The sequence below is a fragment of the Phocoena phocoena genome, chromosome 15 (assembly GCF_963924675.1).
Source record: "Phocoena phocoena chromosome 15, mPhoPho1.1, whole genome shotgun sequence".
NCBI classification, from domain to species: domain Eukaryota; kingdom Metazoa; phylum Chordata; class Mammalia; order Artiodactyla; family Phocoenidae; genus Phocoena; species Phocoena phocoena.
The window spans coordinates 34,858,509-34,929,786 of record NC_089233.1 but is presented as its reverse complement, the minus strand read 5'-3'; the positions used below and the strand labels follow the sequence as shown (position 1 = coordinate 34,929,786).

The following is a 71,278-nucleotide window of genomic DNA, read 5'->3' as shown; positions in this document are numbered from 1 at the left end:
AAGACACTTTAATGGTGGGAGCCACAGAAAGCACAAGGGTGTTATCCTCCTCCCACAGAGACCATGAAGGGGGCTGGGGGTCCCTCGAAAGAGGACCTCTGGAAAGGACAGGTCTACTATGAGACCTTAAATGAGAAAAGGGAAAATGCCTACAGCACCGACAGCTTAAGCATGGGCAGGGCTGCTGGCTTAAATGAAGGATGCTCGAGCAGCTTTTCTAATTAATGATGGTTGAGTCATAAGAAGAAAAAGAAGTTGGTTCCAAGCTGATGCTAAAAGAAGGGTGCCCTCTGCAAAGTACCTGAGTAGATGTCTCCTGCAGCCGCGTCCCCCACTCACCCCTCCAGCCCTGATGCCACACCTTCTGGCACCTTCTCATAAACAGAGGCTGCAAAGAAGCAGGAGGCCTAGCCCAAAGGGGTTGGGAGAGCTCACCTTGGCCAAACAAACGATTGGCAAGGTTGCTGATGGGGAAGGCCCTTCCACGTGGCTGAATGGGCCACAGCTGGTCTTGTACATCAGCTACAGCATAATCTGAGGGGCAATGGCAAGTCCACCTCTCTACACTGATGTCACAGCTCCTGAGATCTCACCTTCAAAAATGACTTTCTTTGGGTTCCTTTCCCGAGGAGTTTTCTTGGGAGGAGAACATGCATCAACTCCCAGTGAAGTGTTAGGTACAGAATCAAATGGATCTTGAAGGTCACATGATCCTGCCCAGTGCAGGAATTTCTGACAGCATCTGCTTGTATATTCCAGGGATATGGAAACCACAATCATGGTTGTACAGCTCCCATAAAGTTCTTTACCTTGAGCCAAAATATTTTCCTATAGCTTCTTCTCCTGCTCATATGGCATTGGGAACAAATGTGCTTCTTCAAGGCAGTCTTGCAAGCCCCCAAGTACCTCTCCTGAGAACCCCAGTTCTCCCAGCTCTTCCTTGTGGTGTAACTTTCAGGGTACCCCCTTTCCAGGACGCCTCCAATGGGCCCACTCCAAATTAGCAATAAGACCCCCGCCTGTGTGTGTAGAACTGCAGAGACAAAGTGTAGAATCCCAGTTATTTGTATACACACACACATACACATACACACACTTACACAACCAAGGGAAAAGCAAAAGGCTCCAAATGGAGGTAACCCAATAGACCCCTGGGAAGCATCAGATGTGTTAGTCACTCCTGGATGCAAGAAGCAGCAACTGTCTCAAGTTAGTTCATGCAATACTGTTAGGACACTTGTAGAAATAAGGAATAGAGAAACCTTAGCAACAGACCCTTGGAGAAATCAAACACCTGAGCCTTGTGGGAAGAGCAGGATTCTCCAGGAGAGCAAGGCCGGCCAGGCACTGGAACTGGAAGGCCATTGGAAATCCAAGGCAGCTTGGGAAAGCAGGCCATCTCGTAGACCCGCAAGCAGTAGGCATTCTGAGGCTCATTCCAGTGCTCTGCCACGAGTCATTCAGCTCCCCTCTCACTCTGCTTCCTCTCATCCATCTCTTTTTTCTTCTCCTCTGCCAAGTGTGTGGTTGATCCTGCCCCATTTCCCAGTTCACTCAGGCACAGCTCTCCGGGCCCCCGCAGAGCTCACTGGCCACTGCTGCTCAGGAACGAGCAGAGGAGGCTCATCAAGAGCTGGAGGCATCCCAGTTTCTCTCAAGAGGAGGACGGTGAGCAGGACCAGCCTGTGACTGACCTTTGTAGTACATCCGGTGCCCAGAAGGGAAGACTAAGAAGGTGTTCATTTCAGGGCACACAGGAAATAAGCAAACACAGACTTCTTGGTTATCAGGTCCCCAGAGAGAGAATCGACTTGATTCTGATATACAGATGGAAGGAACTCATGAGAATCACCCCACGTGACCAGCTGCTTCTTGTTGATGATCATTTGGGGCTCTGAATAGTTCCCAAGCCCAAACATCAGGCCCATCATCTGTCCATGTACCACTTCACTTTCAACCCTCTGTGGCTTCCACGTTCCTCTATTAAAATAAAAATGCAGGACTTCCCTGGTGGCACAGTGGTTAAGAATCCACCTGCCAATGCAGGGGACACGGGTTCAAACCCTGGTCTGGGAAGATCCCACATGCCACGGAGCAACTAAGCCTGTACACCACAACTACTGAGCCTGTGCTCTAGAGCCCATAAGCCACAACTACTGAGGCCATGTGCCACAACTACTGAAGGCCGCACGCCTAGACCCCGTGCTCCACAACAAGAGAAGCCACCACAATGAGAAGCCCGCGCACCACAAGGAAGAGTAGCCCCCGCTCACTGCAACTAGAGAAAGCCCACGCGCAGCAATGAAGACCCAACGCAGCCAAAAATAAATAAATATAAATAAATAAATAAATTTACTTTTTTTAACTATTAAAAAATAAAATAAAAATGCTGCTTAGGAATAAATTTAATGAAAGATGTGCAAGGTTTTTATATTGAAGACTACCAAACACTGTTGAGAGAAATGAAAGACCTAAATGAATAAAGACATGTACCATGTTCATGGATTAGAACAATGGTCCCCAACCTTTTTGGCACCAGGGACTGGTTTCATGGAAGACAGTTTTTCCACAGACGGTGGGGGGTGGGGGTAGGGGGATCATTCAGGCGGTAATACGAACAATGGGGAGCAATGTGGACCAGCAGATGAAGCTTCACTCTCTTGCCTGCCACTCACCTCCTGCTGTGCGGCCCAGTTCCTTACAGTCCGTAGACTGGTACCGGTCCATGGCCTGGGTGTTGGGGACCCCTAGGTTAGAAAACTCAATATTGCTAAGATGTCAATTCTCCCCAGATTGATCTACAGATTCAATATAAACCCAATCAAAATTCCAGAAGGCTTTTTTTTTAGAAATTGACAAGCAGATTCTAAAATTTAAGTGGAAATGAGGACCTAGAATAGTCAAAATAATTTTAATAAAGAATGAAGTTGGTGGACTTACAGTAGCTGATTTTAAGACTTACTATAAACAACAGTAATTAAGACGCTTGGTATTAGAGGATACACAAATAGATCAATGGAACAGAAAACAGAGTCCAGAAATAGACCTACATATATATGGCCAATTGATTTTCAGCAAAAGTACCAAGATAATTCAATGGGGAAAGAAAAATATTTTCAACAAGTAGGCTAGAGGGCTTCCCTAGTGGCGCAGTAGTAAAGAATCCACATGCCAATGCAGGGGACACGGGTTCCAGCCCTGGTCTGGGAAGAGCTCACATGCCGTGGAGCAACTAAGCCCGTGAGCCACAACTACTGAGCCTACGCTCTAGAGCCCGCAAGCCACAACTACTGAAGCCCGTGTGCCACAACTACTGAAGCCTGCGTGCCTAGAGCCTGTGCTCCACAACAAGAGAAGCCACTGCAGTGAGAAGCCCTCGCACCGCAAGGAAGAGTAGCCCCTGCTCGCCACAACTAGAGAAAGCTCACACACAGCAACGGAAGACCCAACGCAGCCAATAAATAAATATAAATAAACAAATAAAATATATTTAAAGAAAAAAAAACAAGTAGGCTAGAATAACTGTTGGGAAAAAAGAAATGAATCACAACTTACTACATTACACCAAAAAATTACGTTGAAATAAATCCTAGACCTAAATGAAAAACTAAAACCATACAGCATCTAAGAGAAAACATAAGAATATCTTCATGACCTTGAAGTAGGCAAATATTTCTTGGGCAAAACACAAAGAGCACTAGCCACAAAAAAATGAGTAAACTGGAATTCATAAAAATGTTTAATTTCCAACACACCAACCCAAATTGCTACAATTAAACAGACTGACAGCACCAAATATTAGTGAGGATATGGAGCAACCAAAACTCTAAAATGTTGATAGGAGTGTAAAACGGTAAAACCACTTTGGAAAAAAGTCTTCCAGTTTCTTATAAAACGAAAAATAGGGCTTCCCTGGTGGCGCAGTGTTTGGGGGTCCGCCTGCCGATGCAGGGGATGTGGGTTCATGCCCCGGTCCGGGAGGATCCCGCATGCCACGGAGCGGCTGGGCCCGTGAGCCATGGCTGCTGGGCCTGCGCATCCGGAGCCTGTGCTCCGCAACGGGAGAGGCCACAACAGTGAGAGGCCCATGTACAACAAAAAAAAAAAAATGAAAAATAAAACCATAGACTCAGCAACTCCATTTCTAGGTATTTACCTAAGAAAGAGGTAAACACGTGTCCATGAGAAGACTTTTACAAGAATATCCATAGCAGTTTTATCCATAATGCCCAAACTTGGAAATGTCCCAGATGTCCATCTATAAGAAACTATGGGGACTTCCCTGGTGGTGCAGTGATTAAGAATCTGCCTGCCAATGCAGGGGACACGGGTTCAAGCCCTGGTCCAGGAAGATCCCACATGCCACGGAGCAACTAAGCCCATATGCCACAACTACTGAGCCTGTGCTCTAGAGCCCGTGTGCCACAACTACTGAGCCTGCGTGCCACAACTACTAAAGGCTGCGTGCCTAGAGCCCATGCTCCACAAGAGAAGCCACCGCAATGAGAAGCCTGCACACCACAATAAAGAGTAACCCCCGCTCGCCGCAACTAGAGAAAGCCCACACGCAGCAACGAAGACCCTACACAGCCAAAAATAAATAAATAAATATATTTTTAAAAAGAAAAGAAAAAAGAAACTATGGTAAAGTTGCACTACTCAGGGAAAAAAAAGGCATAATGCACAGTCACAACAATATGGGCAAATCTCAGAAACATTATGCTGAGTGAAAGAAATGGGTACCTAATATATGATTCCAATTATATGAAGTTCTAGAACAGACACAATTAATCTATGTTAGAGAAAAACACAACTGTGGTTGCTTCTCGGGGGCTAATGTAGGAATTGATCAGGAAGTGGCATGAAGGTACTTTCTGAGGTGATGGGAATGTTCCATATCTTTTTTTTAAATAACAGCTTTATTGAGATATATTTCATATGCTATATAGCTTACCTTTTTAAAGTGTACAATGCAGTAGTTTTCAGCTTATTCACAGTTATGCAACTGTCACTACTAACTCCAGAAGAAACCTGATATCCATTAGCACCCCTCCACCCCAGCCCACCCCTGAACAATGCATCTACTTTCTCTCTCCATGATTTGCCTATTCTAGACATTTCGTATAAATGGAATCTTACAATACGTGGCCTTTTGATCTTCCTTCCATCACTCAGCATCACATTTTTAAAGTTCATCTACGTTGCAGCATGAATCAGAACGTCCTTCCTTTTCATGGCTGAGTAATATTCTGTTGTGTGGATGGGCAACATTGTGCTTATCCACTCCTTTATCATTTCAGGTGATGGACATTTGGGGAAGAGCTTGACTGGAAAAGGCACAAGGGAACTCTCCAGGGTGACATAGTACTTACCTGAGTATATATATTTGTCAAAACTTACTGAACTGTGCACTTAAAATATGTGCATTTTATTGTAAATAAACTATAATTCAAAGAAGAAGGCCCCAGAGAGAAAAGAATAAAGAAAGACAGAAAGAAAGAAAACTGGGAAGGAAGGAGGCAGGAAGAGAGGGAGGAAGAAAGGAAAAAGAAAATACATTCTGGGAGGTAATTCCTCCTTGTTTTAGCCACGACCCTCATGGGTTATTTGAAGGGTGGGAAATCACTGATGTCAACCCCCACCCCCTGCCAGCTTCCCCAGTGGGCTGTAGCAAACTGTGTTCAGTGGGGATCAAGCTGTGCTTGGGATCCCCCCAACGACCCTGTGATTATCTGAGCGTACTCACCAATCAACTCTTGTTGCCTTCACGGGGCACATTCTACTGCAGAGAAAACCCGCCTTTACTGCACCCAATTTGCAGAGTCTGCTTTGGGCTGGCCCACCCCCGTACAGGCCCCGGCACCCCCTCAATCCCTATTGAGATCATCTGAGTTCTCTGCTCACCGGGCAACTTTGTGAAGCCAAGTCGTCCTCCCAGGGAGATTTTCCTGCTGCAACAGGGAGATGTAACTGGTTAGCCCGGCAGTTCTAGCTCTAATTTAAGTCAATAAATTGACATGAATTTGACATTTTTTAAATATTTTTTTTACACCTGAAAGAAGGCCTGGCAGGCAGGGAAGGTGCCAAGGACTTAGTCACAAATTGCATCAGGACACCGGGGCAATGAATATTTTGTCTCCTCGTCAAAGGACACTTAGGATTCCGCACGTTAAAAAAACGGTCAAGCAGTGGGATTTTCTTTAGCTCAAACTGTAGAGCATCTAGTGGTTGCAATGAGACAGGCTGGGACCTGGGACCCTTTGCTGCAGTGCTTGCACCTGGACAAACGTCTCCTGGAGCAACAAAATACAAAGAAACCATAAGACTAAAAATAACAGCGTGCTTGGCAGTTAGGGCAAATTATGGACAAAAGATACACAGAGAAAAAGCCCAACTGCCACTTCTGAAGAGCCAGGAGCAAAAGCAGGGCGTTGGGAGAGAAAGCAGGGTCCTGCGCACGCCCCCTGCACACATCACCAAAGGGGTGGGCAAATCACCTAAGCCTCCCCTCCAGCGGGACCCCTGGACACACCCCACCTTCACTCCATATAAGGAACAAGCTCACGCCACCTCAGGGAGGGAGGGAGCAAGGAAACTTGTTGTTTGTTCTTGCTCCCCCGCACGCGCCACCCCCCGCACAGCCCCCTGCAGCAGGGGCCCCAATAAAGCCTTGCCTGAATTTCTTGTCTGGCCTCTGATCAACTTCTGTTGATTAAGGAGCCAAGAACCCTGGTCAGTAATAGCAAGACTCTGCCTGCAGGGCTGGACACCTCTGTCCTAATTGTGTTTGGGGGTGCAGGGGTGGGCAGCAGTGTATATGCAGGAAAAAACAACTAGTAAGATGATGCCAAGTGCTGTACCAGTGCAGCGCCGTGAAGTTCAAGGAGCGGAGAGGCCACTTCACACTGTTCTGTCCACACGTGCCATGCACCCAGGCTTGGGATGCGATGGCTAATCAGTGTAGCCCCACCTCCAAGATACTCCCTCCCGTGTTGTCTAGGGGCATAGACTGCCTGGCAAACAAAGAGTTGGGATGCTCTGTGGGAGTCATTACAACAGAGTTATACAATGGAGTTCATCTAGGGCTTCTGCCTGAGAGTGGGGGGGCCATTAATGGAAGACAGGCTGGGTCCACGGAGGACGTTCCAGAGAAGCAAGGCTCTTGGAGTAAAGGCGCAGAGGTGGAAACACACACAGAATGCAGGATGCATTGCTTTCCGGTTACACCCGGCATCAAGAGGCCACAAAATCTCCCCAGGGCTTACCTCCAGGAGTGAAGCAGAAAGGAAGAGATTCCCGCCCTGAAAACAGCCTGGCTTCTCAAACTGGTTTCTGGCCTGAGCCATTCCCCGATGGTTGATATCACAAATGACAATGAATGAGCCAACCACACTATCATATCCATATGCAAAAACAGCCACATCACTGAGACAGCACTACACACCAGTAGTAACTGGATGACGTTTGGTCCCAAGGGTGAGAAAGTCTGGAGATGAAAAGAAGACGAAGAAGAGAGAAAGGGAAGGAGAGAGGGATGAAGGAGGAAAGAGAGGGGAAAAGGAGACAGAGCTGGAGCAGAGGAGGAATGGGCATCCCCGCTTTGCCCAAGGAAGGCAGGCCAGACTTTCCAAGACACGGAGAGCTTCCTAGGACTCCTGACCCCAGAGAACATGATCTGGGCCATGGCAGTGGAACAGGCTGTGAGGCCTAGGGGATGGAATAGCCCTTCCTGGCCTGGGTATCTAACCCCTCTAAGCCACAGACCTTATCCTGGATACATATCAGAGCAGGAGAGCATGAGGAACTATAATAAATGCCAAGGGGAAGATTTTGCAAATAAATGTTTTCAATTGTCACTACTTAAGGCCTAAGACTCTGAAGTCTGAGAAGCAACATTTTATTCTCCCTAAGCAATCAGAAACAAATAAGAGGAGAACTCTCTGTACTTGGTAAATCCGCGTGGGTGTGGGCCCACAGGCAGCAGAACATGGCAGAGGGGGTGGGCAAAGGTGCGGGGATCCTCAGCAGAGCTGCAATTCCAGATGGTCCAGGTGTGGGGACTGAGGGGGGCTGCAGCAGAGAAGGCAGAAGGCAAACCAGGAGAGGATCCCGCTCCAAAGAAAGCCACCGGGGCCACACATGGGAAGGGGCGCACATATGCAGCCCAGGTGGACAGAGGCCCTTGGGAGAGGCTCCTCCTTAGCAATGAACACCCCGCTGTTTGCTAGGCTAGATCAGCCATGTGGCGTGTGAGTGGACTGCACAGGCTGGGGAGCTGGGGGCTCTGGCTCTGCTATGAACTGGCCAGGCAACCCTAGGCCAGGCATTTCCTCTCTCAGGACCCGTTTCCTCATGCTGAACAGAACGGCAGGTGGAGGGGTAACAAGCTTTTCTGCTGATGTCTAAGACCTACAGAAGCATCACTGTAGGAAGAGAGAGGCTCGACAGCCCTCTACCCCAAACTCTACCAAAATATGTCTCTAGCACTTTCCTCCTTCAACTATTTGCCATTCTCCTCCAGCTTTCTTAGTCCCTTCTCTTTCTTCCTGGGCAAGAAAGTAAGCTTGCAAGGGGGCACCCTCCACATTTACCAGGGAGTTGGATACATGCAGAGCCATGCCTGGAAAGCTCCTCGTACACATGCAGGTCTGTGACTCATGCCCAAAGGCACTCAGCCTGAGAAAGCCAGGGTCTTGGTGGGCTTTGCTGGCTGCCTGGGGGCTGGCCTCATGCCACGGTGACATGCCCAGGGCTGCCCACCACTTCGGGTGTCTTCTCCTCCAAGGCACCTAAACCTTGACTCTTACCCTCAAAGCCTTGCTCCAGTTAGACTTGCAGGACAAATAGGACGAACCAATGGCATGACTTCAGGCCTCTGAAGACATGTGGGAATCAGGAGGGTACTTTTCCAGGCCCTGTGTAACACAGCTGAGGCCTCTGCCTACCCCATTCTTAAAGACACTCTCCCCCTCAAACCAGGACATTCTCCCGGGCTGGGGTGTGAGACCCAGAGATACCCCAGGCTGGCTGACTCTTCCCTAACTTTCTATTTCTGCCAAACGTGCAGGCCTGCTTGCCCCTGCAGATGAAATGAAGACGTTTCCCAGGTTGTTGGGTCTTCCTTGGCGGACCAGTCGTTAAGACTCTGTGCTTGTACTGCAGGGGGCACAAGTTCAATCCCTGGTTAGGGAACTAAGATCCTGCACCACGTGGTGCAGCCAAAAAAAAAAAAAAGGAAGTTTCCTGGGTTAGAAAAACCTAAGGAAGACTCATAAGACAAAATCAGAAGGAAAGAAGAGGAACTGATTTCGGAAAGTGGAGGGAGGGAGAGGGTGACTGAAATTCCGGGTAGGAATGTAAATTCACCCAAAATTTGTGACATTCACTCTCACTCAGTAGAGTGATGAAGTAGTGACATCTGTTATTATCACTATTACTGTTTTTTTTCCTTTTTTTAATTGAAGTACAGTTGATTTACAACATTGTGTTAATTTCTGCTGTACAGCAAAGTGATTCAGTTATATATCCATTCCTTTTTATAATTTTTTCTATTATGGTTTATCACAGGATATTGAATATAGTTCCCTGCACTATAGAGTAGGAGCTTGTTGTTTACCCAACCTATATATAATAGTTTGCATCTGCTAACCCCAAACTCCCACTCCATCCCTCCCCCACACACTCCCCTCACTGTTAGTGCTTTAGTTCTACTTTCAAAAGGCAACTTTTTAAAAACAGCTTTATTGGGATATACTAGTATGCACAAGATTCACCCATTTAAATTGCACAATTCCATGGTTTTTAGTAGGGTCACAGAGTTGTGAAACCACTACCACTATCTAATTTTAGAATATTTCATCACCCCAAAAAAGAAACCCCATACCCATCACCAGTCACTCCCCATTCTGCCCCTCCCCACTTGCTAGGCTCAGGCAACCACTAATCTACTTTCTGTCTCTGTAGATTTAAAAGCTTGCATTTTGCCCCCTTAGGTACTTTTCCTACAGTCAGGATATGGCATACAACAGATGGCAGTGATGTCTTTTTTTTTTTTGAAGACGTTTGGGGTAGGAATTTATTTATTTTTGCTGTATTGGGTCTTCGTTTCTGTGCGAGGGCTTTCTCTAGTTGCGGCAAGCCAGCGCCACTCTTCATCGCGGTGCGCAGGCCTCTCACTATCAGGGCCTCTCGTTGCGGAGCACAGACTCCAGACGCGCAGGCTCAGTAGTTGTGGTTCACGGGCCTAGTTGCTCCGCGGCATGTGGGATCCTCCCAGACCAGGGCTCGAACCCGTGTCCCCTGCATTAGCAGGCAGATTCTCAACCACTGCACCCCCAGGGAAGCCCGGCAGTGATGTCTTAATCAAGATCTCATGACATAAAAATGGCCAACAAAGAAAAGATGCTTAAAATCACTGATCATTAGGGAAATGCAAATCAAAACCACGATGAGATATTACCTCATGCCCATTAGGATGGCTACTACCAAAAAAACAGAAAATAACAAATGTTGATGAGAATGTGGAAAAATTGGAACTCTTGTGCATTGCTGGTGGGAATGTAAAATGGGGCAGCCACTATGAAAAACAGTATGGCAGTTCCTCAAAAACTTAAAAATAGAATTACCATACTATCCAGAAATTTCACTTCTGGATATATACTCAAAAAACTAGAAGTAGGGCTTCCCTCGTGGCGCAGTGGTTGGGAGTCCGCCTGCCGACGCAGGGGACGCAGGTTCGTGCCCCGGTCCGGGAAGATCCCACATGCCGCGGAGCGGCTGGGCCCGTGGGCCATGGCCGCTGAGCCTGCGCGTCCGGACGGAGCCTGTGCTCCGCAGCGGGAGAGGCCACAACGGTGAGAGGCCCGCGTGCCGCAAAAAAAAAAAAAAAAAAAAACTAGAAGTAGTGTCTTGGAGAGATAATTGCACACCCATGTTCCTAGCAGCATTATTCACAACAGCCAAGAGGCGGAGGCCAACCAAGCGTCCATTGACAGATGAAAGGATAAGTAAGTGTGGTATATACATACAATGGAATACTAGTCAGCCTTAAAAAGGAAGGAAATTTTGACATACACTACAAGATGGATAAACCTTGAGGACATAATGCTCAGTGAAATAAGCCACTCACAAAAAGACAAATATATTGTATGATTCCACTTATATGACGTACCTAAAGGAGTCAAATTCATAGAGACAGAAAGAAGAAGGGTGGTTGCTAGGGGCTGGGAGAGGGGGAATGGGAGTTAGTATTTAATGGGGACAGAGTTTCAGTTCAGGAGGATGAAATCGTTCTGGGGATGGACAGTGGTAGTAGTTGCACAACAGTATGAATGTACTTGTTAACACTGAACTATACACTTAAAAATGGTTACGATGGTAAATTTTATGTCATATATATTTTACAATTAAAAACAAAAAGATCTTATGACTATATTACTCAGCCATAAAAAAGAATGAAATAATGCCATTTGCAGCAACATGGCTGCACCTAGAGATGAACATACTAAGTAAGTCAGACAGAAAAAGACAAATACCATATATCACTTATATGTGGAATCTAAAATATGATACAAATGAACTTATTTACAAAACAGAAGCAGACTCACAGGGCTTCCCTGGTGGCACAGTGGTTAAGAATCTGCCTGCCAATGCAGGGGACATGGGTTCTAGCCCTGGTCTGGGAAGATCCCACATGCCACGGAGCAATTAAGCCCATGTGCCCCAACTACTGAGCCTGTGCTCTAGAGCCTGTGAGGCACAACTACTGAGCCCACAGGCCACAACTACGGAAGCCCGTGCGCCTAGAGCCCGTGCTCCGCAACAAGAGAGGCCACTACAATGAGAAGCCCACCCACTGCAACTAAAGAGAGCCCACATGCAGCAAGAAGACCCAAAATGCAGCCAAAAATAAATAAAACAACAAAAAAAACCAATACAAAAAAAAAATAGACTCACAGACATAGAAAACAAACTTATGGTTACCAAAGGGGAAAGGTTGGTGGAGGGATAAATTGGGAATTTGGCATTAACAGACACACTACTATATATGAAATAGATAAACAACAAGGACCTACTGTATAGCATAGGGAACTATATTCAATATGCTGTAATAACCTATAATGGAAAAGAATCTGAAAAAATATATATATGGGGCTTGCCTGGTGGCACAGTGGTTGAGAGTCCGCCTGCCGATGCAGGGGACACAGGTTCGTGCCCCGGTCCGGGAAGATCCCACATGCCGTGGAGCGGCTGGGCCCGTGAGCCATGGCCGCTGAGCCTGCGCGTCCGGAGCCTGGTGCTCCGCATCAGGAGAGGCCACAACAGTGAGAGGCCCGCATACCGCAATAAATAAATAAATAAATAAAAACTCTCATGACTGATACCAAAAGGCTTAGGCCAGGGATGTCTTTCTTGTGACACACAAAAGCCTACTTTTCTTCCTTTTAAAAATAAAATATAACGTTTTATTACACAGCTAAACATAGGCAACGTTAGCAAACATTTTTAAAATGTTATTCACAGTGTGCTTTTTAAAAAACAAACACTCAAGCACAATTTGTTCCTTTCTCATTAATCCTAAACTATTAGCACAGGCTTAATCAATAATTTTGTAAGATTGCATTGACTGAATCCTTAAATACAAAGAAGGATGACAAGCACACACCACGCGTTAATTCATGTACGCTTCTGATACTAAGAAGCAGATCCGACTACTGATCCCATTTCACAGTAGCAAAACTGAGGCTCAGAGATACTAAAGAACTTGCCCAGAGACCAAACTGAGTCTTCTGTATCCAAGACGAGTACTAAGTGTTATTTCTATTAAAGGACAATCGTTCTCAAGAAGCATGAAAACATCTACTCTCTCATCAGTTAGGAGCCTGTTTAAACAAATCCACCCCAAAAACCTTTTTGTTAGCAATTGTCTACCAATAGCTTACCAATTACCTTCCAAGACTATTTTTTTTAAAAGCCTGCCTCCCTTACAACAAAAACCTTCAAAACATTCAGTCAAGCATTCTTTTTTTTTTTTTTTAAATGGAACGAGGTTTGGGAGCAAATGCGTATGATGATGTCTTTGCTAAGTCCCACATCTTTCAAGTCCTCTACTGGGAAGTTGGCAGCCCATGAAGAGCTGAGGACCGAAAACAAGCCAGATTCAGGTCTTTTATGCAGTTCCTTCCGTCACTCAATCTCCATCACCTCCACCATCTCTACACAATGTCTCTAGTTCATTGTGAAACATGAAAAGCATTCCGGTAAAAACGAGATGTTGACCATCTGTCTGGTTTGGCAGAAGAGACATTCGGAGGAAGCCCCTTTTGATGCAGCTGGCCCCTTCCATAGGCCAGGCTTCCAACATCCAGGGTTTGTGTACTGTGAACCCAACTGGTCTCTGTTGTTTGGACTAAGGGCGGTTCTCCAGAACGTATTTGGAATCAGGAGTAACAGATCCTCATTGAGTCTTGGCTGGCCTCTTGAGTGGAGGGAACTATATTTGAACAGACCAGGATGGCCCTTTTCTGCCTCACGCATGGGTTGGAGGCAGGGACAGCCAACCTGCCACCTTGCACACTGAGATGCTGCCTCGCTTCTTGATGGCCAGCCAGCCCCTGGGTCAAGTCCCTTCCTGAGACCCAGTCTGCTCCTGTCCTTCAATCTCATGTGATATCTCTGAATCTTTCAAAGAAATTCTACTCTTTGCTGTAAACTAACTCCAGCTGATTTCCGTGCATGTGATAACAGAAACCTAATACGATAGTAGACTCATTTCCTCACAATTTGTATCATCACTGGGCTTATTTTTTCCTACATTGTCAGATTCAAAGAAGAGAAAGGCATCTCCAGCCCAGAGTTACTTACCTGCCTGAAGAGGAAAGCTCTGCACACCATGAGGACCAAAAACAGGCCCCCATCTTCCTAGGCGCCGCTAGAAAACATGCAATAACTGAACATGAAACAGAGTCGTGGTTGCCAGAAAGAGGTAAAATAATGTTTAACTACACAATGACATTTAAATGCATTCAACTTTAATACTGCGGTTATCTGCAAAAACGAAAACAAAGCAAGTCAAGTTCCTTGGTAAAAAAACAAAAACAGGACTTTTTTAAAGAAAACAGTTAGGGTGGGGCCAAGGAAAGGACACCAACTGGGAGGCAGAAGAAACCTAAGGGGAAAACTATCCTGCACACATGCCCCTGAGACTGGGCAGGAAGGACGGCCCCTATCCATCCATCCATATGCCTAGGGCAGGGAAGGAAAGCTAAAAAATCCTTAGTCTTGGGACTTCCCTGGTGGCGCAGTGGTTAAGAATCCGCCTGCCAGGGCTTCCCTGGTGGCGCAGTGGTTGAGAGTCCACCTGCCGATGCAGGGGACACGGGTTCGTGCCCCGGTCCGGGAAGATCCCACATGCCGCGGAGCAGCTGGGCCCGTGAGCCATGGCTGCTGAGCCTGCGCATCTGGAGCCTGTGCTCCACAACGGGAGAGGCCACAACAGTGAGAGGCCCGCGTACCACAAAAAAAAAAAAAAAAAAAAATCCGCCTGCCAATGCAAGGGACACGGGTTTGATCCCTGGTCTGGAAAGATCCCACATGCCATGGAGCAATGAAGCTGGTGCGCCACAACTACTGAGCCCGCGTGCCTAGAGCCTGTGCTCCACAACAAAGAGAAGCCACCGCAATGAGAAGCCTGCACATCACAATGAAGAGCAGCCCCCACTCACTATCAAATAGAGAAAGCCCGTACACAGCAATGAAGACTATCAACTAGAGAAAGCTTGTGCGCAGCAATGAAGACCCAACGCAGCCAAAAATAAATTATTTTTTTTTAAATCGTTAGTCTTTTTTTTTAATTGAAGTATAGTTGATTTACAATGTTGCGTTAGTTTCAGGTGTACAGCAAAGTGACTCAGTTATACTATGTAACTTTTTTCAGATTCTTTTCCATTATTGGTTATTACAAGATATTGAATATAGTTCCCTGTGCTATACAGTAGGTCCTTGTTGTTTATCTATTTTATATATAGTAGTACCTGTTAATCCCAAAGTCCTAATTTATTCCTCCCCCACCCCCTTTACACTTTGGTAACTGTAAATTCGTTTTCTCTGTCTGTGAGTCTGTTTCTATTTTGTAAATAAGTTCATTTGTATCATTTTTTTAGGTTCCACATATAAGTGATAACCTGTGATATCTGTCTTTCTCTGTCTGACTTACTTCACTTAGGATGATCACCTCATAGTCTTAATTAGAGAGAGAGGGAAGAGGACAGAGAGTCATGCTCTCAGATGAAGGTAGCACTCCCTCCCTCGATTCAGACCAGAGGGCTCACGTCCATGAACAAACCAGGCTCGTTCAGACCTCCACATCTGTGCTTAGCTCTCTCCCTGCCCAGGAGGGCTTCCCTTCTCCTGTCTACTTAACCCAACCCTGGTCATCCTCGAATGCCCTGCAGTAGAGGCCCCTCCTCCCCGTCACCTGCCGTGTCACCGCCAGCCCTTCCAGATGTCCCCCTTGACCAAACTCCCAGGGCACAGAACCATGGCTGGCACAGCCCTCAGAGAAAACATCCGACTTAGTCACACCTTCCATTAAAGTTCTTAATTACAAGCATTGTTTTGAGTGTGTTAGTACTGTTGAGATTGTAAGTCTCCCAAAACAGGGCAAGGACAAAACCACAGAGAAGTCTCATCCTGCTGTGAGTGGTAGAGTCCCAGCAGTGTGGAGAAAGCCGGGTGAAGAGGCAACTCAGCAGCACTGGCATATGCACGACCTAATACTCCAGGCCACGTTCACAGAGAGGGGTCTTACACAGATCCCGTATTTTCCATCAAAGCGCCTTTGTAATCATCATCCATTAGAAACAGAATGGGGAAAGAAAGACAGGGAAGCAAAAATATGAGTTACCATGATCTAATTTATCAGAAATGGTCCAGAGGAGTACCAGGGGCAGGCACTGTGATTTCCCCCAGTCAGTGTACCAATTTCACAGCAGGACCCATCTGTGTGATCTCTGCGTCAGAGTCCAAAAGAGTCAGGCCAGCCTGAACACCAAGGCTGCCCAGACACTTGGCAAAGAAGGGTTCCTGTAATCAGCACTGATGTTACCATTGGCTGGTGGTGATTCCTACCCCCTCTCCCTCCCCTGCTTGAACCTCACACCTGCAGGGTTCTCAGCTATTTATAGGCCTTAAAACAGTTACCAGGTATCAAGACCGGTGGCCCTGCACCCTCCTTATTGAAAGAACCAGCTTCTCTGAAGGCAAGTGGTATGGATTCACAGAGCCTGGGGATCCTGAATATTTGAAATCCACACAGAAATCAGTGTCGCTCCTCCACACCACTGAATTAGCCCTTAGGTATACTTCTATTAATGATGCCACCATCCTCCCCACTCCCCTAAACTCAGATTCTTCTCTTTCTTTTGCCCCACAGCAAATCAGATGCCAAGAGCTTTGTACTTTATCTCCCCAAAATCTGTTGCATTACCCTCCTCCTCTTTCCCAAGATGGTAGAGTGGGAAGAGGAGGCTTTGGAATTAGACGGAGCTGCCATTGAGTAGCTGTGCCTTTTTTTTTTTTTTAAGCTTCAGTGTTCCCACTAATAAAATGAGGATAATGGTAACAATGCCTACTATAGAGGTGTGATATGAGGAGGGGGATGACACTTGTGACAATGCCTGGTACACCATTTGCCATAGAACAAGTTCTTCCCACACCTTAGCTTCCTTCATCTCTTCCATCACTACCACCAAGGCCTGAGGTCAGCCCCTCAGTACTTCCTTTCTACTAACATATCTGTGGTTGGCAGAATCTTAAAATCCCCTGCTCCCACATTAATCCTCAGGATGGTGATTATGTTAGCACATGACAAGGGGCATTCTGCAGATGTAATTACGGTTACTAATCAGTTGACTTTGAACTAATCCAAAGGAAACTATCCAAGTGGGCCTGACCCAATCACATGAGTCCTTTAAAAGCACAGGGTTTTCTCCAGTTGGTAGCAGAAGAGGAAGTCACAGATTCCTAACACCAGGGGGATTTGAGGCACTGCTGCTAGACTGAAGATGGGAGGGAGAGGGTCACATGGAAAAGGTAAGAGGGTGGCCTCTAGGAGCTGAAAGTGACCCCCAGCTGACAGCCAGCAAGTCCTGCCTGGACTTGTAGGCACTGTTTTAAGTTGCGACGTTTGTGGGTTTTTTGTTAGGCAGAGACAGAAAACTTATACAATCTCCTAATTGGAGCCAGAAAAGGAGAGAAGACATTTTGAGGGGAGAAATGAATCTCAGTGATCGACTGTCGTCTTTGAGGACCTCCCACTCTGCCCTCCCATGTCAGAGACTGTCCACCACACCCTGGCCCTGGGCACACACTGCCTGCCAGTGGGGAGCCTCTGCTCCTCTCAGGCTATCTCATCTTCTCAACTGTAGGCTGAGTGCTTCCAACACAGAAGCCACAACCAGACCTTTTTCATATTCCCCGAAGCACCCAGTACAGGGCCAAGCATACAATAAATACTCACAAATATTTTTGGATTAAGCCAATTTCTTTCAGCTCCAGTGACCAGCAGGGCCGACAAAGGGATCCAAAACCTAGCCAGCCACAGGTACCCAGAGAGCCCCTCCCAGGAGACTCTGGTCTCACAGCCTCCTGGGATTAACAAAGCGCCAAGATGGGGATACCCGTTTCTGCACCTTGACCTTTAAGTAACACTGGCCAGTCACATTTTCAGGCATGAGTCAGGCTACCATTTCTCTGAATCATAGTCTGGTGTGTGTGTGTGTGTGTGTGTGTGTGTGTGTGTGTGTGTGTGTGTGTGTGTGTGTGTTTTAATGTTTACCTACACCTGGAATTTGCAAACACAAAGGAAGTGAGAATAAAGAGGGTGAGAGATCTCACAAAATGCACTACCTGTTGTTCAACAACAGGTTTATTCTGGATGCCCACCATGTCTGAGCAAAACGGTGCACCTCAGATCGGGACTTGAACCCACGGTCTTTTAATCAGAATCACTCACCTGGTATCTGGATTTACTGAGGCTCAGGTTCTTTGTGTCTCAGCGCAGAGGGAATTCAGCAAGAGGCAAAGTGATAGGCAAGAAGTAGATCTATTAATATAGGATGCTTGTAAGAGATGCAAGTGGGGAGGTGAGGGAGCTCTGCCCTGAGGATTCAGTGGGCTACAATTTTATAGTCAAGGGAAAGAGGGTGGAGAAAAGACCACCTTCCTTTGGGTAGACATGAGGCTTACATCACTAGTTCCTCCTCTGTATCAGGCAGGAGGGTGTCTGACCCTATAAGGTCAAACTAGGATTATTATTATTAGCACTTATTCAAATCAGTAGAAGGGTGGTGACATTTTTCTTCCACTTAAGGGCCTAGGACAATCTCGTGCTTTTATTTATGGCTTTATAGTTAAGCAAGCCTGCCTGTTCCACGATGTTCCAATAGCTTTCTTGAGTGATCATTAACTTACAGTGGTCTTCCAAAGTTTCCTAGGTTCCCCTCTCTATCTATAGTCCCCTACTGGGACTTCTACAACTACCTGTAAACTCTCCTATTCTATCCTTATCACAGGTACCAAGCTAAGAAAGACCCTGGAGACAGAACCAAATCAGCGTGTCCCCAACCCTTGAACTTGAATCCAAGTCTCCCCTGAACACAGTGGTCACAGCAGAGTCTTTGACAGTTTGGAAACCAGGAGACTGAATTTCTTCACGTCATTAAAACGAGTGACAGCAGACTCGACTCAGGTCTTCTCCAGGCAGGCAGTGGGTGGGGTCCCTGCTGCATTCTACCCGCCCCTGTGACTCTGGGCCCGCCTTCTCTGCCCCACCCTGGACTCCAATCACAGGCCAGTATGATGTCACTGTCTAAACTTACAACCGTCTTGGCAAATTTTATCTAGGGCCCTCAAGCACAGATTAAAAAGTAAATCCATAGCATTTGAACAGACCTTTACAGTTTACAAGGCACTGTCATGTTCATTGTCTCATTTGACCCTCCCAGGAGCCCTAGAAAGTGGGTGGGGTAAAGATTATTATCTCCACTTTACAGATGAGGAAACTGAGGCTCAGAGAGTTGAAGTGATTTACCCAAGGTCACCTCGTTTAGAAGACAAAAAAACATGTTCTTCCCTCTCTACCACCTTGGATCTAGTCTTTGGGCCTAAATGGGAACTCAAAGGGAGACTGTCTAAGCTCTTCCCAGCTGGCCTTAGTGGCTGCTGATTTGAGAATTTTGTTACCAAAAGAATGAAAGAGAAGTAAGGGTCAGGAGTAAGAGGAGAATACAAGGATGCCTGATATTCCAGTAACACTTTATATTTTTCAAAGAACTCACATATTTCTTACCTCACTTGGATCAAAGAAAAATCCCATAAAGGTTAATAAAGCAAGTATATTGTCACCAGAGATTGGCTCAGAACTAATCCCTAACACTTCTGATTCCAAGACTCTTTCCATAACCTAAGGGAGGGCATTCTTGACACTCATACCCTGCTTTTGTCCCTTTGGTCCTGAGGGTCAAGACTGAGAGACAATTGGACACCCTTCTCTTGTATATCCACACAAGTCCAACCTATAATGACCTTTCTTTCTTTCTTTCTCTTTTTTTTTTTTTGGCCATGCCCGCGCATTTTGCGGGATCTTAGTTCCCTGACCAGGGATCAAACCCAGGCCCCCTGCAGTGGAAGCATGGAGTCCTAACCACTGGGAATTCCCTATAATGACCTTTCATCTCGCTGCTCCTCTGCCAGAAGTTGTCCTCGGAAAGCAGGCACCTCCCCATACTGGTTTTAGGATTACTTTTACACAACTGATTTTATATAACTGATACACCAGGGAGAACATTACCTGTCAAACTGCTATCCATTCATTGAACAGATGTTTTTGAGCAGGGCACCACTCTGGGCTAGTCTCTGGCAGTTAAGAGAAATGAACCAGACATGTTCCCTGCTAATGAGAAGCTCACAACCTAGTGGAAGTGAAGAAAACACAAATATGTGACCAGATACGTGACATTCACGAACATATAAAAAGACGGAGTAAACGTCACAAAAGAATTATCAGCAAAGAGCTGTGGAGGATCAGCAACAATTCCAACTGTTAAGAAGGAAAGTGTCTTGGGACTTCCCTGGTGGCACAGTGGATAAGACTCCATGCTCCCAACGCAGGGGGCCCGGGTTCAATCCCTGGGCAGAGAACTACATCCTACATGCATGCCACAACGAAGAGTTTGCATGCTGCCACTAAGGAGTCCAGATGCTGCAACTAAGGAGCCCGCCTGCCGCAACTAAGACCCGGTGCAACCAAATAAATAATTTTTTTTTTTAAAAAAAAGGAAAGTGTTTTCCTGAAAAAGAAAAAAAAAAACAGCATTTGGGCTGGGCCTTGAAGGGTCAATGGAGAATGTGGAGAAGCAGACAGGTGCAGACTACAGAAACATTGTAAACATTTGGGAAACAGGGACAAAGCCCGTGTAAGAGCACCTTGAAGTCTGCTCGGCCCCCAATCTTACCCTGAGGCTGGTTGTGATCCAGCTTAAGCCTTCAGCTAGATCTAGGCTGGATCTTGCCCCCAACTTGAGAGAACCCAAGAGACCCAGACCATCCGCTTCTTACTTTCTCAGGTTCTATGGTATCTATGGCACGTCCCACCCAATCTTAACCACCCTCTTAACCACTCACTTTTTCTGTCTGTTTTGTCTGTTTTGCTTTCCCAACTAGACTAAAACACCAGATTCCTTGGGAACACAGTCAGGGGGCGTCTGTATCCTACCCCAGCCAGCGTGAGGCTGGGCACACAGTAAGTACCAAAAACCTCTTTGTCGACTGGTTGCTGTAGGCCCAAGAATCATGAGATGACAGTTTCACAGATAAGGCGAACAAGAAAGGGTAGCAATGTGTAACCCTCACCTGGGATAACAGTGAAGCGATTAGAAGACATGTATCTCTGGTTTTAGGGTTACCTTTTATAGAACTGAGCTGAATTTAAATCAAGGGGTTCAGACTTGCTGGGTCATTCTGTGGGACCACCCTGCATTTCCTGTATTTCACTTCTGCTCTCTGACCAAGTCCCAAGGTTCCTTTAATCTGTTTTTCTAGTTCCTGCTTGTCAACATCTTCCAATGAGACATTGTGGCTCATCCTTCCTCTTGGAAAGAATAATGGGAAGGACAGCAGAGTTGTCACTGCCAGTCTGGAGACCCATGGTCCAAAGCCAGAGGAGAGAGCACAGTCAGGGCCGGATGGAGGTGGGAGTGGAAAGGACCCCAAGACAGAGTACAGCTTTCTACTGGGTGGACAAAACTGACAAACAGGCACACTGGATAGGGTCAAAATCCAAACAGGTCCCCATGGGGGAATGGGGCAGCTCGTGCTCCAACTCCCTAGGAGATGGTCAATAAAGGTAACCAAGTAGGAACAGGGTGGGAGGGGCAGATGCAAAAAGGACCAAAGGCCCAGGTGGTGAGTTTAGGGATTATCTAGTCCAACCCTCTTCTCTAATCCCACAGTTGAGGTCCTCAAACATTCCCTCCTGTGACGGTCTAACCCATTTCCACCCAGTGTCTCTCTTCATCTTTGATGCTTCCAATCCATCCTCCACGTTGCTGCCAGAGTGGTCTTTCTGCAACACAGTCGGTTCAAGTTGTCCCTCTACCTTCAGGATAAGGTCCAAAGTCCGTACGGCCTAAGAAGGCCCTTCTCTGCTAAACACAGATAGACCTTCACGTATAATCTCCTGTCTTTACCCTACTCCTCTCTACCTTCCACTGACCTCATTCCACAGACAAAATACTGCACGACATTCCCCAAAGATGCAGTAGACTTACTCCCATCTGCCAGGAGAATTCCAATTTCAAGGTCCAGCTCAAGTGTCACCTCTTCAGTTAAATCTCCCCTCACGTCCCCTAGGAAGGATGAGTGAGTTTCTCTTCTGTGCTCCAAAAACATCTCTGTATAGCATTTATTACCATGATTTGTACTGATTTACAGAGACAGAGACCATCCGGGTAGGGATGGGTTTTGACTTCTCATAGCCCTCCTTGCCCTTAGTTAGCATGATAGGAGCAGGTGGTCAAAAAAATGTTGACTTATAAAGAATGAACCCCTTTCCTTTATAAACACACAGTGAGCTCCTGGCAGAGCCCAATTAAAATCTAGGTTGTTGATGCCTAGATCAGGCCTCTCCTTCCTAGGTTGCCTCTTCTACCTGTTTTCCATGCCTATCCCATTGGATGCTCCTCACTGACCTGGACTTTGAAGCACTGGGGCAGTGACAGACATTGGCAGAAGCAGGGACCCAAGCTGTCGTCTTAAGGAGAGCCTTCTGTGCTCCTCCTAGGAAACTGTTTTGATGCCGAGGGGCTTTGAACCAAGCTGTAGGTGGTGACAGAGCAGGTTAGTCATCCCAGCCCATGCCCGTTCTCTGCTCAAGGGTCCCAGCACCTGTCACCTGTCTGTCTTGGGTGATACAGGAAATGGTGCTCTGAGCCAACTCTGGTCCCAGGGAGGGAGGGCTGTCACTGTGGCCAAGGTCTCCCCCACCCCTAGTGGTGAAAGCGGGAGTGATGGCCTCTACCTATCGGAGCAAACATAAAGGGACTCAGGGAGTACAGGGAATGGCCTCAGAAAAGCTGCAACCCGTGATAAAGGACAAGGGACTCAGCTCACCACTCTTTGGGCCCCATCTGGAGAGACAGATGTGTAGGGCTTTCCACCTAAGCAGCTTGTCCTCCACTGCCTGCCCTCATTGGTGTGTCTTCATTTCCCCAAATTCAAGGCTCCCCGAGGAAAACACAAGGCATCCTCCACCACCCATCCCTCAGACTCATTTATTTTATAGCTGAATCTTGTTTCAAGCAAACTTAGCATGTAAAGTAGTGGGATAAACATTCACTTAACTCTTTTCACCACAAAAAGCTCCTCAGATGCATTCATTCACTGGTGGCTTACTGCGTATAAGGATAAGCTCTGCCCCCAGCAAAGAAAATAAGTTGCATATCCAAATTAGGGCACATACAGGAAACAATGCGATAAATCCTCTAGGGGAGGCTCACAAAGGTGAGTTTGGGAGTCTGGAGGTGAATGAGTTTGAAGGAAGTGGCATATGAACGGGGCTTTAGAGAACAGGTTGGATGTGCCGTTCAGAAATAGGTAGAACGGCCCTCCAGACAGAGGAGGCATCATCAGCAAAGGACTGGAGGAGGATCCACGGACTGTGGATGGAATCAAATGTGAGGGAGATCCATGCAGAAACCCACAAGGGTGGGCTGAAACAGTGCATTCAACAAGCCCCAGGGTCGCAGGCTATGGCACCCAGAGAAGGCTCTTGACAGCCAAAGTGCAAGAGGAACGCAAATACTGCAGCAGCAGGGTTTATCCTGGGTGAGGAGTGGGCCAGGATGAGCCTGGGAATTGCACCACAGTTCAAATGCCAGCTCTACCCTTAAGAGCTGTGTGTTCTTGGACACATTACCTAACCAAAGTCTTGCTTTTGTGCAAGGTCCCTCCCTAATACTTCCTACCGAGTAGATCACGGTGAAATGAAATGAGATCATGGCTAGGAAGCACCTGGCAGCATCAGGCACACAGCAGGTGCTCAATACAGGTCAGGTTCCGTCTCCATGCTTGAGGTGTTGGGAAGATGAACAGCAAATGAAAGACCCTGGGGGACCCTTGAGGAAGGAAGAGGCCAATAAAAGAGGATTCTGAAGGAAGGGGGTGCTGAAGGAAGAGGAAGCAGGGAGGAAAGAGCCCAGTGCCTCTGAGCTGAGGTTTCTGCTCCACAGCAGGCCATTTTAGGGGTGCTGGTAAAATGCTCCCGGCCACACTGGTCTTTGGTTCATCCCCGAAGAACCCTGTGTTCCAGGAACAGCACAGCGATGCAGTGAGCAGAACGGAGCTTGTGGGTGGAGCGCAGGAGTTGAGCAGGGAAGAGAGGCAGCACCTGGGCCCCTGCCCAGATGGTGGGGGGACCAGAAATCAGGAGGTGGAGAAGGCTGGCTGCAGAAAGAGAAATGTTTTTAACTCCAAAGATATCCTCTACTAGGAAAGGCAAAATGTCCAAGGTTTTGGGGTGGTTTTTTTTTTCAGATCTATATACCTACTCTTTTAACTTGAATAACCTGGCTTATCACAAAGCGGCAGGAGAGACACCAACAGGCTCGGGACTCACCTCTGCAGACAGCCTCCAGTCCCTCCAGCTGCACCCCAGCCCCAGAGAGAAGAGGCACAGCTAAGGATCTTCAGGGTGATTCTCCACCGAATCCAGCCTCTATGTGCTCCTCTTTCATCTATTCATCCCACCAACATCCACAGAGGGACTACTATTCACAAGATAAGACCCTGGAGAGGCAGATGTCAGCTTAGTTGTCCACATCTCCATCCCTTGAGTTGTTTCTCTAGTCAGTTTCTTTATCTGTCAAATGGAGAAAATGGATTTATGGCAAGATGCAATGAGATAATGAACATACCTGGCATAGAGTAAGTGCTCAAGAAATGTAAACTATTGTTATACTGGTAGAAGCAAGATTGCATGTTATGCTGGTTATCTTTTATTTGTTTCCCCCCACCTCAGCCCCGTACATTCTACATCTTTTTCCACCCTGTGCGGTGCCCTAGAATTGCTCTGTATGGACTAATTAAGACTCCCTTGCTCCTGACTTCCCATTGGGTTTGGTGCATGGGGAGCAAAATTAGAGGGAGGGAGAAATTGAAGACAAGGCTTTTATTCCCCCAACTCCCTTCCTGAGCCCCTTGACCCAAAGTCCCAGCTCTAGGAAAATGACCTTCCACACAGCCTCCCTGCCTCCAGGCATACAGGTGGTAAGATCCCACTGTGACTAGCCCCAGAATATTTCACTCTCCATAGTTGTTTCCCTACACTCTGCCTCAAATTATGCAATTGAAATATGCCATCTGTTTCCTACTGGCCCCTGACATACAGGGTGAAGGAGTGTGGGAAAAGGCCTGGGGATCAGGAGACCTGGATTTGAGTCCCATCTCTCCTTCTCACTGGCTCTGTGACCCTAAGCCAGTTTCTCCTTCCCTAGGCCTCAGCTTCCTCATTTGTAAAAAGAATAGCTCTTTTGTCCTACAGTTCCCCGCCACCACTGGGCATTCTGTGAAGTTAAACCCAGGAAAGGGATGCATATAAGGAAGCAGAGCTGCCTTGGGCAGAGGGCAGGTGAGGCAGCTGAGCCACACACCAACGCATTCTTCCCCAGGAATCACCTAACCCCTTTCCAAGGACTTTCCTTTTCCTCTCAGGCCACCAGGGTACCAGATACCCAGATGATCTCCGCTCCAAAGCAACAGCAAAGAAAACTCAGGGAATTAAAAGAAATTCCCTTTACTTTCAGTAAGCAGCTGGCCAACCCTGGTTTAGCCACAGAGGTCCCTTCCCAATTTCTAGTGTGCACAGGGGGTCAAGCACAGAAGCCAGTAAACACTTGATGCCTACAGGGCTGCAAAAGAAGGGGCATCTGGGGCAGAGGGACCTAAACCAGCATCCTGTCTGAAGACCCTGGATAGAGATCCCTGTCGCTGGGCATGCATCAAGTAAAGGCTAATGACCACTTGATGAGGTATTACAGAATCTCTGAAGTCCTTTTTAGCTCCTGAAATTAGTGACTCAGGAAAACCCAGGAGCCACAAGAAAGACATTCTAATAATATCACCCTCCATGGCCCCCTAATCTGAAGTTTCATTTGCCCTAAATGCTTTCCCACCTGCGGTCACCCAGAAATAGAAGAAAGTGAGCAAGGTAAAGCTGGGTTTCTGTCCTAAAGGACAGGAAGAGAGGGCAATGTGGATTCTAGCTTTACCACCTTCTCTGAATTTCTGGCGGGGGGAGGGAAGTGGAATAACCTCCTAAAATTATCAGTTCCTGTTTTACCTGAGGTTTGACCGCAGGTGAAAACCACAACATAGTAACTGCCAGCACCAATTTGCCTTTGACGTTCTTCACGTCCCCCAAATGCCTCCAGAAATCTGTGGCTTCACCCCATAACTCTGAGCAAGTTCAAGGCCTTTCCCGACCCCAAATGAAAACTTCTGAGCCCCTCCGGGCTTCCAGCAGTCGGACCGCGCAGAGACGGCTGGGTGGACGAGCCTGCACCGCAGCCAGGACAAAGGTCGGCCTCCGCTCAAAAGACAGTAAAGGCCGACAGAGCGAAGCTCCTGCGCCCCGCGGGGAGGAGACCCCGCTGCCCACCCCGCTCCGCCACCAGCGCTGAGTCACCGCCCGCCCCTGCTCAGCCGAGCCCGCGTCCCCAGGAAGCGCCGCCGAGCGCCTGCGCACGCGTGATCCCGGGAGCGTTGTCGGGAGCTCGCAGCCCTGGAGGAGGCGGGGCCCGACCGCGGGCACGAGCGGAGGCGCGTGCGCAGGGCGCGCTCCCGTGAGCGAGGCTCAGCCTGAGCCAGGCTCAGCCGGAGCCGGGCTCCGTGGCCGGGGGCAGTACCTCCGCAGGGTCGCGGTGAGGAGCCTTTCGGGGATAACAATTTGCGAGTCAAGAGCCGGTCTTGAGGGGCGAGGCCAAGTTCCGGCTCCGGGAAACGGATTCCCCCACCCTCACGACCCTGGTCCAGAAATGCCCTGCTCTGGGCCTCGGTTTCCCCTGGAAGGCGGGGGTGGGGGTCGTGCACCGACGAAGGTTGAGGCCCTGCGGCCGCGGCGTTGACCTCGGACTGGACCGGGCCGCGGTGAGGATTCGGACCACAGCGCCCGAGGCCCCCAAACGCGTTGGTCGCTGGTCGGGGAGACCCGTCCCCGCGCAGGAAGCCGCCCCCGACCCCCTCAGGAGCCCGTCTCGCTGGATGATCTGAGACCAGAGGCCGCGGGCCAGGAGCACCCATGTCCTCGTCTGGCCCGGGTCACACAGACCTGCGTGTCCTCTTGTCTGCTGGCCCTGGTCACCTGGGCTGGAGTGACCAAAACGTCACGAGGTCCAGAGAAGGAACACAGATTTGCTTCTGCCCCGCGGCTGGTAGGGGCCCAGGGCCCAACAGGGGCTCCTAAGTAGGGCCAGAATGTTGGGGTGGCCTCCTTACCAGGCTCCAGCTCCTAGTTCCCAGATCCTAGGAGTGGGTCAGTGTCGAGGGAGGACAGAAACCTGGTACCCACCACCCATCAGGCCATGGATCACTGTCAGAGGAGCATTGCCCGTGGGACACTATCTGAGTAGCTGAAACAGGCTCCTTGGCGCTAAGCTCTCACCTCTCCAGTCAGCCCCAGTGCTGCTGCCTGCAGAGACTTCCCTGCTTCTTTTGGCCCTCTCTGTTCAGAAATGGAGTGGCCTCGAACCCAGGTTCCTTGGGCTTCCATTTAAGTGCTAGTTTTCCCTAATTCACCTCATTTCACCTTGATTCCTCACTGGCCACACAGATGTCTTCCTTTTTGTGGGTTTGGGCCCTTGATGTTCCCCCAGAATTCACCCCCCTGGCCTCTGACCTTCCAAACCCACCCATCCCTCAAAGTGTAGCTAGGGGCTTCCCTGGTGGCGCAGTGGTTGAGAGTCCGCCTGCCGATGCAGGGGACATGGGTTCGTGCCCCGGTCCGGGAAGATCCCGCATGCCGCGGAGCGGCTGGGCCCGTGAGCCATGGCTGCTGAGCCTGCGCCTCCGGAGCCTGTGTTCCGCAACGGGAGAGGCCACAACAGTGAGAGGCCAGCGTACCAGAAAAAAAAAAAAAAAGTGTAACTAGCATTCCACTCCCTTCCCAAGCTCCATAACCCCCTGGCTGTCTCAGTATTCTCAGGAGATGAATTCTCAACAAAGGAAATATATTAAATGCTTAAGTAAATTACACAGTCTATATGTATTGGTCAGACTTTTCAAATAATTACATTTGCAAATGAGAAAAAAATCCTCTGCCAGACCATGTATCCCCATGTATGATTTAGAAAATGTGTTCGCTTCATCCCAGAGGTCTTCCCTGGTCACTTGGGTTCCATGACTGCATCCCTAACTGGATTGTTAGCTCCCCAGGGCAGAGACTATGCCTGAATAAATATGTAAGAATTCCTAGGCTTTTGAAGTTGCGGTGGAAAAAAATCCAGAAGTCTGGAGAAAATGGAAGTAGAACAAATAAAATTTTTTGCACTCTTCACAAAGACAAAATCACTCTTTTTAGCGTGTCAAAAAATGTACTATCATAACTTGGCCTATGCTCCAGATTAGCACAAGTCAATGTGATAGAATATAGTAGAAAGAATAATGGGATGGACAGAAAATTGGCCTTTTAGTTTGGTTTGTCATGTTTTAACAGGGTGAACTTGGACTAAACTTCTCTGGATATGCAGTTTCCCCATGCTGGATTTGGATTTAAGGATAAAAAATATACCTGCCCCATCTACTTTACAAGATGATCATGGTAGAGATCAAACTGAAATGGAATTAAGGGTTTGGTTTTTTTCTTTTAATATTTTTTTTTTTGTTGCTCAGGAAATAATCCTCAATAATCTTTTTAATGAAAATTACTTTTAAATGATCATTTTTTTTGTTGTTATTAACAAGCTTCAAGGTACTGACCGAACATTAAAAAAATCAGACAATGCTCAGTCTTTGCCAGTTTGTAAAGAGGAGGGAAAGGGATCAGAAAGAACAGTGTCACCAAATGTGACCCTGGGCAAGTAACCTGACATAACCTGTAGGGTAAGTCAGACTTCAGATAGAATTCTGGCCCTCCCAAATACACAGGCCATCATCCCAACCGCTCTGACCATCAGTCTCCTCATTAGTAAAGTATGATTAATAATAGTAATAACATTTACTGAATGCTTTCTGTGGGCTCTGTACTATTTCAAGCATGTTGCATTATTAAGTCATTTAATCCCCTCAACAGCCCCGTGAAAGAGGGACTATTAATATCTCCATTTTGTGGGTGAGGAAACTGAAGCACAGAGAAATTAAGTCATTTGCCTAGGGCTGCCCAGCTACTAAGTGGTGGAGCCCAAGACGAATCCCAAGCACTCTGACTCCAGAGCCTGTGCTCGTGTCTGTGCTGGACGGCTCCTTCCCTGTGGGGTTATTTTGAGGATTAAATGAAATAAGGCAGGGAGTTCCCTGGCAGTCCAGTGGTTAGAACTCGGCGCTGTCACTGCCGTGGCCTGGGTTGGGGAACAAAGATCCCGCAAGCCGAGCAGCTGGCCAAAAAAAAAAAAAAGGAAAGAAATGAAGTACATAAAGCACTCGGTGTGGCCTGGCACACGGCTGTTAGAATTACTGCATTATCTTAAGGTATAAGAGTGGTAATGTCTATAGGTCTATAGACCAGTTCCTGGCGCAAAGGAGTGCTCTAGAAGTTGTTTCCCTTCCCCACTGACTATGAGAGAACAGTTTCCAAAGTGCAAGCACACACAGAATATGCTCATTTATGCATGTCATTTTTGTATGCTTTGGATAAGAGGTTGGCGCAGGGGATACCTCAGAACCTGTTGAATCCACCTTTGCTGCATTGCTCTACTCTCATTTTTTTTGTCTTTCTTATGCTTCTTTTTTATTGCCTTTATGGTCTTCTAAGGAAAAATTCAAGTTTCCCTGGATTGGGAAAAGCTTGAGCCGAATGTCACAGAAAGTGGAATTGGCTTGTAATGTTGTCTGAAGGCTCAGACATTGGGGGACACATGAAAAGCCCAGGGACCATTGGGATGTCCTCCTCGGGTGAAATCTTCCTGGGTCTCCACCCTGGGCTGGGCACCCCCTACAAACATCTGCCTGCACACATGCTCCCATGATCTGAAATCCACACACTGTTCATAGAGTTACTTCACAGCCACGCCCACCTCCCCACCTCAGACGTCCCCATTGCCCATGGACCTTCTCTACACAACAATGCACACCCTCTCGACATCTGCGTCTGCTACCCGACACACACCCACACACAGATTTTACACGCATGCGTTTGCATGCTCCTTATAGATCCCCCTGTAACCCCCAGATCTTCAGGGGACACATACACATAGCTGTAGCCTCTCCATCCACAACATCCCTCATATCATCAGGCTATGTTTAGAATGGTCTTTGATTTTGTTTTCTGCATTTTGCCCTTCTGTTTCTCTATCATCCTAACGACAGACTTAACATAAATGTAGTAGGATGAGGCTTGTGAAACAGCACAATTTTGAACATGTCAGCAGCGTCTGTTGTGTTTTATTTATCTTCAGAACAGACCTCACCTACCTTGCCTTTTCCTGGGAAAAGCTCCATGTTCTTCCATTCGTGGGAAAACGATGGTTGCAGTTATGGGCAGGGCCAGTGACTTTGTGGGGTGGGTGGCAGCAGCAGCCTTAGTTAGAGCAGCTTGCTCAGCTGATCAGTCTGGAACGTGGGCCCCCTAATCGGAAGGAGGCCAAGGGGAGGAGGGCATTGCCTTAAGATTAGCGCCCACCTCAGGAGAAGCCAGAGCAGACGGCCTCGCGCTGAATTCACTGAGTCCAGCATCCTCTCCGGTGTGAGCCCATCAGTGCTGGCACGGGTTAGCTCTCACACTCCCCTTTTGCTTATCCCCAACCTCCCACCAACACCCCAGGGCCCGGTTCTTTTCCTTTTGGGAACATGCTCACGCCAGGACAGTAAGGTGTGGCGGGAAGGGCACAGGCCCGGGGAGGCAAGGACCGGCTTGGGTTTCCGTAAAGGCGGGTACCAGCAGGAGTGTGACACGCTGTGGGGGCACCACTCTCTGCAGAAGCCAAGGGGAGGCACCATCCTTACGTTCAGGCCTGACCTCTAGCATCTCCACCTGAGCCTCAGGTGCCAGGTGGGCAGCCACGTGGTTGAGGGCATGGACCAAATGCTGTGACCACCTGGGCCAGCTCTGTGGGACAGAAGCTTCAATAACTCCTATTAATGGTCTACTGCTACAGAAGCCAGGGAAAATGACAAATTCAAGGTGTGAGGAGAGAGTATTACTTCAAGTTTCCAATTGTACAACAGCCTTAGTTTCAGAGCCGGCTGAAGGAACGAGTCACCTTTGACACCAGGAGGCTAGAAGCAGGAGGGAGTTCCAGAACATGCTGGGAGGGCGTCCCAATCAAGGGTGGGCAACTTATACATTTTTAGTCTATCCCCAAGAAACTTAGAAATTAGTACACAGGGGACTTCCCTGGTGGCTCAATGGTTAAGAATCCACCTGCCAACGCAGGTGACACGGGTTCAAGCCCTGATCTGGGAAGATCCCACATGCCGCGGAGCAACTAAGCCCGCGCAACGCAACTACTGAACTTGGCATGCTCTAGGGCCCACGTGCCGCAACTACTGAAGCCTGTGTGCTAGAGCCCGCGCTCCGCTACAAGAGAAGCCACCGCAATAAGAAGCCCGTGCACCGCAACGAAGAGTAGCCCCCACTCGCCACAACTAGAGAAAGCACACGTGCAGTAATGAAGACCCAATGTAGCCAAAAATTAAATTAAATTAAAAAAAAAACGAAATTAGTACAAGGGGTGAGAGGCGACGGGAGGAACGAATAGGTGGAGCACAGAGGATTTCTAGGGCAGTGAAACTACTCCGTATGATGCTACAGAGATAGACACATATTGTACATTTGCCAAACCCATAGAAGGTACAACACCAAAAGGGACCCTAATGTCAACTCTGAACTCGGGGTCACTATGACATGTCAATGTAGGTTCGTCAGTTGTAACAAATGTACCGTCTGGTGGGGCGTTGATATTGGGGGAGGCTGTGTGGGGAGGGGGTATGTAGGAAATCTCTGCCTTCCTCTCAATTTTGCCGTGAATCTAAAACTGCTCTTTAAAAAACTTAAAGTCAATAAAAATCAGTACACTCCACTAGATAAAAGGAATGAAAAGAGATTACACTGGTTGGAGGCAACAAGAAAGCATGAGGCATTAAAGAGAGATTGGAACTTTATTATTGAGACTTTCTCCCTGATGAACTCAGAACGGAAAGAGCACTGGAAAGGTTCTGCTTCGGAGAGAAACAGCAACTGTTCAGGCACAAACGTTCATAGATACTCCTCCTGGGGGAATATCTGGATTCCGAATCCCCCCCAGTTCCCCACTACCCCCCACCCTCACCCAAAGAGTCAGAATTCTGCTCGAAATCCACCTCCACAGAGCGGGGCACAAAACAGCACTTAAAGCCCCAGCTGGTTGACAAGGCTGCGGGAAGTTAGAAAGAAGGGAAGTCAGGGAGTGAACAGAGGAACAGAAGGAGTAAGGAAAGTTAGCTGGTTGGAGAAAAGAAAAGGGGGGAAAGATCGCTGATGATGTCGCCCCCCCCCCAGAAAATATAAATATTGTATGAATGTGTTCGTCTCATTTCAGCTGCTTCCCCCAAAGCAGTGGTGACTGCAGCAGCTATGACAATGCCCAGTTCTCCACTTTTTCTTCCCCTTCTTCACTGGGAAAAACAGATATGCCAAGAGTAGCTGAGGGCAGGAAGGGGCATTAAGGAGCAAAGTGGGAGGGCAGCCCCTTGAGAGTGCAAAGGATGGGAGATGAAGCCAGGGCTGTTTTTTAATGAGAAGGAAGCAGCTCCCCAGGTGCTGGTCACCAGGCTCCTTGGATGCCCCTGGCAGACTTTGCTTCTCTGGTTGGCTCTGTCCTTAGAGACAACATCCTGATGGCGATGGGGCCTCTGGTCTTCTTGTGGGAGGTCCCGGGCCCTCCAAAAAGCCAAAAGAGGCAGCCTCTGATGCAGCACTCGCTGGAGTGCTAATCATTCTGAGAAACAGGAATTCCGGGATTGCAGTTCTCCATGTGGGCCTAATCTGATCACCAATTTGCCAATTTGCCTCCACTGCCTAATCCTCAGGGCGCCTCTCCCTCTGCTTCGTCTTCACTGTCCTTCTGGTCCTGGTGAACCCCTGGTTCTGGTGGGTCCTCCTGGTGAAGTCCCCCAAGACAGGTCACTCCCAGGAGGGGCCGGCTCAGTTGTCACTCGGCAGGAGGAGGCCCTCGGGGCAGCCGGGCCAGGCCCCGGTCTCCTGGACTTAGACTCTTCACCCACCCACTTCCCATCAAGAGGCTTGTCCCCTTCAGGCTCTTCCTTCCCCCCATCCCCATTGCCCTCCACCAGGCAGGCATGACTCTCATAGCTAGCTCCTCCTCTGTGCCCTCAGGCATCTGTTATCTCCCTAATCTCTCTTGGACAACGTAATACACACACATTCACACTCATTGGTATTTGAAGGCTAGGCTCCCTACCATGTGCACTCGGTGGGTATTGGCATCAAGTCCAGATGGGAAACTGAAGGTCAGGCCTAGGTTGCCACCAGCACCAAGCGGCTGGTGCTGGTTCTGACTCCTGGGAAATTGCTCCGAGTTTTGAGTGTCAGCGCATCAGGGAATGGAGAAGAAGGGAAAGGAAAAGCCATGTGATGAAAACCAGGAAGGAACGAATCTTCTGCCAAGTGTCTCCACGGAGAAGCTGTGGCAACAGCAAGAAGCTCTCCACTGTCCCCTCTGAAACCCAAAGCCTTTGGGGTCTGAGTTTTCCAAGACATGCAATAGACACAGACACACTGCAAACCAATTAACCCTCTGAGCCCTGCCGGGACTTTCACTGAAGTCACTTCCAACAAGTGAATTACCTGAATGCATGGAACAGTCACCCTCCTCTTGGGGCCAAGGAAGGGACTGAGCTTCCTGGCTGGCTTAGAAAACAATGCCAGAGAAATGGCCTGGGGGAGGCAGATCCTTCTAGCCGGGAACTCTTGTTCTCTCTTAGCATTCTGGTATCCTGAATCGTTCCGCACCCCTTGGGGAGAGGGGAGAGGCCTGGGGGTAGGCTCAACACCCAGGTTGATTCAGACCCTGAGAGACTGTCTCCTGTTGAAGCCAACCCAAGCTCAAGAGGCAGCCGAGGGCTGGGGACAAACAGAAGACTGTGTGGAAGGCAGCCACGTGGACAGAGCAGACAGCCCTACGGAACTCAAATCTCCTCTAGTTTCCCAGCTTACCGGGGGGAAAAAGGAACTTCAGCTGCTTTTAGCTCATGTGATGCTCGTTAATCCAGTTTACACTAGAATTTAGCTGCTCTCTGTCCCTCCAAAAGGGGATCCAGGAAAAGCATGTGTGGCCTGACGTGCCTCAGTCAGGCCCCTAATTGAAGCAACAAGACAAGCATGCCACAATTCACAGTTTCCACTCTCCCACCTCGACCCACCCCTTACCCCACCAACTGGCCTCAATTAACTCCCAAATCTCCAACGAGTAACAGTTCCTGCCAGTGTGGCTCAAAGGGTTAATAAACCAGGACTTCTCAGACAGTTAGGACACAAGCTCATTCACCAATAGGAGCCCGAGAATGGTGACACAGCAACCTAGGGTTTCTTATAGCGATTCTTTGGGGTTTCACCACACCCTGTTTTGTCACAGTTGAGAGCACCTGGATTCTTCCCCAGCCCAAGGCTTCCCAGGAGGCTGGGGAGCTCCTGGGTGATGGCCCGCTCAATCTTATCCAGAAAGCAACCTCCCATGTAGGAACACTGCTGGGACAGGAGCTTGAAACTGGAGATAGGGTTGATGCCAAAGAAGTCCTTATAAGCCTCGCGGTTGGGAAGGTCAAATTTGCTGACGTTGGTCTTTGCCAGGATGGTCTTGAAGATGTAGAATTTATCAGGGTCTTCCACGATGTCCTTAAAGACCAGTTCCCCATCACTGAAGAAGGTCATTTTGTCCTTGTACGTCTGCAGGTAGCGGTCGACCAGGAGGGCATGAATGCGGACCCGGATGGCATGCTGGCGGATGAAGGCAATCTTGTTCTCCAGCCTGTTCTCAATCACCTGATTCAGGTCTTCCAGGAGGGAGATCTCTTCCCTGAGAAACAGGTCCCAGTGGGTGTCGGGCTTGTAGTCATATGGCCAGAAGGAGCTGACGTACACCCTTGGGGGCTCCGTGACGTTGATGAGCGGGGCCAGGCTCCAGAAGAGGGCCCCATAGACCCTCATGAGCATCTGCATGGCCAGGTTGTCAGCTTTGTTCAGGATGATCCTTATTTGGGACTCACGCCCCTTCAGCTGGCGGAAGAGCATCTCCAGCTCCAGACCCACGTCCAGCTTGGTTGGGTCAAAGACAACAAAGATGAGGTCCGCTCTGTCGATGAACCACTGGCACACGTCGTTGAACGGGTAACCTTGGGGAGAGGAAGCGAGAAGTCAGGCTGGGCAGGCGCCACCTCAAGCCCCTCGCCCCTCTTTCCAGAACCAGACCACTCCGTGGCTCAAAGGGAGTAACAGCATCAGGGAGTTTCTGGGTTTCTAAAGACTTTTAAAGAATTAATTACATATCTCCTGTCCCTTGTCAACCCTCAATCAAGAATGGCCTGGTGGGGGGACTTTCCTGGTGACGCAGTGGTTAAGAATCTGCCTGCCAATGCAGAGGACACAGGTTTGAGCCCTGGTCTAGGAAGATCCCACATGCCACAGAGCAACAATGCCTGTGCACCACAACTACTGAGCCTGTGCTCTAGAGCCCGTGAGCCACAACTACTGAGCCCACGTGCCACAACTACTGAAGCCCATGCACCTACAGCCTGTGCTCCGCAACAAAAAGAAGCCACCTCAATGAGAAGCCAGTGCACCACAAGGAAGAGTAGCCCCCGCTCACTGCAATTGGAGAAAGCCTGCTGGCAGCAACGAAGACCCAACACAGCCAAAAATAAATAAATAAATAAATAAATTTATTTTTATAAAAAAAAAGGATGGCCTGGGGAATTCCCTGGCAGTCCAGTGGTTAGTACTCTGTGCTTTCACTGCTGAGGCTGAGGGTTCAATCCCTGGATGGGGAAATAAGATCCCACAAGCCACATGGCAAGGCAGGGAAAAAAAAAAGAACGGCCTGATCCTTGTTTTAATCCACAATGGAATCCAAGGCTCCAGGAAAGCAAAACACTTTTTCCAAATGGAGATTTTCCCCCGTCTGCAAAGATCTGAGCAGTGGCAAAGATGTTGAAGGAAAAATGTCAGGGAATTAGAAGGAATAAAAGAGAAGGTGCCTTACTTAGGGGAAAGAAACATGGACCTGCCATCAAGACCTGGACTAGAACTTGGGCCCTGCCACTGGCCAGCTGAATATTAAATGCTTCTAAGCCTTAGCATTTTAGCTGCAAAATGACAAGAAGAACAATAACACCTAAGATGATACAAAGATTACGATGTTGCTATAAATTTAGCAAAGCACCAAACTAAAACTGCCAGCCTGTCACACAGCCAGCTCGATACATTCTAATTCCTTTAATTTATTTCCAAAATGAGAGGACTAGGAATACCTGTCTTGAAATGTTTCTACAATGATCAGTCAGTAATGAATAATATTATCCTATGCATTATAGGAGTGCAATAAAGATTAATTTATTATTATAATTATTAGTGATAATATTATTACTAGCCATAAAACAGGGTTCTGGTTATAACCAAAATGAGAGTTATAACCATAAACTGAGATCCACCATCTGGTCATATATTCCTACAAATGCCCCGTTATGACTCATCTCTGCAGACGGCCCTGCATCATAGTGACACTAAGTGGCACTCCCCTGCCACCTGAAGGCAAGTAGAGCTTTGGAAAGTCTGAGACAGGCTTCTATTGAAACAGGCCTGGTAAAGCAGATACTGGGACTAGGAAGAGTTGAAAGTCAGGTTTAACCCAGATCCAAGTTAGCCAGAGGTCAAGTACATGTGGACTGGGATCCAATGAGTCCAGGCTCTCGATCACCTGGACACCATGGGCCTCCCAAAGACAGCTCAGCCCCAGCACAGAGCTCAAGGAGCTCCTGACAGAGAAGACCAGGCTTCCCCTTGGGAAAATGCTGATGGCCTCCAAACCTGATCGGTCCTTGGGAAGGGAAAAGGATGAGGTACCCCACACCTAAGAGGCACCACAGTGACAACAAGAAGGGGCTGGAAGCAAAGAATGCATCCCCTGGTCTTGGACAACACTAGCCTCTCCCATGTCTGCCTACCATCCACTGTCTAAAATATTAACAGTTTTCTAAGACAGCGCTCATGCTGTTCAGAAATGATTGTTAAATTACCTCTTTCTTGTTGCTTGCGGTTCTCGATGATGCCTGGCGTATCCACAAATGTGACCCGCTCCAGAAGTTTGTGGGGAACCTCAATGCCGATCAGCTTCTCCAGGAAATTCTGGCCAAACTTCTCAAGGGGCGAGAATGACCGGGCACTGTCAGCAGCCATGACGATACCCTCGATGGTCTTCAACTTGGGCCCGTGCATGAGGACCGTGAACTCGGAGGTGGTGGGCTCGGCGCCTGCACACACAGGCGTGGGGTTAAAGGGAACACAGTCATCTCTGGGGAAGCAATCCACCACCAAGGACATGGACAAGCAAGATGTTTCACGGAGGGCTTGCCACAGGTGTTGGATACTATGTTTGCTAACCTAGTGGCTTCTTTTATTTTAATTGTGATAAAATATACATAACATAAAATGTACCATTTTAACCATTTCTAAGTGCACAGTTCAGTGGGATTAAGAACATTCACACTGTTGTGCAACCATCACCACCATCATCTCCAGAATATTTTCATCTTGACAAACTGAAACTCTGTCCCCATCAAACACTAACTCCCATTCCCCCACCCCCTGCCCCTAGAATCTCTCCTGCACTTTCTGTCTCTATGAATTTGACTACTCTGGGACCTCATATAAGTGAACTCATACAATATTTGTCCTTTTGTGTCTAGCTTATTTCACTTAGCATAATGTCTTCAAGGTTTATCCATGCTGTGGCATGTATTAGAAATTCATTCCTTTTCAAGGCTGAATAATATTCCACTGCATGGATGAAACACATGTTTTTTTATCCACCATCCATTGATGGACGTTTGGGTTGTTTATAGCTCTTGGCCATTGTGAATAATGCTCTGTGAACATGGGCTTAACTGCTGATTTCTTGCATGTAATCTTCATTATTATATTGAAGACACATATGAATATTTTAATTTTTCTTTTTTCTTTTTTTAATCTGTCATATTTTATTTTTTTAATTGAAGTATAATTGACTTACAATATTATGTTAGATTCAGGTATATGACAGAGTGATTCAATAGTTTCATACATTATGAAATTATCTCCACAATAAGTCTAGTTACCATCAGTCACCACACAAAGTTATTACACTGCTGTTGCCTATATTCCCTGTGCTGTACATTACATCCCCTGAATGTTTTCATTCTTCAAAATTCTTTTTACATATGACACTAAAATACCAACAATCATACAAGAAAGTCTCACTGTTACCTGTATAGAGCTGGTAGCGAGTGTTTTCCAGCCCAAGGAGATAGTTTATCATGGTGGATTTGCCAACACTCCACGGTCCCAGGAACAGCACCATTGGCTTGGATGTGATTTCCCCATCTGTGGGCAGCAGGGATGAGACATGAACTCACAAAGCTCCTTACTGAGGAGGGACAGGGTTCTTCACTCTGCGTCCCAGACAGTCCATCTTGAGTTGTGGGATTCTACCCTGGACCAGAGAGCGTGTCACCATCAGGGGCACATCTCATGCTATGTTAGTGCAATGACCCAGTTAGAGGACATGGGAAGACAGCATTTGGGCCATGCACAGATCCACAGCACACCAGCCCCAGAGTGGAAGGGATCAATTGAAGTCAACTCCTCCTGGTTCAGATCTGGGGGCAAACGGTTCATAAAAGGGGCAGGAGAGAGTAGCCATGCAGGGAGAGGCTGAAATGCCGCTATCTGGATTGGTAACCAAACAAAGGACACAGAAGAGGCTTATACACCCTTGGATGGTCTGGACTCAGGCGCTGCCTGTCCCCTGCCTGCCTCCCCTTAACTGCACCTCTCGACACCCCTCCTCAGGCTCAGCCCAAGCCAGGCTCCAGGGCCGGTCTCAAATATTAGTCTCCAAAGTCCACGGCACATTTGCCCGTCTCCGAGACCAAGCGCTGACTCGGCAATTCTCGGGTTCTTGTCCCATGTTGGGGAGAACACCCTGCCTGGGCTTCCCCAGTTGGGGTCCCTGAGCAGGAAAAGCAGAATTCTCCAGGGCTCAGGGAAGGGGCAGTGAGAGGCTTCTTCCTGCTGACTTACAGCCCCTCCTTGAGCCCTGAGACCAAGATGGTGTCTTGTGAGGGGAGAGCACATATTTATTACCTGAAATTGGTACCAGGCCATGCCCCTTCCTCCCTGCTGGTAAAGACACTCAGTGAGTCCTTTGCACTGCTGGGTGTCAACCCCTGGCTCGGGGACAGGAAGGGACTGGCAGCCTGGGGGTTGGGGGTGGCAGGAGTCCCCAGTTACAGCCACAGAGTTCCTACAAGAAGCCTTTTTCCCCAGGCCCAGGCCACGCCAAGGGGAACTGAGCCTTCCAGCTCTCCCACGAGACCACTCCAGCAGGCTTTGCCAGCTGCTGTTCCCGCTCTCTGCAGCAGGGGGCAGCACTGGCACACGCAGGAGGCTGCAAGTGAGGGACCCAGCAGGGAGGTCACACAGGAGGCTGCCCAGGGGCACAGAGGAGCCCTGGCACTGGCGACAGACAAAGGGAGAGGAGGGAGCCTGGAAAGTGAGATCAGGACACTGGGATGCTCTCCCCACAGAGAAACCATCCCCCTGGGCCACCTGTCGAAGAAAATTGCAAGGGAATTGTGAAAAAGGAAGAAGGAGAAAGTTACCACTCCTAATTCCAGCTGTGTGGTCTGAGTAGCCCAGCATCTCTCAGGGCCTCCAGTCCACCTTCTGTAAAGCAGGAATAATGTAGGCCCTACACACCCCATCCGCTGTAGAGCCATTGGGAACATCACGGTGATGATACAGATACAGCCAACTAACATAGGAAGAGACGTGCAAACCACTAGCCATTAAATGGCAATTAGATACCATTGTTAACAGGTTTCCAAGACAAGCGACACTTAAAAATGGCCTTCTGTGGGGCAAAAAGAACACGATCCTGTTGTTGTGGGTACACAGAGGACAACCTAAGGCAACTGAGCAACAACTATCAAAATACTGAATTCCAGCATTTCTTTAAAATATGTATCCCTCAAATATACTTCCATGAAATACATAACACTTATAGCAGTGTTTGTAACGCTTTAAAAACAGAACATGGCAAACACCCCGTGTTCCATCAGCAGGGTATGTAATTTAGGGTGGTGGGTTCACAAGGACCAGAAAGAGCAGCTCTGTGGTGTGATCCCATCTTTGTAAAACAAACGAAAAGACACCCTTGGATATGCTCATATAAGCAGAGCGCTATCTGGAAGTATTCATGAGAAACCATAGCAGCAGCTGTCTCTGGGAGTGGAATTAGAGAGGCTAGAAATCAAGAAAGAGATTTTTATTTTTCAATCTATACTATTTTGCACAGAACTCTTTTGGCAACAAGTATATCTTATTTTTATGATTTTGAAAATCAATTTCTGAAAGAATCCAGACCCAAGGGAAGTTGAGTTGAGAAGCCATTAGGAGGAGGGAAGGATTCTAGGCCAATCAGGGGACTGAAGACACCACCTGTATGTGAATGGGGAGCCCTTCGTGGCTTTTGAGCACAGGAGGGATGGAAGTTGGCATCTCCATCCTTGGAAACCAAAACTGCCTGCATGAATGCTCACAGATGAAACACTTGCTCTCCCATAAAGCCCTGTGCAAATTAAGGGGCACACCTGCTGGGAAAGGATGGTTCGTGTCACTGAGGTCTCTGCCCCTCCCTGATAACTCAGGAGAACTCCCCTTGAGGGCTCAGGGAAGTGTGCACAGTCAGAGGTATAGGCCCGACCTCCGGCCTCCGGACACTAGAGGTACCTGTGATCTCGTGCTGCCGAAGCTCATTGTATTTGTAAGACTGCTCCAGGGGCTTGATGGATGAGTGGTAGATCTTTCGAAGGCGCTGCAGCACCACTGGGGGCAGAGAAGGGCAAGGGTCAGGCAGGGGCCTCACCGGGCGGCTTCACCGCTGTGGATCCGTCTCACTCCCCAGGGCGGCTCCGGCCCCGCCTGGTGGGGAGCAGGGGCCGTGCAGTACATCAGTGTTCCTGGGGGGAGCTGGTGCACACCCCAACCCTCAGAAATCTTTAAACTGAAAGGCATCCCCCCAACCCCTGAAAGTCTCCAGAGTTTTTTTTTTTAACCTAACCCTCTTCTCCTTCCCCTCAACAGTGTGTCCAGAAGCACCACTTCAGCCTGCAGCTACCTAAAGGCCCTTTCTATGGCAGATGGGAACCCCATCTCCTTCTCTCTGCCCCCGCAAACTGTACTCATGCTTGCCTTAGGTTTAGAGGGCAAGGAGGCATGGCCGCCCCAGCCCTGCGCCCTTCACCGCATCCTCGGTGCCCCTGGGAGGATTCAGCCATCCCAAGTATCTTCTTGAGAAGAGTGGGGCTCCAGGGAGAAGGGGCTCATGGGGTGAGGCACAGGGAGGGAAGAACATGGGGCCACCGAGGGTCAGTCTTTCCAGACCCTGCCCGTGAGCTGCCCGTCTCCAGCTGTGTGCCAGAGCAAAGCCCTGCCCCGCTCTGAGCTTTCACCAGCTCATCGATTAAGAGGAGACAGTAAGCCCTGCTGAAAGCCTTGGGTTATTACAAGAATGAAATGAAATACTGGACACCAAAGGGCTTTATCAACTGAAAAAATCAAAGCCAAAGTGATGAACAACCCTTCCTGGCCATGACTTGGAGGCTGCACCGTCCCCAGGCAGCAGCACTGGGATTTGCCTTCCACCCTTTCGCTGGTCCCTCTGCTTGGATCGCCTTTCCTCCTCCCCACCAACCCAGAGCCCTCCAGCCTTGGATGATGCGCATGGAGCCTTCTCCATGAAGCCCCCCATCTCCAGGGCGCTCCTCCTCCCTGGGGTGCCTGCTGGCCTCAGAGCTGCAGCCATGCCCCGCCAGGCGCTGCGTGGCCGCTGGCCACAGGGCTCTCCCAGCCCAGCCCAGCCCAGGTCCTCACCAACACACCACACAGCCCACCCCCCGCCCCACCCCTACCACCCCAGCCCCCCCACCTCCCAGCTCCTGCCCCTGGTTACCAGAGAAATCATCAGTTGGCTTGTCCTCATTCAGCATCAGAGTTTTCTCAATGTGGGAGCGGTCCCTCAGCGGGGCTTCCTCACTCACATCTTCCGCCTCTTCTGGGGAGAGAAGCAGAGAGCAGAGTTAGTGCAGAACTAGGAGCCAGTGGCTCTAGGTTCCCTCCAGTCAGGCAAGGGCGGGGCTGTGAGCAAGTGCTGACCAAGGTTTGCCAGCTTCAACTGCAAGGAGCCCTGTTTCTAGGAGGGAGTTTTAAAATTCAAACTCAACTTGTTAAGCTCCTCGATCCATTTTAGGTATTCAACAACTGTTGATCGAGCACCTACTACATACACCAAGCACGGAGCACAGCGTTGTGAATGCCGTGGTGCCCAAAACCGACCCAGCTCTGCCCTTGTGGGGTTTTCTACAGTCTGGCGGGGAGAGGGGGTGAAATAACCTGGAAAGTAATATAATTACAGACAGCGATGTGGGTACGTACGGAAGGAAAGATTCCAGAAGCTAGGAGGGCCTAAGAAGTGTGCCTACGAAGTCTTAGCAGGGGGAGTTAGAAAACTTCCTGAGAGGAGTGGTTTATAGGAGTCTGCATTTGGGGTTCTAAGAGAACCACTGGCCTGGTCAAGTGTGCATTTTATCAGGAAGAGCTGCTACAGGGAGTCTTGGGGAGCGGAGGGGGGAGGGGGGAGGGAGAGGCGGGACCACTGCTGCTTCTGACCCAGCAAGAGATGTCCCTGACCACCTGAGGCTCCAGGGAGGGGTGCTCACATTCCTGGGCCTCTAACATCACAGCTGTTTCTACGGGGGCTGATTGCACAAAGGATTTTAGGTGATAGAAGGAGGATAGACTTGGCCTGTGGGGCAGAGGGAGACCAGTTCCAGGAGGGAAGGGAGAAGAGAAGAATCAATGTGCCTCATGCAGCACCTCAAAAGAGTGATTCTTTCTGAGATCAGACCCAGAACTGGGAGGCCAGGGAAAGGGGAGGGGCTTGCTCCCCCAGTGCGAGTACCTGACAGGTGTGGAAACTAAACTCTGCAAGGAAACCTGTGTTGGAAAGTGAAGATTGACCCCAGTGCCTCCATCCTACAAGCCAGTTCTTGGTCCCGGTCAGTGTACTTGGTGGATGAGGCCACACCTCCCTAGGATGCTACAGCCTCCAATGTTGCCCAGCAGCTTCGGCCCTGCCCACCCCCCCCCTCCCTGTTCCCCAGCACTGAGAGCAGGCAGAGCTGCTGCTGCTCCAGGTGGACGGACATGTGTGGGACATTAGTGTCACAGACAGCCTGAGGTTTCTTATCACCATCCTGACATGGCCTAGTCTTCAAGGGGAGATCCCAGGTGCTAGCCCACCAACATGGTCCCGCAGTGCCCCCTCACACCCACCAGCCTGCCTCTGGGCCTGAAATCCTGCCACTATGCCCCCCACCACCACCCCGTCCTTTGGGTTAAGGCACCGGTCTGTGTTAAAGTGCATTGAGGGACCTTAACCGGTAAGTTTCTGATGGCCTATAACTTGATCAGGTTCCTCTGGGCTCTCCAGGGTCCCTCCGAAGTGGGGATAAGTGGCTAATGAACAGCCCGAAGGCACCCCAAGGGCCGGGCAACCCCCATGGGGCCTCCACCCCACGAACCCGGGGCTGGCTGGGGGCTCTCCCGCCCTGTGGGACCCTGCCTGCCCCTACACACAAGACCTCCGGGAAGACCGCAGCCGCCCCAATTCCCGGAGCAGCCGCCACGCCCCCGCCAGCCCGCCTCCCCCGCGGAGGTGCCCGGAGCAGCCCGGGGATCCCCTACCCTGAGGCCCCTCCTCCTTGGGCTCCTGCGCCTCGGCCCCCTCGGGCCCCGCGTGCAACTCCTCAGCGCTCGGTCGGGCCCCCTCCTCCCCGCTGCTCGCGCTGCCCGCCGCTTCCTGGGCTCCTTCCCCAACTTCCTCCCCGGCTTCTTCCTCTTCCGAGGAGCCCCCTGCTTCTTCCGAACTAGCCCCGTCGCCGCTGTCCTCTTCGGATTCTTCGCCCCCCTTTTCTTCGTAGGAGGCCGCGTCCTCATGGTCCTCGGGCATCCCCTCTGCGGGGCGGTCCTCCTGCGCGCCCCCCACCTCTGCGCGCGTGTCCGACGCTGGGCTGGGGCTGGGCTCCCCCTGGTCCTCCGCCCCCTCCGCGGCTTCTGCGTCCAAGTTCGCGACTCCATCTGGCAATTCTGGCTCCTGACCGGGCCCTGGGCTGCCCTCCCCTCCTGTCTCGACCTCCTTGCTGGGAGAGTCCCCTGAGTCTTCAGGCTCTGGGGGCCCTGCTGCTGCTTCCTGCGCGGGGTCGTCCCCTAGCGCCTCCGCGGCTTCCTCGGGGACCTCGCCACTCCCAGCTTGTCCCTCCGCCTCCAGTCCTGGGCCCTCTCCTGAGCTGAGCTCTGGCGCCCCCTCCTCCCCGGGCGCCCCCTCCCCTCCTGGGGGAAGGGCGCTTGCTCCAGGTGGGCCCGTATCTTCCTCCCCGGACCCCGCAGGTTCCCCAGGGGGAGCTGACTCGGAGGCTGAGGCTTTGGAGAGGCTGGCTTCAGGATCAGAGCCCAGGCGGTTGGTGGCGGGGGCCCCGGCGGCTGTCTCCTCCGAGCCCCCAGCCTCCCTGCCATCTGTGGGGTGAAGGAGCGGGTTCGTCTCTCCAGGGGCCGCTTCTGTCTGAAGCGCCCTTTCCTTCTCCTCTAGACTTGGGTCTCCAGCAGAGAAATGATTCTCCAACAAACTGCCAACATCTTCTGTGCCACCCGAAGCGGAAACTTGCAGTTCTAGATGATTAGAACACGATTGGTAAATGTCAAGGGGTTGGCACACGCTTTGCTTCTCAAAAGTCTAACTCAGCCTAGCTCCTGTCTCCAGGAGAGCGGTGTGGACCAGCGGGACTGTGGGGCTCCTCCCTCCCTGGTCTTCATTACCGCCCTGCGTGGCGGGCAGAGCCTCCCTCTTGATGGGAGCCGTGGCTCAGAGCGAACAGCTGACCCACCCCGAGCCCCGCCCCTGACCCTGCCTCTCCGGCCTCCCCGTGGGGATGGAAGTTGGGCGAGCCCTTCCAGCCCTTCCTCAGCCTTGCGAGCAGACACGTGCAGCCTGGCTTACCCGGAGATCTTTCCAGGATAGGACAGATGCATGTCCACCCCACCCCTTATCAGTTCCTAGAGTCATTAACCAGCGTGCTTTTTATATTGCTACCAGCAAAGTAGTGAAAACAGGTGTGTGCTGGCCAGATCCTCTTAGCTTAAGGAGCAGAGCACTTAGGGGATTACTTGTGGCTCTCAACCTTAAGTCACACATCCAATTCTGTCCCCTTAAGGGCAGGCATTTGCTGGCCTCTCTACCTAAGATTAGAGGGGACATGGCCTGAGGAGGAAGAGATACACAAAAGGGGCAGGCCTGGGCTTCCTGGTGGCCTTAGCAAACCCCTCCTGAGGGGATCCCCTTCTAAGGGCCCAGAGCTTTACGGGGAGAGCCAAGGGCACTGGGAGAGCAAAGCAGAAGGCAGGAAGGGGCGCAATCTGTGTCAGATGCCTCTGTCAAGGGACAAGTGTGATTTATTTGGACGATGGGGTCAAAAGAGAGGGTGGGGCCTAACCCTTCTGCCCACTCCCACCCAGGTTGGGACCTGTTTAAGGAGGAGACCCACAGAGGGGGAGCATTGCCGACACATGGGGACGAGGGGACGGGACCGTGGGTGCCCTGCCTCAGGGTAGCTGAGACATCCCCAGGTCTCCCTTGATTCACAGGACTCTTTCTGAGGAAGCAGCATCCCTCCTCCTTGCTGGGTACAGCGCCTCCTATCTCCGGCCCAGCTCTGCCTCCCACAAAGAAAAGCCACTTCTTGGGGGTACCTACCCCTTCTGCCTCGGGGTACCCACCCCCTTGTTCCCTGAAAGCTGGGGAAGCCTCCAGAGGCCAGGAACAAATATTTTCTCATTAACCCTCACAGATACAACCTGCTGTCAAATTCAGAAGGATGGGAAGTTTGGGTGCCTTTTATTATGAAGGAGCCCACATGTTGATATAACACTTCCCCCAACAACCTTCACATTTGTGACCACATTCACCTCCCTTATTACTGTCAGCCAGGTTTCAGAGGTGAAGGTCTAGAGAAAGTCTTTGATTTGCCCAAGACACCAGGCGGCTAGAGGGCAAGTGGAACCCAGAATTGCCTGCTCCTTGTTCAGACCTTCCATGCTACGCTGTGTTGAGGGGAGCACAGAGGAACCCCTTCCCGCTGGTACCTCGCCCCTCCCTGCATGCGCCCTCTCTGACTCCTGAACTGCAGGAACCAAGGCTTAATCCTCCCTCTGTTCCCAGAGCTGGGACACTGCCTGACCCCCAGAAAGTGCTATGAAGAGGTCCATGGGGAGATTTGGGTACAACAGGAATTCCTGGTCTCTTAGTGGGGGGAGCTGGAGGTTACTCATTAAAATTTTCTTTCATTACCACCTGAATACCTGTAAGTCGTGATTCCTTTGCTTGCATCTCTATCTCCCCCCCACCCCCACCCTCCCACCCCCGACAACCTCTGGAAAAAAATCTTATGGCAGGAATTTGGTTTAATCCAAGAGATTGACAGGCCTCTGAGCAGCAAGATATATGTGAGATACATTTGTACAATTATTCAGTGTGCCAGGCAATGCTTGAGCACTTTATGTATAAAACATGAACTTACTTGATCTTACTCAACTTGCTTACTTCTGTAAAACAAGTCTTACTCATCCCCATTTTACAGAAGAGAGGACTGGAATTAGAGGCACTGAATGCCTTGCCCAACATCACACAGCTAGCAACTGGCTGAGGCCATTTAACTCCAGAGCTGCCGAGGAGATTGCCTGACCCTACAGAGGGGTTCTACCCTGCCCCCTACCCCATCCAACCCCCCTCCCCCGTGCTACTCAGCGTGTGGTCCAGGCCCCTGCAGCATCAGCATCACCTGGGAACCTGGTAGAGACACAGACTCTCAGGCCCCAGCCTAGAACCACTGAATCAGAATCTGCATTTTAACAATTCATTTGTTGCATATTAACAGTTTGAGAAGCACAGTCCACGTGAGCTCAGAAAACTGCCTCTGAACCAGTGGTTCTTGACACTGGCTGTGTATTGATCCCACTCCTCTCCCCCTCCTCAGAGGCTCTGATTAAATTAGTCCAGGGTGTAGCCCCAGCATCAGAACTTTACCACCCCCCCCAAAAAATAACTGGGGAAAAAATAATAATAATAACTGGGGAGCAATTCTAACATGCAGCCAAAGCTGCAAACCTCTGCTCGGCCAAATTATCCTGACCCCAAGGCTTCTGCTCTTGGCCCCTCCCCACTCACGTGCCCACTGGAGGCTCCCAAAGTATATGGGTCAACAGGCCTTTGCATTTGACCTTGAAATAGCAGTGGTCAAGGATTCTCCTCTAGGGAATCCAGCCCTTTCCAACAGGCCTTGTCACCCTCTACTATTAATGTTGTTGATGATGATGGTGATGATGATGGTGGTGATAGTGATTTTGATGGTGTTGTTGATGGTGGTGATACCGGGCTGAAGAGACTGTGGGTCTGAATGCCTGTGGCATTTCTAATATTGGCAAAACACCATCTGTCCTGGTGGGGGTGAGAGAGCTGCATCCTCTGAAGGGAGATAAGGACCCCATACTTTGGAGGTATACGTGACCTTCTCACTGTTGTGTATTTCCACGCCTGGACCCTGGACAGGAAGTCAAGTGGGTACATGTGTGTATACACATTTACATCCACACTCTTCCCTGGTTTTTGTGACTTAGCGCCAAGCTGCCCTTGCCCTTCCGCTAAGCAATTTGGAGTGAAAAAAAAAACCCAGTGTGATGGTTTCATGCCCTGTGACCTTCCTTCCCAGGCTAAAAATAACTTCTCTGACAGAAAGTCTCTCAGTGGAACAAGCCATGCCATTGGGTCCCCAGAGCTCAATCCCCAGGAAGCAGCTGTGCTATTGGGCCCAATCTCTCCTCCAGGAGGCAGTCAGAGGCTTCAAGAGCCTCCAGTTAAACTCAGTTCAATTCTGTGAAATCAAATCCGGTGTCTTACCACCCACCCTGGCCTCCCTAGGGTCTTGCTGAAGCCCCCTAGCGGCCCTGGAGGAGGGGTGGAGGACGCAGAGGACCCAGGACATGCTGGCCAGTGTGAGAGCCTGGTAAGATGAGTCTCAGTCTACCCCAGGACACGTAGTACCGCACTGTATGTGCTAATGTCAAGGCAGCCGCCCGGGCCCTGGACAGGGTACGTGAATAGCAAGTCCCCAGCTCAGCCTGGGCAATCATGGGAAGGCCCCTGAGCCTGACAGGCTGGTGCCCCAAGCAAAACACAGCATAAACTTGCTCTGCTTTCTCTCCTGACGCCCCCTCTGCCGTCAGCCTTTCTCTGGGGGGTGGGGGGGGGGTCAACCATTCAGCTGCTCCCCCACCCTCCCACAGCCTTAGTGGGAACCCCAGGCTCAGTTCCTCTCTCTTCTCTCCACCACCAAACACTGGACATTTTTCCAGCTCCTAACTCTTCCCAAACACTTTTGTGCAGACTCAGGTTACTGCGGAGTTGCCAGGGGACTTGGTGAGTCCACTGCAGAGGAGGAAGCTCTGGCTGGGGAGCTTTAGAGACTTGCCCAAGATCAGGGGTAAAGTTGGGACAGAGCCCAAGTTCATGGCCCTCAGTCTAGAGTTCTTTCTGCTCCCACATGGTTTGCAAACCATGTCCCATGAGATGCTAGGGTTCCATGGAAGGACCTAGTGGGTGAGGGGAGATGAAGGAGCTGGGGTTCAGCCACCGCCTTGGTACTTCCTGCCCAGCAGCTCTCCTTGGGTCTGTCTGTCCCATTGCCTAAGTCAGGTGGGGTGGGGTGGTTGACAACCACTCTCCTGCCTCCCCTGCCTTCTCCCTAAAAATTCCTCCTCTTGATCATTCTCTCCAGCAGCCCAAGAAGCCCCCCATCACAGCATCTTTTCACTTTGCTGATCAACATACACCCGGCACAGAGCTAGATGATATCTGACCTTCACACAGAACTTCATACTTCCCCAAGTAACTTCATGTTCTTCATCCCCCGCAGCAGTCCTCTGAAGCAGGGAAAGCAAGGATTATTAACTTCTCTCGAAATGAGAAAGCAGACACAGCAAAGTCAAGTGTTGGCTCAACAGGCCACCCAGGGCTGGGCTAGCACTCAGGCCAAGAAACAAAGCTGAGCTCTCTGGACCACAGCGAGTGGCATCCAAGCCGTGCAGGGCTTTCCCGGCACAGATGCCCCATCTCCAGGGTTGGGTCAGTGTGAATCTGGATGTTTCACAAGGTGATTCTAATGAACACCAAAGTTTGAGAATCCCTGCTCTGGGTCACCCTCAGTACCAAGTGTCAGGGAGTCTGTCTCGAGTTTGGAACTGGACCTCGGGAGAAGAGAGGTCAACACCCAAGATCTTTTGTTTGGTTGACCTGCTTTGGCCGACCTCTTCACGGACCAGAATGTAGACTCAGTTCCAACCTTCCAAGTCTCCTTAGCGCATGTTTCCAAGCATCTGTCGACGTGACTTCTCATCCGTTTGAACTGAAACCATTGAGTGCAGAGTCACACACAGGAAGACTACACCGTTCCTCACACATGATCACGCAGATGCGCCATCAGTTAAAAAAAAAAAAAAAGAGTCCTGCTGGTACAGTCACTTTCCACTTCTACCTCTGGACACACGTGTCCCTGGGAGTCAGGAATAGTGTTCTGGTCGTCCAGGGAGTCCCCCGTCTCTCACCAGCTGTCCTCTGCCCAGACACTTGGACGTCTCATCTGCGGTGCCTGAGGTGCAGCGGAGGGCACTTCAGAATCAAAGTTCACGAGGCCAGAGCGGCAGCCCAACCCCTCCGTGTTCTAGATCCTGTCCCTGAGCACTCCTGGACTGAGCCAATGGCAGCGACCCCTCTGGCATCACATTTTTTCTTGGCCTTTTTTTTTTTTTTGGCAGTACACGGGCCTCTCACTGTTGTGGCCTCTCCCGTTGCGGAGCACAGGCTCCAGACGCGCAGGCTCAGCGGCCATGGCTCATGGACCCAGCCGCTCCGCGGCATGTGGGATCCTCCTGGACCGGGGCACGAACCTGCGTCCCCTGCATCGGCAGGCGGACTCTCAACCACTGCGCCACCAGGGAAGCCCTTTCTTGGCCTTATTTATAGAGTAAATGTTCACTGCTCAAGGCCCCTTGTTTCTTCACCTCTTGGATAAGTCTTCAGATGGCTTTACAGACGCTGATGCTGAAAAGGAACTTAGGAGGGAAGTGCCTACCTCCTCCTGGGACCCTGAGACCCTCTCCCTCACCGTTCTGTGGGCCCCTCTCTCCTCCCCCCAGACAAGGAGGCCAGGCAGCCATTCGCGGAAGGTTCTTTGGCTTCCTGGCCAAGCTCCTAAAGTCAAGGCTAATCCCACCAGGACAGCTTGTCCCGGGCTGGACTCTAGCCCCAAAATAATTCACCCAAGGGATAGGACACAATGATGTGGCAGCAGTCAGTGGGAACCATGGGATGGGGGTCAAAAGGGACCTCCTCACAGACGAACTGGTTTGATTTCACTGATCAGGACCCTAAAACTCTGATAAGTGATTATCCCAAGACCACAGGGCTAGTTAGGCTAGTTAGCAGTGGGCTGGTTCTGGAACCCAGCTCTCCACCAATTTCAGGTCTCTTGAGTTGTCCCAGCATCTGGCCACTACCCCGCCCACCCCGAAATGAGAGGGGGTGAGTCAGCCTCAGACGGACAGCGACTTCTCTGCCTACCCTCTTCTTCCTCCCTTTGAAAAGGATGTTCAAGACTTAGACAATTGTTTTTAACCCATAAAGTCCAGAGATTGACAGAATAACTCCATCCCCCTTCCCCACCCCTAATTCCTGGGAATTCTTGGTTTGGGAGGTACACAGAGAAATCGCCCGGGATCCCACAGCCATGGTGTACACACGTGCTCAGCACTGACGCCCGGAGGATTCATGAATATGGGTGAGTACTCACTTTCAAAAGGCAAGTACCTTTGGAAGAAGCAAAACATTAAGCCCTAAGCCCTGGGTGTGACTCGATCGTTAAAGGGATGCTCAGCTTTCCCTGCCTGAAGTGAGCACAGATCCTTGCAGGAGTCATTGGCAATACTTCCTCCATTCAGAGGGGCCGAGGTGGGTGGGAAGGAAAAGGAAGGAGGGAGGGGTGCAAGTTGGATTCTGAGGCAGGCGGGAGGTTTCCCCCACCTCCACCTCCTCACCCGAGAGCTCGAAGACCACCTCTGGGAGGGCTGATGGTCTAACTTTGGGGTACCAGGCAGGGAGCAACCCACTGGGGGCTAAAGGAGCGTGGCTCCCCAAGGTCGCAGTCAGATAAACGCCTTGGGTTCAGGTCAGAGCCGTCATGGGCTTGGCGGGTGTGGGGGAGCAATGACACAGACCCACCTCCTCCCCAAGCCGGGAAGTGGGAGGAAGCTAGCTTGGTTCTCGAGCTCAGGAACCAGATCTGACACCTTCCTGGGCCAGGCCCACATCTCAGGGCTTTCCTTTGCCGTGAGACCCAGAGCCAGACTGGTCTCTCTGGACACCGTTAGAAGCCAGGAGAGCTGGGCTCTGCTCCTTGGAGCCTTCCTCACTGCCATGCAGGTTAGTATATGGGCTGCCCCTCACTCCCCACACCCAGCTCCATTCACCCATAAAACGCAGAGAATGATACCTGCTTTGCCAACCCCTTCGGAGTATTTTAAACATCAGATGATGTTTAAAAACATTCTATGGGGAATTTCCCAGTGGTCCAGTGGTTAGGACTCGGCACTTTCAGTGCCGGGATCTGGGTTCAATCCCTGGTCCGGGAACTAAGATTCTGCAAGTCGCATGGCCAAAAAAAAAAAAGCATTCTACGAATGTCAGGTATGATAATAATAATTTCCTAGAAGAGCAAAGATGCCAGGACAAAAACAGAACGAGCTTTGGACAGGAACCAAGCTGGCTCACCTGCACCCTACTCCACTCAACCCCCTGTTTCTGGGGGTCAGTCAGTGGGCCAGGCGAGGTCTTTCTGCCCAGGGTCCTTCTCCCCTTCTTCCAACTGGAAGCAGCTCAGACAAGGAGCTATGGGCGCCTGGGGGTGGCCCAGCTCTCCATGGTTCCCGCTGGCCTGGGTCAGGAACAGACCTGAGCTACCAACACTCCCGGGCCCAGTCCTCGGCCTCCTCAGCCCCAGGCTAACTCCTGCGGCCACTGACTCCCACTTCCAGGCAGCCCTGACTCACCCAGAAACTTCTGTGACCACACTTGCCTCCCCCTCTGTCTTCTGCCTCCCAGGCCCCTCCCATCCAGCTGTTGAAGTGAGGTGACCTTGCACTTCGCCCCAATGCAAAGGCATATCGGGGCCACATCTGCTTGAGAACGGGTGAGGGCCCTTCCCCGCTCTGGGAACCGGCAGCACGATAGGAGATAGGCCACTCGAGTTGCCCACGTGGCCTCACCACCGTCCTTAAGACCAGTGAGCGCAAGGAGCAAAACAGTACGCCCTTCAGGAGCGACTCAGGCCTCCAGGACACTGCTATGTCCGTCCCAGAGACAAGGGAGAGCAGCTCCAGCTCCCCCTCAGCGGCACTTTGCTTGTCCAGCAATCAGAGCTAATGTTCCCATGGCTTGGAAGGGCCTTGCACACCAGCCTGCATGCCCCGACTACCGCAGCCCCTTCACCTTGGCACCGCCAGCAGCTCTGCCCACCTCCACAGCTCTCCCCCGACCATGCCAGCTCAGGGGTGAGGCGTCATCCTTAGCAGATCTCACCCCCAGGAGCCCCCACCACCAGGTCTGCTCAGAGGAGTTTAGGGAGGAAGGTCAAGCCAAGGGGAGAGGGTAGGGCAGCAATAACACACGAATATTCTGCCCTGTGTGCCTGGCCCACGGAGCCTTCCAGAAAAACTGCCACCGAGACGCCAAGATGCCAGATCTTTCCACCTTCTCTCACAAAGGGCTTCCCCAAATTTGAGACAGACAGGCTCCCCAAACCTCATCTTTTAAAAAAAAAAATAATTATTTATTTATCTGGCTGCGTTGGGTCTTCATTGCTGTGCACAGGCTTTCTCTAGTTGTGGCGAGCGGGGGCTATTCTTCATTGTGGTGTGCGGGCTTCTCATTGCAGTGGCTTCTCTTGTTGTGGAGCACGCGGTCTAGGCACGCAGGCTCAGTAGTTGTGGCTTGTGGGCTCTAGAGCACAGGCTCAGTAGTTGTGGCACATGGGCTTAGTTGCTCCGCGGCATGTGGGATCTTCCCAATGCAGGGCTCGAAGCCGTGTCCCCTGCATTGGCAGGCGGATTCTTAACCACTGTGCCACCAGGGAAGTCCTCGTCTTTTTTTTTATACTTTTTTTTAATATAAATTTATTTATTTTTGGCAGCATTGGGTCTTCGTTGCTGCACGCGGGTTTTCTCTAGTTGCAGGGAGCAGGGGCTACTCTTCGTTGTGGTGCGCGAGCTTCTCATTGCAGTGACTTCCCTTGTTGCGAAGCTGCGTGAGACCAGCTCTTAGTTCTCTGAGTTCAGGACAGCAGAGGTCACAAGACTGGACCAGAGGAGTCTTCCAGCGTCCAGGTCACAGAGAAAGGGCAGAAGACCACCTCCCACATGCTGCTCCTTGAGCAGTACAAACTTCCAAAGCCTCCGGAGCAAATCCATCCGTTACCCTCAGTTATGGCTCCAGAGCTTGGACACCACAGACAAAGATGGCTAGAACACCCAGGCTGCTCTCTGGTGGAATGTCCTAGAGATCTCACATCTCCACTGGAAGCAGACTGGTTTCCGGTTTGTATCCCCAAGACACCTGAACCCCAGATATGTGGGCCCCACTTTCCTGGGGAGCCCGGGCTCCATCCACCCTGCAGGCCAGGCCTCTCAGGCCTCCAGGGGGGCTCCCTCTTGGGACATCCCATCCAGGAAGGAATCATTAAAGCAGTTAAACCCGAGAGCAGCTTCCTTCTCGGGTGGGCTCAGCGTCACCAAGGCCCTGGGTTCTCCATCTCGTCTCTTCAAATACTGAAACCAGACAAGGCTCTCACCATGCATGAGCCTTCTCTTCCTCTGGCACCTGGTGGCCATGCAGACGGGCCATCAACTCCTTAGTTCTTGTGGCTCCTCTGGAGAGAGGAAGGTTAAAGCCAAGGGCAGGATGGAGAGCGGGACAAGAGCGTGTGGACATTCCGCACACGCTGTCCCCAGGGTGACCCTTCCTGGTCATTACCATGGGCCCCACGCAGGCTCTGCCAGGCCGCACCTGAGGATCCAGCAGGCTGCCTGCCCAAAAGGCCTCCCACTCTTGCCGGATAGGGTCCCAAATCCCTGCACTGAAGCCTGAGCCTGGTCTTGTATTCCTTTCCCAAAGCTGCTATAACAAAGCGCCACAACCTGGTGGCTTAAGGCAATAGAAATGTATTTTCTCCTGGTTCTGGGGCCAGAAGTCCAATATCAAGGTGTCACAGGGCGCTGTTTCCCCCAAAGGCTATAGGGGAGGTGCCTTCCTGTCTCCTCCAGCTCTGGTGGCTCCCAGCAACCCTTGGCTTGTTAACAGGTGTCTCCAGTCTCTGCCTCCATCACACGTGGCCTTCTCCCTGTACCTCTATTCTGTTTCTCTCCTCCTTTTCCTCTAAGGACACCAGTCAGACTAACTAACTACATCTGCAACAACCCTATTTCCAAAACAGGTCGCATTCTGAGATGCTGAAGTTAGGACTTCAGCATATCTTCTCGGGAGACACAATCCAACCTGTAACAGGTCTGCTGACGGCCACATCACCACAAGCCTGGGTGGCCCTCTTCTTCCTGCGGATCCAGCCGCACCCAGTCCCTCAAACCAGCTATGTCCCACCACCCCACGACACCTCCCGGGCCTCACTACCCCAGGCTACACGGGTCCCCCTGACCTCCGCTGACTCAGTGTCCATGACTGTCCACACTGAGCCAGGTGACGCAGCCCCTGCCCTGTATGGCTGTGACCTGTGTGTGTTGGCGGGGCAGAGGAGGGTGTCCTTCCTTCCCTTCTAGTTTGTCATCCCCTCCAGGGCAGAAGGTAGGCCCATTATCTCTTTACACCCCACAGAAGAGCCTGAGAAAGCTCTGAGCACCAAGACTCACACAATAGACGCCTGCGGCATTCTTTAAGAAATCATGCTCAGGACTTCCCTGGTGGCGCAGTGGAGCCTCCCTGCAGGAGGCTGTAGCAGGCTGGACCCTCGCTCCCCATCCCAGGCAACGGCCCATCTCCAAGGCCACAGGCGGCCAGCAGGGCTGATGCCCATGAGCTCCAAGAACATCGTGGGTCTGGGGTCTAACTGGCCTTGCTACCCTTCCAGGGGATATTTCTGGAAGGAGAGCACAAAAGGGTGGGAAGTCCTTACCCCTGGGATGGAACCCCAGTGGCCAGGCAGAGCTGCAGGTTCGGGGGGGAAGCCCTGGAAACTCTGTGACTCTGGGGAGGAAGAAGAAAAGAGAAGGACAGAGTCAGGACCCGAATTTGCTCCCCTAATCAGCAGGTGGGCCTCGAACAAGTATTTTGGTTTTCTGTCCCTGTTTCATCAGTAATAAGACAGAAGAGAAAAATATGCACCCTCCCCACCTCCAGATTCGTTCTGCCTTCATTCCACTGCTACTGATGGAGCACCTATTGCGTGTCAGAGGGTGGGAGGCTTAAATGACATGTGATGGAATTCTGAAAGCCAGATACTACTAGAAAAGTATATGGAACTTCTACTGGTAGGATAAACTCTCACCAAAACACATCTCCACACAAGAACATATACGCCGATGTTCACAGCAGCATTATTCACAATAACCAAAAAGTGGAAACAACCCAATGTTCATCAATGGATGAATGGATAAACAAAATGTGGTCCATCCATACAGTGGAATATTGTCAGCCATAAAAAGAAATGAAGCACTGACACAGGCTACACGGTGGATGAAGCTTGAAGACGTGATGCTCGGTGAATGAAGCCAGACACAAAATACCATATATTGCATGATTCCATTTACATGAAATGTCCAGAACAGGGAAACCCACAGAGGCAGAAAGCAGATTAGTGGCAGCCAGGGGATGGGAGGCTGGGCAGGGGTGGAACAGGGCAGGGGGTGGGGTGACTGCTGATGGACACGGGGGTTTCTCTTTGAGGTGAAGAAAAATATTCTAAAATTGACTGTGCTGACAGTTGCACATTTCTGTGAATATACTAAAAACTATTGAATTGTACACTTTAAATGGGCAAATTGTAGAGTATATTAATTATATCTCAATAAAGCTGTTCCAAAAATGGGGCTTCCCTGGTGGCGCAGTGGTTAAGAATCCACCTGCCAATGCAGGGGACACGGGTTCGAGCCCTGGTCCAGGAAGATCCCACATGCCGCGGAGCAACTAAACCTGTGCGCCACAACTACTGTGCCTGTGCTCTAAAGCCTGCGAGCCACAACTACTGAGCCCATGTGCCGCATGTACTGAAGCCCTCACTCTCTAGAGCCCGTGCTCCGCAACAAGAGAGGCCACCACAATAAGCCCGTGCACCGCAACGAAGAGTAGCCCCCGCTCACTGCAACTAGAGAAAGCCCGCACGCAGCAACGAAGACCCAACACAGTCAAGAATAATAAATTAATAAAAATAAATAAATTAAAAAAAAAAAAAAGCATTAGGACATCCCTGGAGGTCCAGTGGTTAAGATGTGGCACTTTCACTGCGGGAAACTAAGATCCCAGGGCTCAGCCAAAAAAAAAAGCACATAAAGCATCTACAATTCTTTTCTTTCTCCAAAACCTTAGTTGAACCTGTTGTCTACCTTCAAAATCTATCCTCAATTTAACTGTTTCTCCTCCGCCCCACCAGCCCTGGCCCCAGGTGCTGTTGTCTCTCACCTGGACTGTGGAACAGCCCCTTCCTGAGCCCCTTCCCCCCTCTGCACTCACCCTCCAATGCTGCCCACCCCCACCCGTCTCTGTCCCTTTGCTTCGCACTTCTGGGGAGCGTGAGGCCCCCCTTCCTCCCTGTGCTGTGCTTTCTGCTGGGAATGCTCCTCACATAACTGCCTAGCTCTCTCCGCTCCTTCCCTGAGTCTTGGCTTCTGGCCAGCTTCTCTGCCAGGCCCCCTGGCCACCCTGGTGAGGCTACCTCCCAACCCACCTTCCCTTCTTTCCATCCTAGTCTTTTTCTCAGCTGCACCCATAAATATCTAATGAACTAGATAACTTACTTATCTGGTTTCCTGTCTATCAGAGATTTTTGTATCCCAGCACCTGAACAGCCATTGGATGGATGGATGGATGGTGGCAAAACATGAGGCCTTCCCTTAACTCAGAAAGTTCAAAGTTCCAGAAGACAGGAGTTTCAGGACCAGGATTCAGAGCCAGAGAAGTACCCATGGGCGGGGTCACCTTACCTGCCCAGTCCTATTATTTTGTGATCAAGGGTCCTAGGAGTATCTGCCTTACCAGCTCAGGAGGTTGCTGTGATAACCACCATCTGGATTCCTAAATATAAAGATCCTCCCCTTAAAGAAATAGCAGCTAATTGGAGGGGCGGCGGGCAGGCAGGAATAGATAATTTGCTTCCTGGCTGCAGACTTTCAGTGTCAGGCAGGGATGTGGACCCCGGGGGCTCATCGTGGGAGCTCCTGGGGTAGGGGGGATAGGGCATTTTGGGTGCAAACTGGATTCACTGGTGAGCATTTCTGGAAAGACGAGGGGCCCCTGGAGACCTGCCCCCACCCCTGCGCTCCTCCAGAGCCAGGACAAACCACAGAGAGCACCACAGAGCCACAGTCACCAGCTCCCAGAGCTGGCCGACACCCCAGTCTCTGGGTTGGGGACCCCTAACTCCGCTGAGACACCTTCCAGCTAGGGGCTCCTGCCGGCAAGGAGAGCGTAGGAAGGCAGAAGTCAAGAGGTGGACCCCTCGTGGATGGCGGCAGAGGGTCACCGGGAAGTTCTTTCTCCAAGTGGCATCTGCAGAGTAGTAGGAGGGGCCTGCATCCTCCTCCTCCCCTGCCAAGCACGTAGGAGACAGTGCGGGGCTGGGTGCTGGTGCTCACTCCCCAGGAGAGTTTCTGGGTTCTCAGCTCACCACTCTCCCCATCACACGACCAGCCGGAAACCAGACCCCCTGCCCTCAGCACATGTCTATTCCTGGAAAATTCTCCCCACTGTCCTCCCCAGCACCACCGCTAGGCTAGGTGTTGCTCCTGGAATCCCCTGCCCCTGGCCAGCTGTCCATCCATTCATTCAACACACTTGTCCAGGGAGTGTCAGCAGAGCTCCAGATTAGCCGCTGGTGCAATCGCGTAGGCAGTGGGGCCCGAGAGAGGACCAAGGAAACAGGTGCGACCACCTGGGAGAGAGACGAGAACAATCTGTTCACAGCCAGCAACTGCTCAGCAGCCTGGGTCCAGGGCTAAGGAACCGTAGTGGTTGAAGAGTGTCCCATCTGGAACCTCAGGATGTGATATGATTTGGAAATAGGGTCTGTGCGGAGGTAATTAGTCAAGATGAGGTCATACTGGATTAGGGTGGGCCCTGAATCCAATGACTGGTGCTCTTATAAGAGGAGGAGACGGCTTCCCTGGTGACGCAGTGGTTAACAATCCGCCCGCCAATGCAGGGGACACGGCTTCGAGCCCTGGTCTGGGAAGATCCCACATGCTGAGGAGCAACTGAGCCCATGTGCCACAACTACTGAGCCTGCGCTCCTAGAGCCCGTGCTTCGCAACAAGAGAAGCCACTGCAATGAGAAGCCCGCGCACCTCAACGAAGAGTAGCCCCCGCTCGCTGCAACTAGAGAAAGCCAGTGTGCAGCAACGAAGACCCAACGCAGCCAAAAATAAATTAATTAATTTAATTAATTTAAAATATATATATATATATTAAAAAAAAAAAAAAAAAAAAGAGGAGGAGGCACACAGAGAAGAGGCCATGTGAGGACAGAGGCACAGATTGGAGAGATGCAGCCACCAGCCAAGGAAGGCCTAGGCCTGCAGACCCACCAGAAGCTGGCAGGAAGGATCCTCCCCAGGAGCCTCCAGAGGGAGCGCGGCCCTGCCCACACCTTGATTTCAGACTTCTGGCCTCCAGACTGTGAGAGAATACATTTCCGTTGTTTGAAGCCACCCAGTTTGGAGTCATTTGTTATGGCAGCCCCAGGAAAATAATATAGGAACCAACACCTAACTCAGCCCTACAAAAGCTTCCCGGCCCCTCTCTTGCTAACTTGGTCACGCTCACCAGCCCCAGGGCCCCGTCCCCGTCCCCTGCTCCCCCTCTCCCGGCAAGCTCTGACTACTTATTTTTAGCCCCTGATTACATCTGCCTTATATGGTTCCCTACTCCTATCATGAGTGGGGACAGCCTCCCCTCCTGGTTTGTAAGCTTTTTGAGGACAGAGAATCCCGAGGATATTAACAGTGCTGAGAAGGGGCAGATGTGTTGATGGATTCCCCGAGTTGTCCAAGTTTCATGATATTTGAGGAAACCAGAGGCAGATGTCAAGCTACAGGAATACTGTCCGCAGCAAGACCCTGTACTCATTGTCACCGTCCTTTTAACCTTAAAAAGTGTCTAAGATCAAAAAACATCCTAAGCATCCAATAACCATTTTCTTATTTTAGTCAAATAACAACCCCAGGCTGTAAATAGGGCAAGTATTATTATCCTGTTTTACGGGCAAGCAAACAGGTGCAGAGATGGTAAGGGGCTTGGTGGCGAATTGTGACAATGCCAGGGCTTGCTCTGTCCTCAAGTCCCAGAGTGCATGCCACCCCCGCCCCAGGCACACGTGTGGGCAGCCTCGGGGAAGGGGGGTCTGGGTGGAGAGGCCACTGGCCAAACTATCCACTCAAAAACAAAACTGAGGCAGGAAAAGACAGGAGAAGGAGGTGGATTCGCCACAGGACTTCTGTTTCTGTCACAGCTGGGACCCAGGCTCTTTCTGCTGGGAGCCTGAGGCCAGGATGGGCTCCCCCAGGCCACGGCGAGGGCTGTGACCCCCTCACCAGTTTGTCCAGACCCCTTCCTAGGTCCCAGGGAGCATTCCTGGTGTCTTCACCTCCTGGGATAAGCTAGAGAAATAAGCAATCTTCTATTACCTGATCCTTGGAACAAAGGGCAGAAGGAAATTCAGGAAAGACCAAGTAACCAGCAGTGGCTGAAAGCCTCTCTGGTGAGTGCAGGTGTACGGGGCAGGCAGCTATGGAATCAGATGCACTTCAGAGACCTAGTGATCAAGGCGATGGCTTTGTCCTCACCTATTGCCATCTAGGGAATATTCTGTGGCCGGCAGATGAATGGCCACTTGGAGGAGAACCAGGAGCAGCAGTTTTGGCAGCGACCAGGTACGGGAGGGAGGGTTTGCTCCCAAACCCCAGGGCTCTCCCCTGGCCTGGTTGTGGGCTGATCTCCCAGTGCAACCCAATTCCTGCAGGCCAGAACTCCAGGCCAGACTTTGCCTGCACCTGTTTGAGCTCAAAATGCAGTCCCCACTCTAGAAGGATCCAAAAATATCTGAGAGGGAGGAGAAGGGGAGGGGCTCACTGGAAGGGGAGGAGGCTAGAGTATGCTGAAGGCTAGGGAGAGAGCCACTTAGCTTGGCATTCAAGGCCCTTCCAAATGGGCTCCAACCCATCAGGGTGGTCTGATCTCCCCAAACAGGAGCCCCACAATCTAGCCAGAGCCGGTGTCAGCCCATCCCTGCCAGCGCAATGCTCCAAGGTCCCCCACTCCTGGCTTTGATCACCATCTTCAGATACTCCACTGTCTCTGCATCCTCATTCATCAGACATTGTCAAGTGCCTCCAGTGAGCCCAGTGCTGTGCTAAGTGTTGGTAATGGAGTGGTGAGCAAATTAAACAAATGCACAGCCCCGTCCTCTTGCAGCTGACAGTCCAGCAATGGTACCCTTCCTCCCAGTGTAGCTGAAACCCTGCCCCTCCATGGGGCCAACCTTCCAGCCCTCCTCTGAACTCCAACCAGAGCTGCCGGGGGTGTTAGTTACACTTTTTTTCAGTGCGTGTCATCTCCTTAAATAGAATGTGGCTCCTGGGGGCAGGGCCATAGCCCATTCCTGCCTGCACAGCATGGCCAGCTGGGACCTCACAATGGGCACAGCCTGGCCTTGGGGCTGGAGAGCTGGGCCTTTCAGAGAAGGGCCCCCATCTGCCTCATCTTTCCGGCCTCTCCCATCAAGTGCCCACCTTGTGTGATTAACCAGCCCCACCCTTCCTCCCCTCTGTTCCTGCTGCGTCCAAATCCACATTGCACCCTCATGCCTCTTGCTGATCACGTACTGCCTGTCACCCCAAGTCACAAGTCCATCCTGGCTCCCGACCCAGGGTGGGCTCCCCAGGGATGACCACATCACCCATTTCTTCAGGACCCTCTGCTTCTGAGGAGCCCTCCTCTCCCCAGGACTGGCCACACAGCCTGTGCATTCTGTGCCCTTGAGCACTCTCTCTGAGTTGACAGAGGGCTAGAGGTCAAGTGCTCTCCAGGTTGTGAAAGACAAGGACCCCTGGGGAAGGGCCCACCCAAGGGCCAGAGGAGAAAAGCCTCTTCTGATCACTTAACAGCCTTGAAATGAACCTGGGGAGCCTGCCCCAGCTGGGCCAACCTCCCACCCGAAATCCTTCTGGGTCCCGGACTGAGAGATGGACAAAGCAACAGCGACTGTGCCTTCCTGTCATCCCGATGACATAATCCCAGGAAAGACAGGCTCCTGGGATGGGGCCAGGCAGCGGCTGCCAGCCAGCCCCATGGTCTCCTGGTCTTCAGAAGTAGGCCTCTGGGCACACCCACAACTAGGCTCCCCTCCACACCAGCCCAGCCGGGGAAGAGCTGGCGGGTAGAGAGGTAGTTACTGTAGGCCCTGCCTGGGGCTGTGTAACAGCTCAGGCATTTTAAAAGCAGATTCCACCGCCCAAACCCCTCATGCTGAGGATGGACAGCTCAGGACAGGCTAATCTGGAGCTCTCTGAGAGGGAGGACAAGGAAGCAAAAAGTGCAGGCTTGTCCCCTGGGCAGAGGGGTACCTGGGACCTTGACTCTGAACAAATCCTCCTTTGGGGCTGGAGAGGGATGAGGCTGAAACCAAATGGAACATGATGTCCCTGAACCCAGAGAAAGACACAGCACAGGTGACACAGACCAGGAAATGGATGTCTCCAGAAACTCAGCTAAAACTGACCCATCCCATTTGCCGAATTATGCTACCCGCTTCACCTCCAGCTGAGGTCACAAAGGCTGGGGGTGAGCAGAGAGGATGGGGCCTCCTGAGGACTGAGCAAGTTCTGCAGCTGTGGCCACCGTGGCTCCAGTCCACTCCCTGCCTCCCTCTTTCAGGGTCCAGTAGAGAAAGCCCCGCTCTACAGCTCACCCCTCGGCACTCAGAATCGATGGACTATCTATTGCCTCAATGCCGTGATTAGGGACTTTGGGTAAGACCTTGCCCACCAGAGCAATGAGAAATTCCATGTTAGAGATGCATTCCTTAAGGTAAAATCTTCTGACTCTTTTGAAACAAGTGGTTTGGGAAAGTGACAGTCTAAGTGTTGAGCCATTGACCCTTGTTGGAACAAGTTTCAGGGCATATCTTATGGGGAGACAGAGCAGGGCCAGTGTTGGGAGAGAGAAGGGAACCACCAAGAGGGAGAAAAGGAACCCGACAGGGCAGAGGTAGGAGTCTGAAGCCAGACTTCTAGCTCCCGAGTCCAGATGGCCCCTGAGAAGGCAGGTGAGGCAGGTGAGTGGTCTTAGAGGGGCCTGGCCTCCCAGAGCAGATCGTGGGTCCCCTCAGCCCAAAATGAGTCCCGCTGATGGGCCAGGGAGCCACAGAGGGAGGCCTTGCAGCCACCAGGAAAACACCCTGGAGGAAACCTGAGCCCAGCTGCCTCTGGGCTGTGTGCCCCCCAGCGGTTTCCACTGAGGTAATCTAACCAGAGTCTGAACACAGCGCTTTCGGGTGCAGGCCCAGTGCACATGTGCAGAATGAACACCTCGGGTGTGGAGCCTGGGGTCGGATTTTGGGGCTGGTAAACCAACAGCAAGAGACCAACATCCACTGTGACTAAAATGCTGATTCACTGGCCATCTCCTGGCCTCATCTCGGACGGGTCTGGAGACCAGGCGCTGGTCTGGGCCCTGCTGTGCAAGTCCACACATCTTGGGACAACCAGCCTCCCTTTCCACTCCACAGGGTTCTTGGGCAGATCATCTGGTTCCTTCCCCTGCATGGCCCTCCCCACTCCATAGCAATCCCCAGTATAGACCAGGATCCCCACTTCCTAGTGCAGCTCCCTGACGGGTACTAGGGCTGCTGAGTGGACCTCGAGTGTACGGTGTCCCTCTGGGGTCTCCACGACATGTCCCCTCAGACCCACCCAGGACCTGTGCATCCCACTCAAGCTCTGACGTCCAGGCCACTCCATCCACTGTGTTCTTCAGCCTTTCCTGCTCCTCTGAGCCCTCCCGCCAGCCCATAAACACACAGCCTCCTCTGGCAAACCCACCCACCGCCACCTCCTCTTAGGGTCATTTATCCCTCACAGACTTAATGTTAGAAGTCTCACTGGGGGAAAAAAAAAAAAAAGTCTCACTGGGTGAATGTGTTGCCTCCCTGTCCTCACTGAATAACATGAGCCGTTCACTGACAGTTCTCGGCTTCCTGGTGTCCAAGCTAACACCCCACCTTCCATGGCTTCTCCGTGAGACTCACTGCCTCTCCAGGAAGCATCCTTCCGCTCCGCTGTCAGGTCACACCTCTGCCTGGATCTCATCCCATCTTCCTGAAATCCATTTATTTTCTTCCTCTTCCCACTCCCCAGGGACCGGTCCTTGAATCTCTTTCTCTGCGAGAGCTTCCTTGGCAATCTCACAGCCTCGCCCTCATCTTTACTCAAACAAATCTCATCTCTGGATCCCCAGACCTGACCTTCCTCCTAAGCTAACTATCTCCATCCAGATGTCCCCCAGAACCCAAAATTCATAAGGACCCCAGATGAACTTTTAAAATTGGTTCTTTTATGATCCTGGTCTTTTTTTTTTTTTCTGGCAAGGTCATGCCAGCTGTGACCTACACTATCCTCGAGCAATATTTAAATGTAAGGGGTTGTGAGTCCAGCTTTAGATTGGATTTGGAGTAGGGGAGGGGCATCCCACAGCGGCAGACCCCACCCATCCCCCCTCCCCCAGCCACCACCCTTGTTCCAGGCCAGAAGGCATCATATCTATGCCCTGTACTGGCCCCTCAGACCACGCTGAAGGAGGACCAGCCATCTTTCTCCTGTGTCCAAAGGGATTAGGCTCCTTCCCAGCCCACCACACCTAAACGAGCACCAAAGGGCCAGGTGGATGCAACTGGCCTCATTGGGACCTCCTTCTGGTCCAGGATTCCAGCTCTAGCCCTTGAACTAGCTGTCTGAGCTTCACTGTCACACCCAGATGGGAGACAAAGCCAGCATTTCCCAAACTGTGGTTCCACAGGCCACCAGGCAAGGTGCCCACAGAGGGCTGCATCCATTGAGCAAATCCAGACTAGTGCCTCACATGGTGGACCACATGTTCCCTATGGCCCATCCAGCTGCACTGAGCCAGGAGTCGGGGACCTTGCTGGGGACACAACTTGCAGGAGGGCTGGAGAGGCTTCTGGGGTCTGCTATCTCCCCGGGACCCCTGAGCACATGACCTTTTCTCAGAGCCCTCCCCACGGTGGATCGTGGTATCTGGGCTGCCGTGCTGAGGGTATATGAAAACTGCCTCCTTCCGGGTGGGTGAAGAAGGGTCACGAAGGAGTTCCTGAGAGACCCCCATCGCTCATGGAGGGCCCGGGGAGCCCCAGTGTGAACCAACCTCTCTCCATTGGATGTCAGGGTGGGGCCAGAGCAGGTGGGCAAGTCTGCAAACCAGGGCTGGGCTGGAGGAAACAGATGAGCAGACTCAGAACACCTGCCACCCCCCATCTCTGCCTCAAGCAGGTAATGGGAAACAAGGATGTCCCAAATTCGGCCTAACAAATGCCAGCAGCTTAAGCTCAAAGCAATGTTTTCTCAGCCCCTCTCTCATCCCACCCCACATGCTCTCTGAGGAGTCAAAGTTCAAAGGCATCAGTCTTGACCTGTATCCCGAGGGAAGCTAGCCTCCTGTGGCCTCACGCCCACAGACAGAGGGACTGGGGCGTCCAAGGAGGCCTGTCAGAGAGAGAGCAGCTGAGGGAGGACAGAAACTCCCAGGTGGGCTAAGACTAGTCCTGGCTGGCTGTGCCTGCCACTGAATTGCTGTCTGACCTTGAACATGGCTCTCTTTCCTCTGGCTTTTGCTCCCTTACCTGGACAATGAGCAGACTGAGTAAACCCTCTTAGGGCTGTTCTCCTCTGTCCTTGAGCAGGCTTGTCCCCAGGCCAGGTCCCTGAGACAAAGAGGAGGACCCCGAGACCAAGGACTAGGGTGGATCAGGGTTCGGGGGGGAGGCTGTGGAGCCCATCACCCCAGATCAGAGGGCCACGGGAGCAACATGGGCGCAAGAGAAGGAAGGGCAGCTCTGTATGGTCCCCCCAGGAAGCAGGAAGGGGAGTTAGAGAGAAGTCTGCCTGCCACAGGTGAGAGGCGAGTGACACGGGAATGGAAATGAGGATTCAGCAGTGGGGTGGGAAGTTCAGGACCAAAGCTGCTGCCTGCGGGCACGGTGGCATTTACCGGGTGGCATATTTTAGGGGAAAGTCAACCAGTAGGAAGGACTGTCATTATACAGGTGGGGGGAAGCCACTCTTATGGCTGAAATCTCCCCCGGGTATCGCAGGAGGAAGCAGTCTTTGGGGTATGCAATATGCAACTGGAGGGGTGAGAAAGCCCACCACCGGGAAGAACGCACAGCCCAAGTCCTGAGCTGGGGTGAGGAGGGCGGGAACTTCGCACACTGGTGGACAACCCTTTCCCAGAAGCCAGGTCAGGGTCACACCGCAGAGTTTGGGAAGGAAAGGGCCTGCAAAGAGAGGATTTTTGCACAGAGCACCCACCCGCCTCCTTTCCCAACAGCAAGATCCCCCAATGAGGCCTGTGGAACATTCCAGATGTCCAGTTCCCTTCGTGGAAGGAAAGATAAAGGATGTCCCTAAAAGGCTAAAAGTTCCTGGGGCAGCGGCGTGGAAGCAGAGCGAAGTGGCAGCTGGGGCCGGGCGGAGCTGGGGAGAGGGTGGCAGTGGATCCCGGGCTCAGGATCAAATGACACGGCTGTTTCCATACTTAGCCGCCTGACAGCCGCTTGGAATCCTCGCCACCCCAGCCACTGCAGCCCCACGGAGCCCAAATTAACTCAAGGGCAGACAAGGGCAGGGCCCAGCGGCACACGTGAGGCCAGAGCCCCCCACCTTGGTCTCTAACCCCCCAGGGAATGGCTACTTCTCCTGCCTGCCGCAGGCTCTCCTGCCTGGGCCTGGGACCTCAAGAAACAGAAGCTCCCAGGCCCCACGATCCCCAGCCCAGATGAAGCCAGACGTCGTGAAAAGGCAAAGCAGGAGTTCCGGGTTCCTGGGGGGCCCCCAGAGCACCCCTGGAGCATCCCTGAGAGGAACTCAGACCCAGGAGTCTTGGGAACAAAGGTGGCAAAATGCTCAGGTACCCCTTCCATGCCTATAAATAACCCCCATGCCGTAACCAGAGCCACTGCCTCTGCCACACAAAGTGCTGAGATGTCAAAGGAAAACCACGGCACGCAGGCCCCAGCCCCCTTCTGATGAAGCCCCCAGCCTAGCCCAGCTTCACTCGAGTGGGTTCCATTCCTCCTCTGAACTGTGTCCAATTTGGTTTCCAGCCTGATCCCCAACTTTTATCTCCAATCCTGTCCCAAACTGACCCCCACTCTGTCCCATTGTTTCCAAGCCGTGCCCCCCCACCCCGCCCTCACTCATGCAAAGCCAGGCCTCTGCGATCTCCACCAGGTGGGAGGGTCAACTCAACGACCTCCAGGGGCCCCTCCACCTCCAAGATCGGGGTCTTCTGTCCATCTAGGAGGCTCTAGTCTTGACTTTTGGGGTTCTCTTCCACAACATCTACTGGCCAGCCCTTGTCTCTGGCCCTGGCCCCCTGCTCCAGGCCTTGCACCTGCCTGCACTTCTCAGGTCACGGCTTCCGCTCCCTCTGGCCTCCCCACAAGCCCCAAGTGCTCTCAGGTCTCCACACCCTGTGCCTTCTCGGTGAGACCGGCTGGGAGCAAAGGTCTGCCATCACCTCCAGGAATCACGGAGGCCTCATCCTCCATCTCCCGCCCGAGCCTCCCACCCCATGGTAAACATAAAACCTCGGGGGCTCGTGGGGGTCGCAGTCTGGCCTGGCTGACAGGGCAGGGGTCATACCTGCTTGTCCTGGGAGCAGAAGCGAGGCCACGAAGCAGCAGAGCAGGACCAGCGCCTTCATCGTGACTGCCAAGAGAGCCCAGCTGCTCCTCGCCTCTATTTATAGGGTGGGTGGCAGCGCAGGGCGGGGGAGAAGGGTCACACAGTCACTAGGGCAACTGGACGGACATGATGGGCAAGCAGCTCAGACCCCAGAGGCTGCAAGGAGGCTGCTGTGACCCTGCTGCGCCAGCTGCCGACCTGACCCCGGAAGGCAGGTCCCGTCTGGATTCTCTCCCCTAGCTGCCTGGGGTCACGTGACAGGGGTCACGGGGCGGGGTCGTGGGGCGTCCTTTGGGTCAGGTCTGGGACTCAGGAACCGAGTCTCCCCAGCATCTGCATAACTTGAGCTGAAGTCTGGGCAATCAGTGACCTTCACACGCTTCAGTTTTGTGAACGAAGGGCCTATTGGACAGCCACTGACACAGGTTTTAGCCCCTCCCCAAAGGTCAGGAGGGGAGAGCCTCGATGGTTAGTTAAGGAAACCCCGCGACCCGACCTTTGAGGTCGATGATGAGGAGCTTCACCTTCCCAGGCCTCTGGAAGAGACAGAATGCTGACGGGAGGGAAAAAAGGGGAGCGAGGAGGTGCGTTGGATGCTCTGAGTGTGGTTGGTCAGACAGTGGAGGGACAGATCCCTTTCCAGCGGTGCCTCTGCTATGTGCTACTTAATGCACTTTTCCTGAGGGCACATGATGGCCCCCGAAAGCCAGTTCTAGGAGGGGTAGCACTGGCTGGTCCTGCTGGGAAGGGGGGTCCCTGTGGGGGTGACAGTCGGCTGTGGAGGAAAGGGCGACAGTCAGTTTGGCATCTTTCATGTGCTTCACATTTAAAATGGCTTTATTGAGGTACAACGGCCACACAGCAAACAGCGTATTAAAAGTGTAGAATTCGATACATTTTGACACATGTACATAACCACCATCAAAATAACGAAGATTCCTCACTCCCGAATTTTCCTCATGTCCCTCCCTCCTACCCCTTCCCAGGCAACCACTGATCTGCTTCCTGTCACTACACGTTTGTTTGCATTTCCTAGATTTTGATATAAATGGAATCTTCCCATATGCGCTCTTTTTATCTGGCTTCTTTCACGTAGCATAATTACGCTGAGATTTCTTCACATTGCAGCACGTATGGATAGCTCACTCCTTTTGATCCTGATTCCATGGCCTGGATGGACTACAGTTTGTTATCCATCATCTATTGAGAAACTTTTGGGTGGTTTCCAAGTTTTGGCTATTACCAATAAAGCTGCTATGAATGTTTGTGTACAATTCATTATGACATACGCTTTCATTTCTCTTGGGTAAATACTTAGGAGTGGATTGGCTGGTAGGTGTTTAAATTTTTTCTTTCTTTTATTAATTAATTTTTTTTAATTTTTATTGAAGTATAGTTGATTTACAACATTGTGTTTCAGGTGTACAGCAAAGTGATTCAGTTACATATATATATATATTCTTTTTTATATTCTTTTCCATTTTAGGTTATTACAAGGTATTGAGTGTAGTTCCTTGTACTGTACAGCAGGTCCTTGTTGTTTATATATTTTATATATAGTAATGTGTATATGTTGATCCCAAACTCCTAATTTATCCCTCGCCCCCTTAAATTTTTTTCTAAGGTGACTGTACTGTTTTATGTTCCCACCACCACTTCCTCCACATCCTTGCCAGCACTTGGTCAGTCTTTGAAATTTTAGTCATCCTTACAGGTGTGTAGTGATATTGCATTGTAGGTTTAATTTGCATTTTCCTAACGACTAATGATATTAAGCATCTTCCCATGTGTATATCTGTCATCCACTTCTCTTTTGGTTTTTTTGGGGTTTTTTGGCCACACCATGCGGCTTGCAGGTTCCCCAACCAGGGACTGAACCCGGGCTCCCGGCAGTGGAAGCATGGAGTCCTAACCACTGGACCAGCAGGGAAGTCCCTGTCATCCACTTCTTCAGTGCATCTTCGATGAAGTGCCTGTCCAAATCTTTTGCCTATTTTTTACCGGTTGTTTTCTTTTATTGAGTTTTTGTTTTGTTTTGTTTTGTTTTGCAGTACGCGGGCCTCTCACTGTTATGGCCTCTCCCGCCACGGAGCACAGGCTGCGGACACGCAGGCTCAGCGGCCATGGCCCACGGGTCCAGCAGCTCCGCGGCACGCAGGATCCTCCCGGACCAGGGCGCAAACCCGTGTCCCCTGCATCGGCAGGTGGACTCTCAACCACTGTGCCACCAGGGAAGACCCCTCTTTTTTTGAGTTTTAAGAGTTCTTTACATACGCTGGAGACAAGCTGTTTATCGGAAACATCATTCATAAATAGTTTCTCCAAGTCTGTGGCTTAACTTTTCATTCACATGTGTCTTTCAAATGGCAGAAGTTCTTGATTTTTATCAAGTACAATTGATCAATTTGATATTTTATGAATTATGCCTTTGGTGTCATACTGAAGAACTCTTTGCCTAACCCAAGGTCACAAAGATTTTTTTCCTGTTTTCTCCTAGAAATGTAATAGTTTCAGGTTGTACATTTAGACCTATAATCCATTTTCTGCCATTTTTTTTAATATGTTGCAAGATGTGGAGCAAGATTTAGATTTTTACAAATGGATGTCCAGTTGTTCCAGCACAACTGGCCATTTGTTTAAATGGCCACTGAATTGCCTTTGCACCTTTTTTTGAAAATCAATTGACCATGTATGTGTGAATCTATTTCTGGACTACATTCTGTTCCATTGATCTATGTGTCTATCGCCTCACTAATACCTCACTATCTTGATCACCATAGCTTCCTAATAAATCTTGAAAACAGGTAGTGTGAAGTCTCCAACTTTGATCTTCTTTTTTTTTTTTTTTTGCGTTACGCGGGCCTCTCACTGTTGTGGCCTCTCCCGTTGGGGAGCACAGGCTCCGGACACGCAGGCTCAGCAGCCATGGCTCACAGGCCCAGCCACTCTGCGGCATGTGGGATCTTCCCGGACCAGGGCACGAACCCATGTCCCCTGCATCGGCAGGCGGACTCTCAACCCCTGCGCCACCAGGGAAGCCCTGATCTTCTTTTTTAAAGTTGTTTTGACTATTCTCGTCCCTTTCATGCACTTCCACATGAATTTTGGAATCAGCCTGTCAGTTGTTTTTTTAAAAGCCTTCTTGGAGTTTAATTGGATTAGGATGAATCTATAGATCAGTTTGAAGAGAACTGATGAGTTATCGATTGCAATGGTTAACTTTATGTGTCAACCTGACAAGGCCATGTGGCCCACCTGTGTGGTCAAACATCAGTCTGAATGTTGCTGTGTGGGTGTTTTCCAGATGTGCCTAACATTTAAATCCACAGCCTCTGACTCAAGCAGACCATCTTCCCTAATGTGGGTGGGCCTCACCCAATCAGTTGAAGGCCTTAAGAGAAAAGACTGAGGTGCCCCGAAGGGGAAGGAGTTCTGCGTTCAGACTAGACAGCAATTTGGACTCGTGGACTCGCCTGACTCTCCAGCTGCCGCCTCCCCCGTGCATTTCCGACTTTCCGGTCCCCACAACCTCCCTCCGTAAACACATATCCCCTTGGCTGTTTCTCGGGAGACCCTGACCGACACACCAACACTGAGTCTTCTAACCCATGTGCACGCTGGGGGGCTGGGGGGGCGCTCCCCGTGAGGGAGGAGGCAGCGCTCGGTCACGGGAAAGAAAAGGACGTCCAAGCCAAGGAGGCGCCCGCCCCACCAGGGGCTTCAAGGGACAAGAGGCGGACGTTACCACCTCACAGTGGAGCCCGAGGCTCAGGGCTGAAGGGACTTGTTCAACGTCACCAATTCAGAACGGAGCTGCTGGACCTGAACCCGGATCTGCCCGACTCACAAACCCGGGGCTTCTCCCATCAATCAAGTGAATGTCATCCATGGGGGGGGTGGGGAGAGGAATTA

At 50.9% G+C, this 71,278-nt stretch overlaps 1 protein-coding gene across 1 annotated transcript; it reads right to left on the bottom strand.

Annotated features, from left to right (window-relative positions):
• Positions 1 to 34,282: 34,282 nt before the first annotated feature.
• Positions 34,283 to 67,385, bottom strand: SRL (sarcalumenin). The gene is made up of 8 exons (XM_065893216.1): positions 67,325 to 67,385; positions 43,760 to 44,740; positions 43,597 to 43,623; positions 41,967 to 42,068; positions 40,745 to 40,840; positions 38,219 to 38,335; positions 36,994 to 37,227; positions 34,283 to 35,094 (listed from the first exon to the last, which is right to left on the bottom strand). Exons 1-8 carry the CDS (start codon positions 67,383 to 67,385, stop codon positions 34,283 to 34,285), a joined length of 2,430 nt encoding a protein of 809 aa, XP_065749288.1.
• Positions 67,386 to 71,278: the final 3,893 nt, after the last annotated feature.

Coding starts and splice junctions, on each gene's coding strand:
- SRL (XM_065893216.1), bottom strand. CDS start 67,385: ATGAAGGCGCTGGTCCTGCTCTGCTGCTTCGTGGCCTCGCTTCTGCTC. Junction 38,336..40,744: donor TCGGCAGCACGAGATCACAG/GTACCTCTAGTG, acceptor TGCTGCCCACAG/ATGGGGAAATCACATCCAAG. Junction 35,095..36,993: donor CCGCAAGCAACAAGAAAGAG/GTAATTTAACAA, acceptor CCTCTCCCCAAG/GTTACCCGTTCAACGACGTG.